Source organism: Euphorbia lathyris, chromosome 6 (assembly GCF_963576675.1).
Source record: "Euphorbia lathyris chromosome 6, ddEupLath1.1, whole genome shotgun sequence".
Lineage (NCBI taxonomy): Eukaryota > Viridiplantae > Streptophyta > Magnoliopsida > Malpighiales > Euphorbiaceae > Euphorbia > Euphorbia lathyris.
The window spans coordinates 42,246,351-42,318,439 of NC_088915.1; the positions used below are offsets into that span (position 1 = coordinate 42,246,351).

Here is a 72,089-nt window from a genome sequence, read left to right on the forward strand (position 1 = left end):
AACTCAAAAAGATAGGTTAAGTGAAATATGTATTTCTTACTCTTAAGCTATCACCTTGCAAGGATTTAGAGTCGAGTCTTCCACAAGCGATCCATGGATGTATCTCCCATTTATCGGGAGTGATAAATGCTCAATCCAATGTATAACTACCCTGACATTACCTCCTGTGACACCCAACCTTTGCTGTTCACACCCCAGAGTCATCTCTGTTAAGGATCGTGGGACAACAGGATCAAAGTCTCACATTCAGTAATTCAGGATGACCAATTAACATTCCTTTGAGTCTGAGGATTAGTTATACCTATTAATACCAATGAGATGAACAGGTGACAAGGATGAATCTACCCATCCTGTTATCTCAAATCGGATCCCCAATCCTAATGAACAACTTTTCATCGGATCTATGTAACTGTTTAGATATCTGTATATATGAAGCTTGTGAGATTAGCTTTCTGTTGGACAGAAGACATTGTTACATACAAGTCTCAACAGTGATATATCAATCCTAAACATATCACTTGACTTGGGGTGGTTTTAAGTTTATTAGTTTATTATAAAGTTTTATCTCACTTCATACTTGTATGAACACTTTATAATCACTTTAAATAAACTTACGGATTTCCTTTTATTAGACTTTATTTAGTGCTTAAAAGGGATTGCCTTTATATAGTTATAAAACATATATCTCATTAAAACAAATGATATAAAGAACAATTCATTTACATTAAGTTTGTATCCTAAAACAATTGTCTATAGGACACTAAACCCCAACATACTCCCACTTGGACTAAAGCTAATTGTTTCTAAAACTTATCCCAGTAGAAGTTAAATGACGATCATGTATTCTCTGGGTTAAAGGCTTTGTCAACGGATCTGCAACGTTGTCCTCTGTAGGTACTCTTTCTATTCTCACATCTCCTCTAGCCACAATCTCTCTAATGATGTGGTATCGCTTAAGGTAATGCTTGGATGCATTATGAGACCGTGGTTCCTTTGCTTGCGCAATGGCTCCATTGTTATCACAGTACAGTGTAATGGGATTGACAATGTCAGGCACCACACCAAGTTCTGTAATGAACTTTCTAATCCAAACCGCTTCCTTTGCTGCTTCTGCAGCGGCGATATACTCTGACTCGGTCGTAGAGAAAGCCACGCTTCCCTGCTTGGAACTCTTCCAACTGACCGCGCCCCCATTCAAGATAAACAGGTATCCTGATTGGGATTTAAAATCATTCTCATCTGTGAGATGACTTGCATCTGAAAATCCTTCTATTTTCAGATCACCTTCTCCGTACACTAGGAACATATCTTTAGTTCTTCTCAAGTACTTAAGAATGTTCTTGACGGCAATCCAATGCTCGTCTCCCGGATTCCCTTGGTAATGACTCGTTACTGATAACGCGAATGCTACGTCAAGTCTAGTGCATAGCATAGCATACATAATCGAACCGATTGCGCTGGCGTACGGGACTACAGCCATACGTCTTTTGTCATCATCAGTTTTAGGACATTGATGATTGTTTAACTTTACTCCATGTAGCATGGGTAAGTTACCTCGTTTCGATTCAAGCATGCTAAAACAATTTAGCACCTTTTCAATGTATGTAGCCTGTGAAAGACCAAGCAGTCTTCTCGATCTATCTCTATTGATCTTTATATCAAGTATATAAGCTGCTTCACCAAGGTCTTTCATTGAGAAGTTACCAGATAACCATACTTTCACTGACTGTAAGAGAGCAACGTCATTTCCCATTAATAATATATCGTCCATATATAGTATGAGAAATGCTATAGAGCTCCCACTTGCTTTCTTGTAAATGCAAGCTTCTTCGCAATTTTGTTCGAAACCAAATTGTTTTATGGTTTCGTCAAAACGCTTATTCCAGCTTCTAGATGCTTGCTTGAGTCCATAAATGGATCTCTGAAGTTTGCAAACTTTATTTGCATCCTTCGATATGAAACCTTCAGGCTGCATCATATATACATCCTCAAGCAGGTTTCCATTCAGGAAAGCTGTTTTCACATCCATTTGCCAAATCTCATAATCGAAATGAGCGGCAATTGCAAGCATGATTCTGATTTATTTGGACATAGCCACATGAGAGAAAGTTTCGTCATAATCAATTCCTTGCTTCTGACGATATCCTTTCGCTACTAACCTAGCTTTGTAGGTGCTAACCTTTCCATCAATGTCTGTCTTCTTTTGAAGATCCACCTGCACCCAATGGGAGTTATCCCTTCGGGCGGATCAACCAAAGTCCACACTTGGTTAGTATACATGGAATCCATTTCAGAATCCATGGCCTTAAGCCATGCTTTAGAATCTGGACTAGTAAGAGCCTCTTCGTAGTTTTCGGGTTCGTCATCTAACATGGGAACCTCATTATCATCTCCCACTAGAAAACCATATCTAACTGGGAGTTCACGAACTCTTCGTGATCTACGAATAGGTGGCACTAGAGTCTCATATAATGGGACTACTTCGGGTACCTCAACCGCTTCTGTTGTTTCAGTCGGTGTTTTTTCTTCTTGAACTTCGTCAAGTTCAATCATGCTTCCCTTTTGTGTTTCTTCGAGAAACTCTTTCTCTAAGAAGGTTGCGTGCTTGGATACTATTACTTTCTGATCATCTGGATGATAGAAGTAATACCCTACGATTTCCCTGGGATATCCAATGAATAAACATTTATCAGATTTAGAATCTAGTTTGTCGGACGCAATACGTTTGACATATGCTGAACAACCCCATACTCTCATAAACGAGAACACAGGTTTCCTACCAACGAACAATTCATATGGTGTGGAACTAGCGGATTTAGTTGGTACTCGGTTCAGGGTGAAGAGGGCAGTTTCTAAGGCATAGCCCCAGAACGTCTTTGGAAGTAAGGCCATGCTCATCATGGATCGTACCATATCCAATAGGGTACGGTTCCTCCTCTCGGATACACCATTGTGTTGTGGTGTATAGGGAGGTGTCCATTGTGAGCATATCCCACATTCAGTTAGATAATTCAGAAAATCATCCGAAAGATATTCGCCACCTCGATCGGATCGAAGCGTCTTTATTTTCTTTCCTAATTGATTTTCCACTTCATTCTTGAAGCATTTGAACTTGTCAAAAGCTTCTGATTTGTGCCTCATCAAGTAGATGCAACCATATCGAGTATGGTCATCTATGAAGCTTATGAAGTATCTGAATCCTCCTCTTGCTTGGACCGACATAGGACCGCATACATCTGAATGAATGAGTCTTAGAGTGTCTGATACACACTCACCTTTATTGCTAAAGGGTGTCTTTGTCATTTTACCTTTTAAACATGATTCGCATGTTTCCAATGATTCGGGATCGATTGGATCTATAAGCCCATCTGAATGTAGCTTTAGCATGCGTCTCTTGTTTATATGGCCTAAACGACAATGCCACAAGTAAGTTGAATTATCTAGCTTATGTCTTTTGGTATCAATTGCAAAAACAAGAATTTTACTATCTAACACATAAATCCCATTTTGTGAAATTCCTGAAAAGTAAAAGATCGAATCTTTATAAAAATTGCAACTCTTGTCTTTTATTGAAATATGAAAACTGTCGTCAACAAGACGGCTAATAGAAATAATGTTGCGAGACATTTGAGGAACGTATAAACAGTTCCTTAATTCTATTACAAGCCCAGAGGGCAAATTTAAAACATAATCTCCAATTGCGAGGGCAGCAACTCTTGCTCCATTTCCCACTCGCAAGTTTATGCTTTCTTTCTTTAGTTCCCTAGTCTGATTTAGCTCCTGCATATTTGTACAAATATGAGATCCACATCCGGTATCAAGTACCCAAGATCCAGACAGTGAAACTGTATTTATTTCAATATAAAACATACCAGATGCTGAAGCACCGTTATTTTCCTTCTCGTGGAAGGTTAGGTACTCCATGCAGTTCCTCTTCCAATGCCCCAAGTCACCACAATAGTAGCACTTTCCTTTGGGCTTCTTTGATTCCTTTCCCTTCGTTTCGGTGAGCACAGCCCCCTTGCTTTTATCAAGATGGTTTGGATTGGGAGAGATCCCTTTCCTTTTTCTCGATCCTTCAATAGCAAGGGCCAGTATCTCCTCGTTTTCTTTTATAATGGGCTCGACTGACTCGAGCATATGTGCAAGCTCTACAAGAGAGGTTTGCAAGCCACTCATTTGGTAGTTCATAATGAACTGTGAGTAACTCTCGGGGAGGGACTGAAGAAGTAAGTTTTCACTTAGTTCATGGTCCATCGCATCTCCAATACTAGAAAACTTGGCGATAAGGCTGATCATCTTTGCACAATGTGCCATTACAGATGTGCCCACTTGCATCTTGCTTTTATATAACTCCTTGGTTATTTCGAAGCGTTCGCACCGAGTTTCATTCACAAATAACTGTTTAAGGTGCTTGACTATGGAATAGGCATCCATATCTGAATGTAGTTGCCTTTTAACTTCCGGTGTCAAAGATGCAAGTATGATGTCTCCCGCTTGATCGTCATCAGCTTTATGCTTCAAGTAAGCATAAAATTCCTGGTAGGGAGCATCATCCGTTGGGTAAGGGGGTATCGGTGTATCAAGTACATACCCTTTCCTCTCGAACTTCAAAACAATTTTGAGGTTGCGATACCAGTCGGTGAAGTTTGAACCATTCAATTTGTTATCGGTAAGGATGTTTTGCAGATTGGTGTTAGTCATGATTTTAAGAGTGTGTTTAATTAAACCTGAGAGTGAGAAAGAGTAAACGTATGTCATTCATTTGCTTTAAAGTATATCAATCTAAAATTATAGGACTTTTAGTTTATTTTAGATTGCTCCCACTATTTTGCCAAATTAATAGCCCTCCATATTAATTCGAAGAATTTCACAAATCCTTTAGTGAGCTAGGATCCTAACTCCTGAGATTTCGCATTGAGTTTGCTCAACAAGCTAGTCTCATTTGTTAGGTAGATTCATGTAATCAATCACATCTCGAATGTGACTCCTAGGTTATTGGGTTACTAACCACATTAGTAACTAATATGCTATTCACATTAATCCCAACCATATTGCCCATTAGTTTATGACAACATGAGTTTGCTCATCCAATTATCATAATCTAATTGAAGTATTACCCCATATTCATGAAAGAACGATTTTCGATAATTCAGGTGTTACCATAAGACCCCGAGCTTGAGTTTGCTCAACAACCCAAAGGCCCCCAGTACTGCCGGCTGAATTATAATATTAGGGAGGGGCAACCGATTTTAATAACTTACTTATTTACTTAACTTTTTAACGAGGGATTTTTATTTTAAGTCTCATAATCTAACTTAGTATTGATTTGCTTTAGCATACATCAGACACATACATTCACATACATTGGCGTTATGGACATATCATCTAAATTATTCCGTCGAGCCAGAGACGGAATAAAAGGGCAAACCTAAGGAAATACTAACTATTACATATTTCTCTTTAGGTCCTCCGTCTTCTCCATGGCGCCTTGAAATTACATATTAATTTCTATACTACTATAAGAAAACTTCAATTGAATTGAAGGGAATCAGATGAGAGGAGAAATTACAATAGATAGTAGAAAGGCAGGACGCGCATGCCCTATTTCAAAAATACCAAAAGACTAAAAGAGGGTCCAAATATGTCCATAACTCCAAACATGCATAGACTCAATTAAATAAATTTAATTGGTTGATTACATAACCGTCTTATGTAATATTTAGGTTAATCACATTAACTCGTCAAATTAACTTTCATCCAATTTTACTTCTAATCGTTTTGTATCTTTATATTAATTCTTAGATTAATATTACCATATAAAACGTCAATTATGCATGTCCCAATTATTTTTTATTTCAATTCATTTAACACTTTGATTTACAACTTGGTAAAAACAAACTTTTAAACGAATTTTCATTCGATAATCAAAACAGAAAACTATTAATTTCCGAAACACACATATATATATACAAATTATATTCAAGCCGATTTTAACAATTAAAATCAAGTGGGATTCGAGCCGAGGGCCCGAAGCCGGGCTGCTGCCGTTGGGCAATAGCCCCGCGGCTGCGCACGCGGCTGCTGCCGTGAGGCAGCAGCCGCGCGACGGTGACTAGTCGCGCCGTGAGGCGCGACCCAAGCCGTTGTCGTATTTTATTTTATTTTTTTTTTAAAATATATAAACATATATATATATATATCAGATTTTAAAACGGTTTTAAAAACGATTTTCAGAAATAGGAAAAACTACAATAGATTTCCGTTTTATCTTTAGAATTAATAAAACTAATTTTATTAACCTAACCATAAAACTAATAGATTTTGTTATAATGATTATCAACCGAAATAATTAGGAACATATGCATAATCTATTTTAATTAACAATTAATTAAAACTTATTTATCTTTAGAATTAATTAATCAAACAATTTGTTAATTAATCCTAACCATAAATATTTATTCAATCCTATTGAAAAACTTCTAAATTTTCATATATGAAATAACGGATTTAACGATGGCTCTGATACCACTATTGGAAATTAGGCTAAGGTATAGCAGCGGAAATATAAAATTTTTAGCCTACTTCCTTTTAACCATAGGATCCGTTAATCGTTATTTCATATAAAGAGGGATAAGAAGAAATACCTTTTGATGAACAATCTACCGTTGTTAATGAAGTGCCCATAACTCTTCTCCGAGTTCCCAAGCACAAAGTAAAACACAGTGAGATTAAGTTAGAATCAACCGTATGAGATGCAACCAAAATAGATTGCCTCTAATTAATCAACACAAGATCAAAGAAAAAGAAGATAGATGAAATTAATCGATCGACGGAAGCCGTATGAATTCTTGTCCACGAACTAGGGGAGTCGAATTCTCTTTCTCTCTCTAAACTAGGGATTTCGAAAATCACTAGGTGGGATTAGGGAGCTTAGTCGAAATTCATATGGTAGGGGGTATATATAATTACTTGTATCTAAACCCTAGTTAGATAGAATTAGGTTACTTAATAGGAATTCAATTCGGAATAGAATTCCTAATTATTATCTCACTATATATCTAATATATCTAGGATAATAATAAATAACCTTATTTGATAATAATAGGAGTATATTAATCTAATTAAAACTCCTAATTTAATTATCTCTTAATTAATTTAATTCATATTCCTAATCAAATTAGGATTAATGGAATTAAAATAATTCCTTACTAATTATATATAAATTTCGGCCCCCCCTTAATTAAATGGGCCTTACTGGGCTCAATTGGGCTTCCATCAATTAATAACATCCATCTCTCTTTTGGTTCCAAGTCTTATGTGTGATCCATTAGGTTCTTACTACTTCTGGCCGTATGCAACCATTAAATTAATTTCTTCAAGAATTATATTTAATCTTTGCATAACGGAATGATGTACTGAGTATGTTATTGGCAAGTCTGTAATCATTCCCCCAGAGTTCGTTAAGAAGACAGGTTGATTCTGTCGTTAACCTTTCCGTATTAGTTACAGTATAATTCGATCCTTTATCAACTACTTCCTTGAACTGAATTTTATGACTATGGATGATGTCAAGTCACATATAGCGAGACGTTCGTTTTACTTGTTCAGGCCGAGTCAACTCAAAAAGATAGGTTAAGTGAAATCTGTATTTCTTACTCTTAAGCTATCACCTTGCAAGGATTTAGAGTCGAGTCTTCCACAAGCGATCCTTGGATGTATCTCCCATTTATCGGGAGTGATAAATGCTCAATCCAATGTATAACTACCATGACATTACCTCCTGTGACACCCAACCTTTGCTGTTCACACCCCAGAGTCATCTCTGTTAAGGATCGTGGGACAACATGATCAAAGTCTCACATTCAGTAATTTAGGATGACCAATTAACATTCATTTGAGTCTGAGGATTAGTTATACCTATTAATACCAATGAGATGAACATGTGACAAGGATGAATCTACCCATCCTGTTATCTCAAATCGGATCCCCAATCCTAATGAACAACTTTTCATCGGATATATGTAACTGTCCAGATATCTGTATATATGAAGCTTGTGAGATCAGCTTTCTATCGGACAGAAGACATTGTTACATACAAGTCTCAACAGTGATATATCAATCCTAAAAATATCACTTGACTTGGGGTGGTTTTAAGTTTATTAGTTTATTATAAAGTTTTGTCTCACTTCATGCTTGTATGAACACTTTATAATCACTTTAAATAAACTTACGGATTTCCTTTTATTAGACTTTATTTAGTGCTTAAAAGGGATTGCCTTTATATAGTTATAAAACATATATCTCATTAAAACAAATTATATAAAGAACAATTCATTTACATTAAGTTTGTATCCTAGAACAATTGTCTATAGGACACTAAACCCCAACATAACTAAGCAAATAATTTAATCAAAATACTTATTCATTTAATATTTTTCATATAATAGTTTAGGTTTGGGAAAGGAAATTTTGTGCTTTGAAATGCCTTGAGACGAAAGACTGAATAACATGCGTGCTTATATCGTCCCGAATACTTCAATTTAAAAATAGAAAATACAAGACGAATGACATATCGCCTTTATACTAGTTAGTTTGATATTTTGCGTATAAATTTGCCATGCAAAGTTAATCTTTTCGGTTTAACTAATTTAAAAAAGAATACAAAGATATATGTTTTATTTTTCATTAAGAGATTAGTTAAAGGATAAATTCAGTGAAATTTTGCTCTGGACTAGCAAAAGATTAAGTGTGGAGATTTGTTAAGCCCAAAATATACCTAAAATATCATTAATATTTACATCAGCTTTGATATGAAATCGTGTTGTTTATATCTATTTAGAGTACTTTTACGTCCAAATATGTTTCTATCATGCAAGGTACCTAAATATTTGGTAAAATCCAAATAGGAGAGAAAACAGGTCAAAAACAAAGGAAAAATCCTAAGTTATGAGCCAAAAGATGAGGAAAATCAGCGCACCGAAACGAGGATGACGGAACGAAGACGGACCCGGGAAATAAATCTCGTATCGTGATCGAGATTCCCTAATCTCGATCGCGACACGCCTTTTCCTGGCGTTTTCCCTTGCGTTCCGAAGACTTAAAAACTGCTCCCTAATCTCGGCAGGGATTCCACAATCTCGGTAGCATCAGAGATTCTTCTAGCATCATTTTCACATGTTTTAATTCAAAGAATCGCGTCTGTTCGGGTGGATAGAAACGTCTTTTCACAGCGGACACGACCCTTAAACACGACTCTTCAACATCTATAAATAAAGAGTTGATTTCAGAGTTAGAAAGGGTAGATTAATTAAGATTAGAGTGCATAATTTATGTAGAAACCCTGACTTAGAAATGAGTCAGAGATTAGATTTCATTTCTGTAAAAGCAATCTGATGTACACAAATTGTTCTTAGATTACTTACAAACACAGTAGCAATTAGATTTAGATTAAGATCTGTTCGAAGACTAGTTTACATTTTGGTAGTAGAAATATATCATCTCTATTCCGAAGATTCAGCGAGAAGATCAAGTAGCGGATTCGACCCCAGAGCCTGACAAACTCTAACGAGGTTTGAGGAAAGGATTGACGACCTGGAACTCGAATGTCGTTTTGAATGCTTCCATGCTTTTTGTTCTCTGTAAACTTGTATCAATTCACAACTCATCTAATAAAAGTTCATGCAATTCAATATATGTTTATGTAGTTACTTTGGTAATTGATCCGAAGTAAGGTTCTGGTGTTTTCATTAAAACGAGTTTAATTCATATCTTTACAAGGAAACTTTGTTGAACACTTGAACAATTTCGTATTTATGGACGATATGATCGTTGGGTCGGCTTATCGGAAATAAGTATAAACTTGGTTAAGGTAGAAATCTACTCAACATTAAGGGGATTCTCTACGGTTCAAAGCCTTTTAATTGAAAGAGTTTTCATTTATTACACATTTATAATTTTTACAAAGTTTAAAGTTGGTATCTTTGCTTAATGCAAACGAGTTAAGCTCTTCTCTTATTTTTAAACGCTAAATGTTTCTGTCTTATAATCCAATCTCAAGATAGAATTGATTTCTAAATTTCTAACATATAATTCTAATCTGATTCTTATTAATTAACTTCATCACAATCCAATTCAATTAAACGATTTTCTATATTATAAACCTAAAACGTGAATCAAACTGAATTAAAATAAGTTTTCGTTAAAAAGTGTTCTCTGTGGGTTCGATATCTTTTTATTACTACAAGCGAAACCGTGCACTTGCGGAAATCGCTCAACAAGTTTTTGCAAGTCATTTAAATACGTCTTTAGGTTTATTAAATATAAAATCGTTAAATGAATTTTGGGTTTTGAGATTGAATTAATAAGAATCAGATTAGAATTATAAGTCAGAATGTTAGAAATCAATTCTGTCTTGAGATTAAATTAAAAGACAGAAACATTTAGCGTTTTACAATTAAGAGAAGAGTTGTACTCTTTTGCATTAAGCAAAGATACCAACTTTAAACTTTGTAAAAATTATAAGTATGTAATAAGAGTAAATTCCTTCAATTAAAAGGCTTTGAACCGTAGAGAACCCCCCTGATGTTGTGTATATTTCTACCTTAACCAAGTTTATTCTTATTTTCGATAAGCGACCCAACGATCATATCGTCCATAAGAATGAACTTGCCCAAGTGTTCAACAAAGTTTCCTTGTAAAGATATGAATTAAACTCGTTTTAATGAAAACACCGAAACATTACTTTGGATCAATTACCAAAGTAACTACATAAAAATATATTGAATTGCATGAACTTTTATTAGATGAATTGTGAATTGATACAAGTTTACAGAGAACAAAAAGCATGGAAGCATTCAAAACAACATTCGAGTTCCGGGTCGTCAATCCTTTCCTCAAACCTCGTTAGAGTTTGTCAGGCTCATGGGTCGAATCCGCTACTTGATCTTCTCGCTGAATCTTCGGAATAGAGATGATATTTCTACAACCAAAATGTAAACTACTCTTCGAACAGATCTTAATCTAAATCTAATTGCTACTGTGTTTGTAAGTAATCTAAGAACAATTTGTGTACATCAGATTGCTTTTACAAAAAAGAAATCTAACTCTGAATCGTTTTGACTCAGAATTTCTGCATAAATTCTACACTAATCTTAATTAATCTAACTCTCTCTAACTTTGAAATCAACTCTTTATTTATAGATGTTGAAGAGTCGTGTTTAAGGGTCGTGTCCGATGCGAAGAGACGTTTCTATCCACCCGAACGGATGTGATTCTTTGAATTAAAACATGTGAAAACTGTGCTGACAAAACTGCTGATCCTACCGAGATCATGGAATCCTTGCCGAGATTAGGAAGCAGATTTTTGGTCTTCAGAACGCGAGTTGGGAGGAGCTGGAATCAGCGTGTTGCGACCGAGATTAGGGAATCTCGGTCGCGACATGGGAGTTTTTTCCCGAGCCCGACTTCGTTCCGTCATCCTCGTTTCGGTGCGCTGATTTTCCTCGTCTTTTGGCTCGTAACTTAGGGTTTTTCCTTCGTTTTTGACCTGTTTTTGCTCCTATTTGGATTTTACCAAATATTTAGGTACCTTGCATGAAAGAAACATATTCGAACGTAAAAGTACTCTAAATAGATATAAACAGCACGATTTCATAGCAAAACTGATGTAAATATTAATGATATTTTAGGTATATTTTGGGCTTAACAAATCTCCACACTTAATCTTTTGCTAGTCCCGAGCAAAATTTCACTGAATTTATCCTTTAAACTAATCTCTTTATGAAAATAAAACATATATCTTTGTATTCCTTTTTAAATTAGTTAAGCCGAAAAGATTAACTTCGTATGACAAATTTATACGCAAAATATCAAACTAATTAGTATAAAAGCGATATATCATTCGTCTTGTATTTTCAATTTTAAAATTAAAGTATTCGGGACGATATAAGCACGCATGTTATTGAGTCTTTCATCTCAGGCATTTCAAAGCACAAAATTTCCTTTCCCAAACCTAAACTATTATATGAAATATATTAAATGAATAAGTACTTAGGTTAATTTATTTGTTTAGTTATGCTCGAGATAAGGGTGGTCTCGATTGTAACTTTATATGCTTTGTATTTGTGTTCGCTTAAGAGATACCGACCATGCCATGGGTGGACGCAATCGTTACTTTAAACTTTAAACATGCTTAATTTTTGCTTTAACTTTAACGTTCCTTCCATACTTCGATTGTGATAAGGTTGGTCGTAATCGTGGCCAAAAGTATCATTTACCTAAGTTTCTTCCCTTTCATACCTCGATTGTGATAAGGTTGGTCTCAATCGTGGCCAAAAGTTAAGAATGCGACTACTTGATTTAATTAACATGAATTATAAAATTAAAATTGTAAATTGGGAAAAAGAAAAATAACACATTCATCTTATATTGACTTAAAATTCAACATGTATTATGGCTAAAGTTTCCTTAAAAACTTCAATTGATGTTAATGTAAGACGAAAATCAAACCGAGCTAAAAAAATTGTTAGTTCAATTTAATGCCTATAAACCTAATTGAAAATTTAAAATAAGATTTATTGTATCATGGGTTTACATGATATAAGGTAGAGATTTAAATAAAGACTTTATTTACTTAAATACATTCACTCGAGACGTTTTTACTTAAAATCGTATCAGAGAGTTGTGAAAATTTTGAAAAAAATATTGCCCGTATAGAAATTTTATTTCTATCGATAAAGATAACCTAAAAATAATCATAAGCTAAATTTATATTTAAACATTATGAAAAATGTTAAGTTTATGAAAAATAATGTTTACATTTAAAAATATGTCATTTTTGAAAAATTGTGTTGCAATATATGTTGCATTTGCATAAAACAAGTGTTGCTTTAAAAACTTATTAACATATATTTATGTTAAAAATAAATCATTTATTCTTATTCGTTGCATTCATTCGTACTAAAAATAAAACGATATATGTAATATCTCCTCCCACACTTAATTTGGACCATGTCCTCATTGGTGCAAAAATTGATAAAACACGAAAAATAATATAAATTAAATCATATGAATTAAGAAAAAATTATGAAATTAAAATCATCCAACATAAAATATAAAAGTGAAATTGTACCAAACATAATAAGAAAATAAATATTGTACCAAACTTAAATAAAAATACAACATAACAAAAGAAAAGAATTATAAAAAGATAAGATAAAACCTATGAATGAGTAGGCGAATCCGGTGGAGATGGGGTGGTTGCAATGTTTTGACGACGGAAAAATGATAACATCCGACGTCTTGTCGACTTGTGCTCCCTCCTCAAGGTGTTGATAGTTGTGTTCACCTTGGTAATTCGTGAACTCATCACATTGTTGCTTTCAACTATGTCATTTAACCGCAAATTCATTTGACGGTTGTGTGAATTCATTTGGTTCCAAATTTGTTGCAAATTAATTTGTTCCTCAACATTATGCTCTTGTGCTTGTGCTTGGGGTTGTGGTGCAACATGCTCCTCCTCTCCTCCTTCTTCTTCATCACCCTCTTCGGTACCTAAACCATGTGAACTAGAAGCTCTGCCACCCGTATGACTACTAAGGTGCTTAATACGTGTCTCGTAAGAGACAAAGACGGGTGAACCTTCTTTAAGTAATAAATTGGCTCAAAGAAGAGCCGGAATATCCAAATGAGGTAAATTACCATGGTAAGAGAGGTTTTGAAAATCCGTCAATTCACCACGTGCGCCCATCACAATCCCGGTAATAAAATTACCTAACGGTACTTGCTTAGTGTGGGATGCGGCGGCACGGGCTAAATTGTCGAATAGCATGCCTATGCTATCAACTTGAAGACCTTTAAATAGACAATCAAGCACAAATAAATCCCTAACTTGGACTTTAGAACTCTCAACCCTTCCAAACAAGGAGAAAGATAGAAACTTGTGAAAATAAAACACACAATTATCCCGAATCAACTTGCTAGAGGTATTTTTAGGATAAAAATAGTCTTGGCCCGAAAGTGTTTGCCAAATGGTGTGTGAATCAATCTCCTTAGGCCTCTCAACAAAACCACTAGTTGGAAAACCAAACACATTGCCCATAGCTTCATAATCAATTTGATAGGTGATACCATTATCCTTGTAAATTTCGGCCAACACAGTTCAGAGGCCGGGGAATTATTCCGAAATCATCCCGTCTAAATTACTCTCTCTTTGATCTCGTGTCGATTCCTTTAGAGGAAATCAATTTAGATTGATATTCATTGGTTGATTACTAATCGATTTTCTTTTCTGTTGTGATCATTATTCGTGACACGCGGATTAAGAGTTATGGGCACTTCGTTTGCAACTGTAGATAGTTCGTCAGAAAATGTATTTCGTTCTATCCCTCTTTGTATGAAATAACGATGAACGAATCTTGGAAAAGGGAAATAGATAAAATTTTATAATTCCGATGCGCCTAGGCTTGTTTATTTTCCCTCAGTATTAAGTAACATGTGCCTTTTATGCTTACTTTGTTTTTGACAAAGTAATAGTAAAATGATTCATCTTATCCCTCTACATATCCTACACATACACATAAAAAATGAGATAATAAACCATCGTATTTTATTTTTATTTTTATCACAATCTTTTATTCTTATTCTTATCTCAACCATTATCCATGTTCCAAACACTCCATTGAATTCTCTTATTCATCATATTCTCATTCTCAATTAAAACAAGGCAAAAAGCATCTTGAGACCCCTAATCTTTCATTGTTTAGTGTATTAAGCCATCGATCTTTTATTTAAACATATTGAGCCTCCAACCTTTCATTGTTTGGTGCATTAAACCCCCTATCTTTCATTTAGACACATTAAACCCTTGATCTTTCATATATGGGTGTATTAGGCCATTCCGTAAATCAATTCATATATAGATGTATGAAAGGCATATTTGATTCAACTGTTAGCTAATAGATGTTGCTGTTGATGTTAGTTGTTTGCGATTGTAGTAAGCTGTTTGTTGTTGTTGTTGGCCGTTTGTTATTAGCTATTTAATTATTAGTGTTTGGTAAAATTATACTGAATTGTTGATGTTAGTATTTAAAATGTCCAATATAGGGCAAATTATTAGAAGCACCCGGTTCTCCATGTCAAATGAAGGACCTCCTATACATATTTTGACATATATAATACGGACCCACATATATTATAAGAAACCCCAGTATTTTACTTATTACATGGGGTCACACTACACGTGTCCAAATGTGAATTGAAGGTGCTATGAGTGACATGAAAGACCGTATGCTTAATATAAGGACTCCTAATATGAACATGTTTTAAATTAATTAACAAATAAATTATAAAATAAAAAATACAGTATACAAATTAATAAAAATAATTTAAATAAAAAATTTATTGAACACAATAAAACATTGTTTTTCGATAATTATGTTCTAAAAATAAAAATAATGTTAAAAAGGAAACACATTTTATGAAAATAAGAAGGATAATTTTGTCAATAACAAGTAACTACAAACAGATGTTCATGAAAAAGCTCTTTTAGAGCTTTTCGTGAAAAACTCTAAAAAAGATCTTTTCGTGAAAAACTCCAAAATGCTGTAGTGTCTAGAGAAAATGCTAAACGCTGCGGTTATATAAACCTAACCAAACAGACCCTTAATACACCTATATATGAATTGATTTACAAAAGGGCCTAATATACCCATATATGAAAGATCAAAGGTTCAATGTATTTAAATGAAAGATCGAGGGCTTAATGCGTCAAAACTGAAAGATCAGGGGTTCAATGTATCTAAATGAAAGATCAAGCTCTTAATACACTAAACAATGAAAGATCATGTACCTCGTAATGCTTTTTGCCTTAGGACTTGATTGGATGAAGGGTAGGGAAGAGTTAATAAAGGAAGGGTAGAGAATGGTAGGAAAAGGTAAGCAAAGGAAAGGAATGGGAAGAAAGAGTAATTTCTAACCCTTCCAAACCCACCAAATTGGAAGTTTGAAAATTGGATGAAATTTCTTAAAAAGAAACCCTTCAAACCCTTATCCTTCTAATTTTGTGTGTGTTTCAAACATGGATTCGTAGAAACCCTTACTAAACCTTCCCCCTCCTCAAACAAAAGTTTTTATCAACCCTTAAGTCCTTCCCTTAATAGCCCTCTATCCAATCAAGCCCTTAAAATAATTAATCATGGGTTTATGCATAAAAAATGTTACAGTTCAGGAACTTCAACATTTTTTTTTTTTTTTTTTTTTTTTTTTTTTTTGCCTAAAACGACTTCCAAGTTCCACCCAATCCCCCACCCGAGAACAAAGGGAAAATTGGCGCCCCATTGTTGTTTTCAGTTACACTTGCTTTCACTTGACGCAAAAGCAAATTTGCATATCCACTGACTTGCAGTCAAGCTAACGAAAATTTTGAGGCACTCAACTCACTCAACACTCATACCTGAGCCTATCGGAGCTAATGTACTCGGCGGAATCATCGACTAGACGCCGGCCGACGGTAAGCCAACACGAGCAATGGATGGTTCAGGATCAAGTGTTCCAGATCTATGATATCTTCGCTAATATTCCTCAAAAGGCTCAAACCCTAATGTAAAGAGAAAGAGTTCTTATAGTCACTATTGATTGATGACTTCAGTTCTGCTTATCTTTTCACTTCCAAGTTAATTTGTTTTTCCATAGGTTAGAGCTTCAACGGGATATGCATATGGAATACTTAACAAGAGGACTCATGCAACTCGGCCCCTCTTTTGTTGTTTTGGATGCTAAGTGCGTATTTCCTTCTTTTTGTTAATATATTAATTTTCTGTCCATTTTTACTTGAAAATTCCACTAACTTGAATTTATTGGTCAGTGACGTGGTTCGCTATTGGACTTCTTATACCTGTGAAGTACTTATGTGTCTGTCGTTCGAACTATCTTGCGTTTTATTACATGGACATATTCCAACACATTTTTGCATTAGATCTCTTTGTGCACGCAACTAAAGTAAAATAGTTAGAATAGTGGTAATTGACAATCTGTTTAATGTCGAAATTGGGTAGCAGCAGGGTGGGAACTTTTGCTGATTGAAAGTTGGAAGATGTTCTAAAATCCATTTTTTTTTTGTTAGATACTACGACCTATCTAATCTTCATTTTATGACGTGTTTATCCTTGCTGATTGCTATTATTTATGTTTTATGCGGTTCATCAGATCTCAAATAGGATAAGTGGATGGAAGGCGAAAATCTTGAAACCTGCCTTGAAAGTTGAAAATGAGGTCTTTCGTGACTTAAAAAATTTATTTTCCTTTTTTTCCCTATAAATATTTACAAAGCAATTATGGCTTTCTTTTTTGCAGATATGTCTTTAATTGCTTGTTAGATCTGAACTAGAAATTTCTCAATCTTGTTTCTAATTCCTTTTAGAGCCTTTACAATTGGTGGTTACAGTGTAATGGTTTTGTAGACGTGGATAGAAGGGAAAAACAATTCTGTTGGTGTATTTACAAGATACAGAAGAGCTTCTAAATTTACTGGCTATGCTTAAATTTGCTAATTGAATTTAGGAAGCTTTAATTGTGGAAAATGGTATGATATTTTGGACTGCTTAGCGAGGTATAACGGGCTTCCTTTTCTTTGTCTTGGGATGCCACCTATGTAAAAATCATTCATATGCCAAAGTTGATTCCTATTTTTATATCTAGGTATTCTTTCCTTTTTATATATATATACATATATATGCAGTCGACCATGGCTTTGCTACTGGATTCTGCACTCAATTGCTTTGTTGGGGGACTCTGTTGATTACGAACTAGAGAATAACTCCATTGACTTTCTCAGTTGTTGTCAGGTATGAAGTTTTCAATAAATTATTTCTGATGCTTAATCTGCATAACTCTTATCATTGAAGTTCTCTGAACTTTTCATGTTGCGAAATTGTAGACAAGAAGTGATTTTTCTTAGTTTGAATATCTTCCCACATAAATGCATATAGGTGCGTACATATGACATATCTCAATAATGCTGCAATAATCAAAGATCTATATTAATATGATATGTATTAATAACTGAATCTTGAATTCGTCTTAATGAATGATAGGCACAAACCTAGTTTATATAGAGAATACAATGAGGTGATGTGGAATGTTCTAGACCACTAGATAATAACAAACAATAACAAACTTTTACCTACTCTCTTTTATTCTGTTTTTGTTCCTTTTTGATTCTGTTTTTATTCATTTTTGACAGTTAATAGTTTTAACTGTCTTTAATAGCCATCCCTAAAGCTTAACCATTTCTTTTACTCTTCAATATCTTCCCCTCAAGATGAAGCACACTAAACAATCTTCATCTTGTTTAAGAATCCCACCATCTGTGGTCCCGTTGGAGCTTTAGTAAGCATATCTGCAACTTATTTGCATGATTGTCACATTTTAATGAAATAGGAAGTTCTGGCTCTATGTTGAATTCCTTCAATAGAAAAGTTAGCCATTTGAGCTCACAAGATGTTGTTGCCATTGCTCGATATTCAGCTTCTGCTGAGCTTTTACTAACAGTCCTTTGCTTCTTCGACTTCTAAGAGACTAAGCAATATCCCATAAAATCATAGTATCTTGTGACAGACTTCCTTGTAATCTTGCATCTCCCCCAATCTGAATCACAAAAATCTTCCATGACACTTAAGTTTGATTGAGAGTCATAATAGATCCCCACCGAATTAGTGCCTTTTACGTATCTTACTATATATAGAGCGGCCTCCATCTGTTGGCTTACTCATATATTGACTCAGTTTTTGAGTCACAAAAGCAATAACAGACCTGGTGAAGCCAAGATAAAGTAATTTGCCAACAAGTTTCGTGTATCTTTCTGGTTTATCATAATTTGTCCCTGCTACATCTAGTTTGAGTCCTGCAGGAAAGGGACTTGTAGTGATTGTAGCTTGATCTAAACCGGCCTCATTCACTAAATCTTTGATGTACTTGGACTGTGTTATCATTAAACCCCTACTTCATCTGGCCAGTTCTATTCCCAAGAAGTATTTAACTTCTCCCAAGTTCTTGATGGTGAAACTTTTGTCAAGTGCCGACTTAACTTCCTCAGTTATAGCCATAGAGGTGCTTGTGATGAGTACATCATCAACATAAACTATTAGCGCCAAAAACTCACCTCCTGCTTTCTTAGTGAAGAGGCAATAATCATGTATAGACTTAGTAAAGCCTAGTTGCAGCAGCTGTTCGGTGAAGACCTTGTTCCACTGTCTTATTGCTTGTTTTAGTCCATATAAGGACTTCTTCAATCTGCAAACCATGCCTTATTGAGCCTTTGAATATCCTGCAGGTGGGTCCATGTAGAGTTCTTCTTCAATGGTGCCATGCAATTATACATCTCTTGATACACAGTTTATGTGTATCTAGTCTGTACACTGTCCATCCTTTTTGACCTGCTGAGCCTCCCAGATAAATGCTTCTTATTGCTCTATCTGCAAATTTGCTCTTTTGTGGATCAATGTTCATCACGTAGCTTTGGCAACCAAAGGTTCTCAGATCTCCGTATGCAAGTTGTTTGTTATACAGTTTTTCGTAAGGTGGTTTCCATTTCAGGACCTTAGTGGGATAGATATTGAGCAACATAGCTGCATGTAGCATGGCTTCTCCCCAAAATTTAGTAGGAAGGTTTCCTTGTTTTAGAAGAGCTCTAGCAACATTAACCAAACTCCTATGTCTTCTCTCCATAACCCCATTCGGCTGAGGGGTATAAACACCGGATCTTTGATGCAATATGCCAAAAGTTTTGAGAACTTGTTGAGTATGACTTAGAAATTCTGTACTATGATCTATTCTTACAGAGTCTAATAAAATCTTGCAGCAGCTGTGTCACTTGATGCTTATGTTTAAACAGTACAATCTAGATAACTCGAGTGAAATCATCTACAATTGTGATCATATATCTATCCCCTGTCATGAAGCACTGTCTATATGGCCTCAGCAGTCCATGTGAACTAATTCAAAGGCTTGCTTTGTTTTAATTTCACTATGTTGAAATGGTTTCCTGTTGTATTTAGCTTGAATACAAACATCACATTCATTGAAAATCTCAGAGTACACATTTGGTAATTGAAACAAATGTTTGAACATTTCTTTAGAAATATGGCCTAGTAAACTCTCCTGTTACTTTTTTATCAAAAGAACCTTGACTGAGATAGTATAGTCCTTCATGCATCCTACCCACTTATAAAGGCTTAAAACATGCCTGGTCCTGCAAAATGCAGTACTTAGACCAAAATTTCACTGACATTTGTTGAATCTTGAAGCAATTTGCTCAGAGACAATAAATGGTACTTGAAATTAGGGATATAAAGCACATTCATCAAATTAAGACCCTCTTTAATGACATAGTGCCTTGATATGCTACCAATTGTGCTTCTCCAATTGGCAATAATACTCTTTTTGGAATCTGCAACTTTGTTACATTCTTCAATAATCTCAAATCATATGCCATGTGTAGTGGCCCCGGAGTCAATTATCCTGCATTGTTAACATTAAGATCATCATGAGCATGGGGTAGACTCATACCTGAACATGCACCAGCAAATGCAGAAAATTCTTGATGAGAAATATCTTGTGGAGCTTTGCCTCGCATGATCCTTTGAACTTCTTATTGTATCATCAGCTTCATTGCATGAGGCTTGTACCCTTCTATTCTTTTTCCTTTGAACCAGTCTGGATACCCCTTAATTCTGAAGCACTCATTTCTTTCATGGCCCCCTTTTTTACAATATGAGCAACATTTCTCCTCCTTTGATTTGCATTTTTAGACCCCTTTGCATTACCTCCTGAACCACCAGAATTGCTTGAATTACTTGTATTTCCTCCTCCTGTATTACCTGCATATCGTTGCCTTTTGGAATTGTTAGCATTATTGCTTCTATTTCCAAAATTTCTATTGTTTCCCCCAAAAGACATGTTCACAAAGTCTGTGACAGTCTCAGTATCATTGTTTCTTGGATCTTCAATTGTTAGGAGCATTGAGAATGCTTTGCCAACAGATGGAAGAGGATCCATGATGAGAATTTGGTTTTTCACATGGTTAAACTCAGTATTGAGCCCTGATAAGAACTGCATCAGTTGCTCTTCTTTCTTTTGTTCAAGAGTCAATTTTCTAGACTCTTCACATTTAGAGGTCTTAGTTGGCTTAATAACATTATATTCATCCCACATTCTTTTAATCTTGTTGAAAAACTCTACCAGACTCATAGTTCCATGTGATATACTTGCAATTTCTCTCCTCAATCTAAGAATAAAAGGACCGTTACTCTTCTCATATCGTAATGCTATTTCATTCCACCATTTTCTTGAAGAAGTAGCATGCAGAAAAACTTCAGCTAAATCCTTAGATAAAACATTTAATATCCATGAAATCACTAAATCATCAATTTGTTTCCATTTTAGATACGCTTCTGAGTCTTTATCGTGAGGCTCATCATTTTTCAGTGTGAAATCAGTTTTCTTCTTAGCATTTAAAGCTAACATCATCAATCATTCAATACAGAACTTACTAACACTAATTCTGGATTATCATTATGATTATTCACATTATTGGACTCCATGCCTGCTTCTGGATGATTCAATCGATTCTCTGAAACTTGATTTTCGAACATGCTCTGAACCTTGCTTGATCCTTGATCTGTACTTTCTGCGGAATTTCGATTGAAACTTTCTACTGGTTCTTCTTCTTCTTCACTTGCGCCTTGATCGCTTACAACTTGTGCATATGATTTCAACCTTTTTCTCATCTCTGGGCTCGAATCAATTCAAAATTTCTTGCATGGATGGATCTCCATGGATGCTCTGATACCATATTAATAACATCAAAGAGAGAAAATGAAACTGAATCTTGAATCCATATTATTGAATGATAGGCACAAACCTAGTTTATAAAGAGAATACAATGAGGTGATGTGGAATGGTCTAGACCACTAGATAATAACAAATAATAACAAACTTTTACCTACTCTCTTTTATTCTGTTTTTATTCCTTTTTGACAGTTAATAGTTTTAACTGTCTTTAATAATATGCATAATTGATGTGGATGAGAATTACAAGTGTGGTATCAAACTCACTCGTTGTACGCTCTTATGCTCTTCAACCTCATGCTTTTACTCCACATACATGATGATTCAAGGATTGTTCAATTCGGATATAAGTGAAGATAAGATTGTGAAAAAAAAGGACACCTTTAATAGAAAACTTTATAGAAAATAACAAGATAGAGTTGAGGTTGTTATAATATTCAATGTTACAGCTGCAGAAAAATAGTTTAGGTTATCACTAGGGATGCTCCTCTTGAAAGAGCTACTGGAATCAACTATTGCAATTTCCTGCTTCTTTTTTTCTTTGGATCTAAGATTTCTCGTACAGTTGAAATAAAAGTTTACAAAAACAATTTTTCTTCTTACTTTTCGATTATATTAGCCGTGCATATGTATGAGGTGTAGTTGTGTCACAAATCTCTATTTGTTTTAATTTTGTGGTTTCTTGCATCAACAGGACCCTGATGGTGGATATGGTGGTGGACCTGGGCAGGCAAGTATTTAGTGTCTTGAATCATCAAGATGACATACATCTTCTTGAGTTTATGTTTGTTCTATTTTTGCCAATTTCTGTCAGAACTTTCTGGCGTCAGATTAGAAAGGAATAGAAGAAGAGAATTAGAGAGAGAAGAGAGAAGAGAGAAGAATGAGGGAAAAGAGAATTTTGCAGAATTTAGGAAGAAGAAAGAAAATGACTTCATTAATCTTTTGCATAACCAAAAAGATATGTCCTCCTCCTCTATATAGAGCATGGGCAAAAACAGTTACAGATAACTACCAACAACTCCACTCCTACCACTACTGCATATAACTGTCCTAGCCTTTAGGGAAAAGAAATAATACAGGAAATAGGAAATAACAACTATTTTAATAGAATAAACTAATTCCAGAACTAATTATCTCAATTAGTCCTTCAACTTCTTAACTCGACACTGGTATGTGACAATTTCCATATTATTGTAATGTTTTGTGAGAGATATTTTCCAAACTTGGGCCTTGAAACCTGCTCTTACCTCTCCACTCATCCGTCGGTCCGAATTGCAACAAATAATATGACATACCTTTTTCTCTTTGTGTGCACTAATGAAAGTAAATGGTTAAATTTACTGTGATTTTATTATAAATTTTCATGTTTTTTTGGGAACATAAAGTGGTCTTCCAAGGTAGATTTGTAATCCGTCTATATATATATATATTTTGTAATATCACTTATTTTATTTTGTATGTATTTCTTTAGAAACCTCCTTGAGTTGACTTCAGCTATGTAGCACGGAAATGGGAAACAAAACGGAAACGGATACCGGGAAACGTTATTTCTAAGAAAAATTAGCTAGGAAATGGTAATGGAAACGGAAAAGAAACAAAAACAAACACGAAACACGGAAACGCTTAATGAAAAAGAGTTTCCGTGCAACATAGGCAGGATAAGACTAGATGTTATTATTATGCGATTTAATGGATTTGCTGCTTTCATATTTCTTTTTGAATGATATATTTTACCAGTAAAGAAATTTTGTTTTCCTGTCAATGTTTAATTCAGATGCCTCATCTTGCAACAACTTATGCTGCGGTTAATTCACTTATTACTTTGGGTGGACATAGAGCCTTGTCATCTATTAATAGGTGGTCAGTTTTTCTGTTTACTGAAGATTTGTCAATTTGTGCAATTATATGATATATGCTTTTTGGAATTAATTTTAATGTACATTTCAGATGTAAACTATACACATACTTGCGTCGAATGAAAGACCCAAGTGGGGCATTCAGGTGAACTTTATCTTCTTCTCAAAACGGTTCCGTTGAGAAATTGCATTGGCTTAGGCTCTGTAGTTGCATAGGCCTGCATGCAATTATGTATATTTTTCAGAGGAATTTTCTAGTTTGAAATACCCATCCTTTATATATTTCTTTCTGTATTTTTTAATGTTCTGATTTTTTTTTCTTTAAACTGAGTGGCAGTTCACAGTAACATTGGCAAAAATTGTCCATATTGCACTTATTCATTACTGTAAAATGTATTTTTTTTTTTTTTTTTTAATGATGAGCTATGAATAGAATCTCAGTCTGACTTTTCAACCATAGGATGCATGATGATGGGGAAATTGATGTGCGGGCTTGCTACACTGCCATTTCAGTAAGTTGGCTATACCTAGTTCTTTAATGAATGAAATGCATCATGCACATATTTGGCAAACCGGTGTTAATAGTACACTCAAAATACCTCGATCCCGTTTTACTTGAAACATTTCCTTTTTCGGGTTAATATCACCTTTTAAATTTGTTCATAGAATTCTAACCACTCAAGAGTATATTAAAGATATCGTTTGGTTCAGCTGGGTACTTGAAAAAGGAGATTTCATCTCATTTTCTATTCTTCTCCAACTTGTAAAAGATTTAACGTAGATTGGGTACTTAAGGGGAAATGCTTACGACAAAAAAAAAAAAAGAGTAATAAGGGATACTGCGATAGGGCTGATGCAATTCCAATATGATTCTTGTTCTAGGCTATTGGAAAATTAATAAGTTTTGATCCTGCTTTGTTATTTTCTTGATGTCATTGTCATGTTATTAATATTATTGCTTGCATATAGCACGGCTAGAGGGTATGGAGTAGCATTGCACAATAGCTAGCATAGATTGATACTACAATATTTGTATATTGAAGCTTTTCGTTGCATATGCTTCTTATCTTTTTCCTTTTATTTCATAATTTGCCCGTGAAACATTGCTTACTTTTCTGTACCTCCCATGTTTGTTTAAACCAGGTTGCAAGCATTCTTGACATTTTGGATGAGGAACTGGTCAAGGATGTTGGTAATTATATCTCAAGGTTGGTTTTGATCAACTTTTGCTTTTATCATGAACCATACTTTTTTTTTTTTTTGGAAAAGAAAAGACCATGCATTAAATAGAATCAGAATACAAGGCTTGAACAATGAAATCTGGAGGGCTAGTATGCCACTCTATCAGTCCTGACATAGAATAGGATGCCCTTTCAAATTCATGGGCAACACTAACAACAACAACAACAACAACAACAACAAAGCCTTAGTCCCGAAATGATTCGGGGTCGGCTAACATGAGTCATCATATAAAACCGTGAAATCAAGTCGTGTCAGCGACATAAATTCTCTCCCCCTCATATTTTCCTCAATCCCGAATAAACTCATATCAAGTCATGGGCAACACTAACGACCAGCAGAAATGATACTAACATCATTAAACGAATGAATCAACATATTACCATCATCAAGAACAAGGCCATAATAAGACCCGAAGGCAGGTTGATTTAAGAATCTAAAACTATCACCTCTGCATCGGTTTCAACAAGACAACCGTCCATACCTTTTCTATTAAACCAACTTAGAGCTTCCCGAATGCCCATAGCTTCCCCTGCACGAGGCAAGAAATCACCCCGCACAAGTTTGGAAAAAGTTCCACAAAACTTGCCGTTGCAGTTCCGTAGCACCGCCCCTAAACCCAACAGACCTGATCCCGAGATAATGTAAGCATCCACATTCATCCCCTTTGATTGAGCATCTTGCCACTCCTTCAACCCAATGCACGCTAGATGAAAACAAACATCCGCAAAATTCCTTGAATTATTCCAAATAGAATTGTTTCTATTCAGCCACATATTCCACACAACCATAGCCCACAAACAACAATTCTCAACACTAAAATTCGCAAGAATGAATTCCAACCAATCTTTAAAGCAAAGAAAATCGCCACCCAACGCTCTACCCAAACCAGACGCGTTCCAAACAGACTAAGCGTGAATACAATCTCTAAACATATGTAAAATAGACTCAAAATCTGAATTACAGATAGCACAAACATGATTGACAGCCACACGTTTCTCCGTAAGCACAACACTTGTAGGCAAAACATTTCTACAAGCACGCCAAAGCATATTACGCACCTTATGGGGAACTTTCAAGCTCCACATCTTCTTCCACATATTATTACAGTCAGAACTAAGGGTTCTAGCGTTAGAATTCGGGGAAGAATTCAGGGAAGAAAAGGATATAGAATAGAAAAGAAGAGAGAAATTAGGAAAAAGAAAAAAGAATAATTCATTAAAATTTTGGATGGGAATCTAGTACAATCACTGCCTTCCAAATAGGGAACAGAGGACAAAAACGGTTAGCAAAGCGGTCTAACAAATTCACTAGAGTCCAAAATAGCTAACAACTAGCAAATCTAACATCTAGAAGCATCTTGGGGAATTAAAGGCAATACATAAAATGCATAGCTGATATAGAAATAGAAGAACTAACAAAATTAACGATATTGAGCCAAATTACACAATTGGTCCCCTAACTTTATGAGCATACGTGACAATTTCCCCTCCTTTGCTGCATTCTTGTCCCCAAGAATGGAAAAATTATGGTAACTGTGCTTCAGTTGTAGCAGAGTCTTCCCATATAGAGTCAATGGAAGGAAGTCCTTCCCATTAAATGAGGAGTTGAGGCACCGAGAGATCACCTTTGATGGCATTTCTGGCAATGTTGGAGTGATAATGAATTCTGCATTAGAAGTAGGAGGCAGGGTAGAAAGGGGAGACACTGCTGGTGCTTGTTTCCTCTTTAGTAATGAAATATGAAAAACATTGTGGATGTGGCAAGAAGTAGGAAGCTGTAGTTTATAGGCCACTTTGCCAATTCTGTCCAGAATCTTGTAGGGTCCATAGTACCTTTTTGAGAGTTTGAGTGAAACTCTAAGGGCCATTATAGATTGTCTATATGACTGAAGCTTACGAAACACCAAATCACGTGTTGCAAACTCTCTATCAGTTCTTTTAGCATCTGCAAACTATTCCATTCTATTCAGTGCTTTAGCAAGGCTCTCCTTGAGCTGAGTTATCACCTTAGCTCTCTCTTGCAGTAGTTCCTCCACAGAAGCTACTTTGGAAGTTTGAGAGAGAAGTATGGGTAGCTGGCGAATGATTTCATACAAGGCTTCACGAGGGGACATGTTAATTGAGCTGTGGTATGAAGAATTATGCCAAGCTTAACCACTTATACCATTTCTTAGGTTGAAGAAAACACATGCTCTTTAGGTAACCCTCCAAACACTGATTTAATCTTTTGAACTGGCCATCCGTTTTGAGGATGATAGGCACTGGTAAACTGTAATTGCGTGTCCAACAGTTTCATCAGTTCTTTTCAAAATACCCCTTTGAAGATTCTATCTCTACCCGTCGCTATATATCTGGGTATTCCATGCAACTTGATGATGTGATCCAAAAATTCGACCTCACCTTCTAAGTTTAGCATATTTAATTTCTTCGTAGTGCATTGCTGACCAGGAAAGAACCTGTCACCATATTTCCAGCAGACTCTAGGTGTCCTTTTAAAGTTAGTGACAATTAAGATAGGTTTTGGGTCAAGGGGTTTAGGATTAAGGCTGCAGAGGAGCTAGGTTGGGTTTGAGGTTTAATGGAAGAAATTGGAGTAGGGTTCCATGGGCTTAGATTTAGGTATAACTGCTTCTATTAGTTCTTTTATATGGGTTTCCTGCAATTTCGCTAGCTTATTTGTCGTATTTATATCTGTAGGTTGGCTAGACCTTAGTGCAGATTGTATCTCAGGTTGTAATCCTGGTTGGGGTGATTGTGGGGAATACCTTCTCCATTTTGAGTTTCATGGTTTCAAACTGCTCCTGGTACTGCAGTATAGTCGATGTTTGCCTTAGATTTGCCATTTCCTCCACCACATCTTGCAATTCAGTGTCCTGGAATAGTTTGGAGACTTTTTCAAAGAAAACTAGTCAGCTAGCTCCATGGTTTTCTTGGATCCAGTTTTTGTACCACTTATCAGCCTTGCCTTGCAGGTACAGTCCTGCAAGCTCCACCTTCTCCTCAGCTGATAATATTTCCGGCACTTGCTCACCCCATTTCAACATCAGATCCCTCAAAATGTGGTAGCTCACATTTTGGTAACATCTTGGTTATGTGATGTGGAATTTCCCAGAATTCCTCATCTAGTGTTGATTGGGGAAGTTGCAGATCTCTAAAACGAGGGTTGCTCAAAAGATGGTTGAACAATCTTAGCAATGGCGGCTGCAGATTTATTGAGTTCCTCCAACATTTGCTGGGTGTTAAGTTGATCCTTACGAAACTGCACATGATCCAAGCAGATGGAATCCATCCTTTGCTAGTATGCTGGTTGAACATCTAACAGTTGGGCTTGCATCGATTGCAATTGATTAGCTGTTAACCATAGTTTCTCGATAAGCTTTGGTAACTGCTCGGTAACTGCTCTGGTTTTCTTATAATGGTTGTTTACTGTACAAGAATTATAGCCAAGGAAGGAAGGTCTCTGATACCAATGGGTTCTGGCATCAAATCTAGGAAGAATTCAGGGAAGAAAAGAATAGAGAACAGAAAAGAAGAAGAAATAATTCATTAAAATCCTGGATGGAATCTAGTACAATCCTTGCCCTCTAAATAGAGAAGATAGCACAAATACGGTTAGCACAGCTGTCTAACAAACTCACTAGAGTCCAAATAGCTTACAACTAACAAATCTAACATCTAGAAGCATCTGAGGGAATTAAAGGCGATACAGAAAATGCATAGCTAATACAGAAATAGAACTAACAGAATTAACGATATTGGACCAAATTACACAATTGGTTCCCTAATTTTAGGGGCATACGTGACAGGTTCACCTTCTAGAATAACTTTTTTGATGCATGCAATGTAGTGCTTATTAATCAATGAAAACATCATATGTTTTTGTAAATTGGCAAAAAGCATAATTAAGCCCCTGAACTTTCCAGGTTTTAAGGATCAAGCCCTTGATCAATTATTTTTCCACATTGAGCCCCTGATCATTGATTTTGTTATGGATTTGGCCCTTATTTAACTTTTTCGTTAAGTTTAAGAGATGAGAAGATCGATTTGGCGATTCTAATGTTGAAAATCACAAAATGGGAGAAGAGAAAATCGAGTATGGAAGTATATACTGGAAATTAATTTCTACAATTTCGTGTTAGTTTTTAATTTTTTTATCTCTCCTAGTCAAGGAATTCTTGTTTTTATTTGTCCATGTCAACAAGCCGAATCACCCTAATGATGTATACAGTCCAAATTCGACGAAAAAGTTTAAATAAGGGCTTAATCCATAATAGAATTAATGATCAAGGGCTCAATGTGGAAAAATAAATGATCAGGGGCTTAATCCTTAAAACAGTCAAAGTTCAGGGGCTTAATTATGCTTTTTGCCTTTTGTAAATTTGCATGTATTTTACAGACTTGATAATGCCTCCATGTATGATTGATTGTTACTATAAAGTTTCTTGTAGTGCCTTTGGCCTTTATGTTAGTTACTTACACCCATGGCCACTGAAATTTAGCCTGGCCAATAAACTTTCAAAACATATCACAAAAGTCATTCAACTTCCACTTTACTAACATTAAAGTCACTCTTACCATTGACCATGTATTAACCTTTGACCCAGCTTCTCACCTGCAATCTCATTCTGTCTCCTGCCCTTTATTTTTTTTTCTATCCCTTTTTCACCCTTAAAATGTCCCCTCCATTCTCTCACTTTTCTTCCCTCTCTCTCATCTCTTTATCTCTTCTCTTTCTATCAAATTGCAAAAGATAATCCCCAATCAAAGCAAGTATCAGTCAAAAATTGGATAACGGAAATCCACATAACTATAATGAAAAAAAGAAATTCATGTTGAACTCTGAATCCAGCGAATGACACCAGAGTTCCATCATCGTTAGGGATGGTGCATTCCAAGCCACAACCAGGATCAAGGACAATCTTCTATTGGAAAATCTCAAGCAGAAAACGACAGTTCAATAACATATGAACCGAACTCGCAAGACTAAGGATAATTTGTAAAGATTTGTTAACTGAAAAAAAGAGAGAAGATGCTTAATAAAAGCACAAAAGCAAAGAGGAACAAAAAACAATCATGAAAAAATAGAAAAAGGGCGAGATGCTTATCGTAGGAAGTAGGGAATGCACAGAGGGAGATGAACGGTGAGCAGTAACGAAGAGTGAGAAAATCACTAGAAGGAAAAGGGGAGGGAGGGAGAGAAGACCTTATTATAAGGGTAAAATAGGCAGAGAAAAAATAGCAGGTAGGAGTGGCTTAACTTTGCTTGCATCTGCATTGTTTTCCTTCAAAGTTTGTCTATGCTGTAACTGTTGGTTGTACTTTTTTGAAAAATTTTCTTGTTTAGATGCTATATTTTTCTTTTTTGATACATATTGCCTGATAAATAGGCGATTGAAGCACTCTCTTGCATCTTGCTGCAGCTGTCAAACTTACGAAGGTGGCATTGCAGGAGAACCTGGTTCTGAAGCTCATGGAGGGTATGCAACACTGTGCATCTGTACTCTTATCTCCCTTACTACCTCCCATTCCTTTGAATGGCTATTAACTTATACCAGTTTGTAATTAAATGAGGCTACATCTTCTTTCATCCCTCTCTTAGTGCCCCTCACAGATTTAGTTATTTGGCCATCAGGTACACCTTTTGTGGATTGGCTACAATGGTTCTCATCAATGAGGTCAATCGTTTGGACATAGCTGGTTTGACTGTAAGATGATGTTGCTTTTATTTCATTAACTTAAATTTTGGTTCACACTCATAGTAGTTAGTTAAGAATTGCAGTATAATGTTGTTGCCATATCATATCATAATGTGGTTGCCATATCATCATATGGTGCAGAGAAGACCTTACCTTTCTTTCCTGTTGGATAGCATCTTAGATATGTAATTACACGTAATGATTCTCAAGATGTAGTACAGTATATATTAATCTTTGGACATTATATTAGGATTGGGTGGTATTTCGACAAGGAGTGGAGGGTGGATTTCAGGGTAGAACAAACAAATTGGTTGATGGTTGCTATTCTTTCTGGCAGGTTATATTTTACCTTACTTTTAGGTAGTTGGTTTGTTTGTTTTCTTTTTTCCTGATTTATGAAATTTTAACAAAGAGTCGATCAGGGAGGCGTGTTTTCACTATTACAAAGATTAAACTCACATGGTGGTGAGCATGTGGGATTTTCTGATGCTGGCCAAGTAGTGTGCGCTACGGATAGCACTTCTGACGGAGAGAGTGCAGATGAAAATTCATCGGAGTCCGATGAAATTTTTCATTCTAATCAAGAAGGTAAAAGTTCATTTCCGAAACCGTTAATTTGTTTTTATTCTCCATTATTTTTTCTAATGATGTCTTCTCATTTTGATATCGTTGCATTATTTCTAAACCTCTATTTATTCTGTAATTTCTTTATTCTCATTGCGTCATTTGTCCATGTCCTTGGCATATGGTTTGAGCAGGCCATGGAGAAGCATCACCTCTTTTTCACAACATAGCCTTGCAGCAGTACATAATTCTGTGCTCACAGGTATGCTAGGTTACTTAGTTCTACCTAATGATAACAAAGGAAGGCATGATATGTTTTTTAGTGGCTTGTTATAACTAGATTATTGCGTAATGGTACAACCTCAGGTACAAGAGGGTGGATTCAGAGACAAACCGGGAAAGGCTAGAGACTATTATCATACATGTTATTGCCTAAGTGGGTTATCAGTGTGTCAGTATAGCTGGTCGAAAGATGAGTATTCGCCACCACTGCCAAGGGCGGTGCTGGGTTCCTACTCGAATCTTTTGGAATCCATTCATCCTCTATACAATGTTGTCATAAAGCAATACGATGAAGCTCGGGAATTCTTTTCCTCCCATGCGATGGCTTAGTCTGAGATTCGGTTCAAGATTCTAACTTATAGATTTGTGATGCAAAATGATGATTGTATTCTGAATTTTATCTAGGCTTAATACATTTTTGTCTCCTTGTATTTGTCCAAAAAATTCAAATACTTCTATATTTTGAAATAATTTTATTTACCTTTAAACTTGTTTAAATTTACCAATTGACTTTTTGAAAATTATCTATTAATCCTAAACTTTCTTAAAGTGATCTATTAGTTCCCAGAACTTGTTTAAATTATCAGGTGGATTTTAGGAATTTAAATGTTCACTTTAAACATGTAAGAGGTCAATAGAATATTTTTAAAGTTTAAGGGTCAATTTGGTGTTTTAGAACAAATTTAGAGAGCGTAGAATGTACTAACCCTTTTATTTATCTTGTAAACTTTAGAACACGGGTTTCTGAAAAATTTAAATTAGCTTCTCGAAAATGTTTTCAGGATTTAATGTGAATAAAAAACAAAAATGAAGTTTTCAAGATGGGCACTCTGTGAACGGATTTATTTATGTATATTTATCATTTTCCATAAGCAGCTAGCTAAGTGGAACTAAGTATTATGACTTGTGAGGATCGAACAATGAAGGTGAATGTTGGAGCGGATTTCTGAAGAGAAACTGTTAAAATATGTGTTAAGAAATAAATTTTAAGGAATAAATTTATGTATTTTTTAGTGTATTTTTCTAGAATATTGCAGAGTTTTCTTTTTTTTTTTCCTTAAAAAAATAGAATTAAGAGCAACTAATTTAGGAATGGGAAAATTACAAAAATGGGGCAAATGGGAGTTCTATTTACATATTTAACTCATTTATTTAACCTATTATATATCTAGACTGTTTTTGTGTGACTTTCCCATAATACCCCTAACCTTTCCACTTCCCCCTTACGCGAACGGTCTCTCCCCCCTTCTCCTTGGTTACGCGAAACGGTTGGATCCTCTATTAATGATTTTCAGGCTTTTGATCTTTCTATCTTCCTTTAAATTGCATGAAATTTGCACCATTTCTCCAAATCACAATGTATTTCTCTTCTTCCTCTCTTGATTCATCATCTTCCTAATACTAGAAAACGAAGCAATGATTCTTCATCTTCCTGTTCCTGCTCGTTACTTGGTTTCTTTCTTCTTGTTACCATCAAAGAAATGGTTATTCTACGTTGTTTCCATCATTTTTCTCAGTTTATCATATTGTTATTGTCGCTTTTAAGGGTGAAAGGCGCGAAAAATGTAAGTATGTATTTGCTTAGCGAATCGATTATTTCGCAAAGTCGATGATTTTACGAAGATCTGTGATGAGAAAGAGCCTGAAACGTGACGATCTGCTTAGCGAATCGATTATTTCGCGAAGTCTGAGAGTAGAAAAGTTCATAATTTCACTCGCAGACTTCGCGAAAGCATCGATTCGTTAAGTAGATCGTCACGTTTCAGATCTCACAGACTTCGCGAAAGCATCGATTCGCTAAGTAAAACCATCATCTTTTCCCTACACATTTATATTCGCATGCTTCGCTAAGCCTCATTTCGCGAAGCCAAATCGTCCTTTTTCCTGCCTAACACGATAATTTTTTTTTGAAGGTGATTGAATACATAACATTCCTTTCTGGAAGGCGGTGTCCTCGGATGTAGAGGAGATGACTTTCCTTCTTGTATAGGGAGAAATTTCTCTCAAGATTGGCACATTCACTTTGAAATGATTGGTTGGGAGAGATTGTGCCAATCTTGGTGTGCACCATGGGACACGTTCATCCCAAAAGGTCTGGACTTCCATTTCTCATCCCAAAAAGTCTGGACTTCCTATAGAGGGAGAAATTTCCGTCCAGATTAGTTAGGTTCACTTTGAAGTGATTTGTTAGGAGTTTATTGTGGCAATCTTGTTGTAAATTTTGATAATGTTATGATTTTAATGTTGTTATTGTGGCAATTTTGTTGTAAATTTTGATAATATTATGATTTTAATGTTAGAATCCGTTGTTGTTTGGCATTTTTTGTTATATACCACTTAGCGAATTTTGTTAAAAACACAACCAGACTTCACATATGCTAATTAAAATCATCAACTAAACCAAACATTAGCTTCGCAGGCTTCGCATATGCTAGAATCTGTGAAGTCAGACGGGAGGGAGATAGCCGCTCCGTAAATGTTGAGGGTATTATGGGAAAGTCACACAAAAACAGTCTAGATATGTAGTAGGTTGAGTAAATGAGTTAAATATGTAAATGAGACTCCCATTTGATCTATTTTTATAATTTTCCCTTTAGGAATTTACGCCAAATTTCTTAGCTAACAAGTAGTTTCAACATCAAGCAAATCCTTTAAGCATTTCATTTATTATAACAAGTAAAGTTGTTAAAATAGATAACAATTCAATCCATTTAATTAATGGATTACGACGACTCATTTATAAATAGGTTAATATGACCTAATCCATCCATTTATTAAACGGTTTAATTAGTTTAATTTGATTAATTAAATATTGCAAAAAATGTAAAAATGTAAATCTGAAAAATTGCTAAAGAAGGGAGAGCGTGAAAATCGGAAAAAACAAAACAAAAGGTGAAAACGAATTACATGAGTTAACTCGTTTAATCCGATTAACTAGTTAGGAAATATGCACAATTTAATTGGGACATATCAATATGGACCTATTATGCATCTTCAATTTGGTGAGGTATCCAACATTATCATTTCATCTCGCGAAGTTGCTAACAAGTGTATAGAGCATGTGATATTATCTTTTCTCAAAGAACTCGTATGCTTTCTCCCAAGAGTATTTCTTATAAAGACATCACTTTTGCCTCCAATGGAGGTTACTGTAGATAACTTTTTTCATGTTTTTTCATTTTCACGTTTATACAAATTTTAATCTTTTTTTTTTGCATTTTTACCTTTTTTCACAATTTCATGTTTTTTTCACATTCCCATTTTTTACATTTTCACGTTTTCTCTCGTTTTTTCGATTTTTTTTCAAGTTTTTCTGTTTTTTGTTCTTTTTTCCTGTTTTTTGTTTTCACATTTTTCCGTTTTTTTTTATTTTTCCATTTTTCATGATTCTACATTTTTTTTCAATAACACCTTGTTTCCTAACTCTAGAAATGATGGAAATAACAATGGAGGAAAAGCCATGGTTCTACGACATTCTGGTCTTCCTAAGAAAGGGCAATACCCTGATAAAGTAGAACAGACAGATATGAACACTTTCAGGAAGCTAACTGCTTAGTTAGATTGGTCGATGGTTAGTTGTTCCGAAGGGTGGCATATGGTCTATTACTTCGGTACTTGAATGGGTTTGAGGATAAGAAAGTCATGGAAGACATCCATTCAGGGCACTGTGGTCCTTACATGAATGTGATTGCTTTATCTAAGAAGATCCTTCGATGGGGTTTCTTCTGGCTTACAATGCAAACAAACTGTGTGGAATGGGTGAAGAGATGCCATGAATGCTAGATTCATACGAGTCCAATTCATTTGCCTCCACTTGAGATTCAGAGTCTCGTATCTTCTTAGCCATTTGCATCATGGGGGATAGATATCATAAGCAAGCTTCATCCTTCAGCTTTGAACGGACATGGCTTCGTTGTTGTAGTAGTGGATTATTTCTCTAAGTGGATTGAGGCTGAATCTTACGCTAATATCACCACTTCAAAGATGGTCAAGTTCATCGAGAGGAATATTTTTGCTTGATATGACATTTCCACACTGCATTATCTCAAACAATGTGAGTTCAATTGGTGCTGCGAAGAGTTTGTTGGAACGTCAAAAAATGGAGCATTATAAGTCTTCACCCTATAGATCGCAAGCTAACAGGGCAGTTAAAGCTGCTAACAAGTCGATCAAGAACATCTTGAGGAAAATGGTTGTTACCTTCAGAGATTGGGTTGAGAAGCTGCCTTTTGCATTGTGGGGATACAGAACAAGCATCAAAATGCCTACAGGGGATACTCCTTATTCATTAGCATATGGAAAGGAGATGGTTTTACCTGTGGAGATGGAAGTGAAATCGCTTCAGATATTGATGGAAGTTGAGTTACATGAGGTAGATTGGGCTCGTTCGAGGTATGAACAACTAACCATGATTGGCGAAAAGAGGTTGAAAGCTCTAGACAGGCTATTAGTGTATCAATAAAGAATGGGTATAAGAGAGTTAGGCATCAGAAGACTCCACTAAAAGCTGGTGATCTGGTTCTGAAGTAGTTGAAGCAAACCCATACTGATGTTAAGGGAAATTCAAGCTGAGTTGGGAAGGTCCCAAAATTGTGAAGAGAGTGCAGTCAAAGGGAGTAGTTAGAATAACAGACATGGATGGGAATGAATTCACAAACCCGATCAATCAAGACTGTTTGAAGTTCTATCACATCTAATCTCTCCCGAGAAAGCCAAATCTTCATAAGCCCCACAAAAAAAATGAAAAGAAAAAATGAAGAAAAGATAAAGAAAAAAATAGAAAATAAGGCATGTTAGGTTGAAAACCCGAAAAGGGCAGCCCAACGAATAATAATGACCATAAGAGTTGAGTCGTCTACTGGGTTGAAAATCTGAAAGGACAACTTAGGCAAGAGTAAAACAATGAGAGAAAATATTCAATTAGAAAACCCGAAAGGGCTTGATAACAGAGGTTGAATTTATTTTGATGTATAAATAAACTTGTTTACTGAGATTATGCTTATCAAATAGAATTAAGTTCATTTGTTAAAATGCATTTGTATAGAAGACTAGTGCATTCATATTACCCTATCATGGAAACGACACGTAAATAAGTCTTTGCATTGAAAAGTAATAAAAAAGAACGAAACAGAGGTACTTTATTATAAAAATACATGTTCATCATTTGTCTCTCCACAGAAATCATCAAAAGAAGGAAAGCTAGTATCGTATGTCCCTTGGAGCATGTCGCGAGTATGTCTACACCTAACAACAATGTTAGACTCACTCAGCACCATCCCTATCCACTCCTGATATCTCTCAGTGGTAAGAGGACACCTTAGCCCCCCAGTCTTCGTCTCAACAGGCCAAATGGCAGCCCACTTGGTAGCCAAAATGAGGGATATCTCTTGAGTATCTCCCTGCAACTGAACTTAGTCACATGAAGTCTAAACTATCTACACAATCGAGTAGGAGAATAAAAGCAAGTCGGGGAAATGCCACAGAGCTGAATGCAGTCAGCGTGCATCGTCATGGCTATCTCGATAATCTTCCACCAAAGACAGGTCCAGCAGATTTGATCATCTGTGATCTGGGTGAACCAATCATAGAAATAATCAAAAGTCATGCTCTTGAAGGTCTTCAGTGTTAACCCACGCTCTCTGAAGTTGTACGGACCATACTTCTTCCAATAACCTCGGGGTGGGTCGATGATGGTCAGTCTCTCCTGAAGCCATATCTAAAAGGAAAGAAAAATGAAAAAAGACAAATGTTTGCTAAATTGAAAATCCATAAAGGGCGATCCGTTGGGGTTTTATGTCCTATAGACAATTGTTTTAGGATTAAATACTTGTAAATGAATTGTTCTTTTAAGTCATTTGTTTTAATAAGATATAGTATGTTTAACTATATATAAAGGCATTCATCTTTTATTAAGAACTAATTAAAGTTAAATAAAAGGAAATCCCAAAACTTATTTAAAGTGATTATAAAGTATTCATACAAGCATGAAGTGAGACTAAACTTTATGATAAACAAATAAACTTAAAACCACTTCAAGTCAAGCAATATGTTTAAGGGGTTAACATAATGCTGTTGAGACGTGCATGTAATAATGTCTTCTGTTGTGAACAGAGAGCCGATCTTACAAGCTTCAGATATAAAGATATATGGACAATTCCATGGATCCGATGAACGAGTTCATTAGGATTGAGGACCCAACTTGTGATAATAGGATGGATGGATTTATCCTATGTCACCTGTTTGTCTCAAATGCTTTTAGTAGGTATAAGTAATTCTCAGACTCAAATAAATATTAATTAGTGATTCTGGATTATGGAGTGTGATGCTTTGACTCTGTGCAAAAGCGATCCATTAACAAGAATGATCTTGGGGGGTGTGTGTTAGGCGTTGGGTATCACATAAAGTAATTACGGGATAGTTGATATTAGATTAAGCATTCGTCACTCTTGATAAATGAGAGATATAGCCAACGACCGCTTGTGGAGAATTAACTTGAAATCCTTGCAAGGTGATAGTGTTCAGAGTTAATTCTACCTGAAGAAGTAAAACAAATGTCTCATTATATATAACTTGACACAATCCATAGTAACAGATTCGTTTAAAGGATATAGCTGATGAAGGATCAAATTATACTAGAACTATTATAGAAAGGTAAACGACAAAATCAACCCGTCTTCTTATTATTTTAGGGGAATGTTTACAGTTATGCTATTCACAGTCCGCGCACTCATTCCGTTATACAATCGGTTGAATATAGTTTGGGGAAATTAATTCAATGGCTGTATACAACTAGTGGTAATAAGAACCTATTGGGTCACACATGAGACTTGGAACCGGAGGACGAAATGGTAATTATAGGTTGGAGTAGTGGGGGCCAAAATTTATATACATAGTAGGGATAATTGATTTATTTAGATAATTGTAATTAGATTATAATTATAGTTAAATCAATTATAGGATAAAGTTTAATTAGAAATTTAATGTGATTAAATTTCTAATTAATATTATCCTAACCTAAGATAAATAATCTAATTTGATTATTATCCTACTTATCTAATTAATAATCCTAATTAGAATGGGAATGTAATTAAGTGTTTTAACTTAATCCTAATAGGGTTTGGAATAGAAATAGTATATATATACCCCCTAGCTATAGAATTTCGGCTAAGGCTATTCAGAGAACAAGAAATTCTTTTGACTCCACCCGACTAATTATCATTCTTGTTTTCTCTCTTTGATCTTGTGTTGATTCCTTTAGAGGCAATCGTCTTTTATTGCTATTCAACGGTTGATTACTAATTAGTTTATTTTATTTGTTTTGTGTTCTTGGAAAGACGGCTGATTTCTGTGTGGGTACATTTCTAGCAATAGTAGATAGTTGTTCATAAAGGTACCTACTTTCGATCTCTCTTTGATATGAAATAACGATTAACGGATCCTTGGTTAAAGGAAATAGGTAAAAAAATTTATATTTCTGTTACACGTCGTTTGCCTATTTTCTAACATTGGTATCAGAGCGAACGTTGATCCGTTACTTCATATATGAAAGAATTAAAAGATAAAATGAGATTTAAATGGTTTTATAGTTAGATTAATTAATAAATTTGATTTAATTGATTAAACTAAAGATAAAATAAGATTATTTGATAATTAATATTTCTAGAATTAAATTTTAATTTCATTAAAAATATTTAAATATGCAAAATCATGAAAAAGGGACGAGATGGTACTACTGTCACGAGACAGCAGTCCCGCGGATGTGGAGGCTGTTGTCGCAAGGCAGCAGCTATTGTTGTTATCTTGTGGCAGCACCTTGGCCGAGCCGCGCAAGACGGCTCGGTCGCGGTTCCCCCTCCCCCGTGGAATTTTTTAAAAATTAAATTTTGCATATTGAGTTTATTTTTTCAGAAATTAAAATATCTGTGTTAATTTGGTTATTTTACAAAAGGATTATTTAAAGGTTTTAATTTAAATTGTATGAGGTACGGTTAGATTAAAAATGTTAAATAAATTTATGGAATAATTAAATATAACTAATTAATTTTGTATAGTTATGTTTTATTTCTAATAGAATTATATTTGATATATATGATTGGAGTAAAATATAAAAGGATATAAAATTAATTAGTTAAAGGTCTAAGTTGAGAATAAAATTAATTTAAGGGTTAATTTGATTAAGTAAAATATTACATAAACCGTTTATGTAATCAACCAATTAAATTTAATTAGTTGAGTCTTGGCATGTTTGGCGTTATGGACATTATTAGACCCCTCTATAATTGTTATTTAGTTTTTTGGTATTTTTGGAAAATAGGGCTTGCGTATTATGCCTTATCTACTACTCCCTATTGTATTTCTCTTCTCATCTAAATCTCTTCAAACTAGTTGAAATATTTTAAAGTAGTATAGAAATTAATATTGTTGTAAATCAAGGCACCAAGAAAAAGACGGAGGACCTGAAGGATAAATATGTAATAGTTAGTATTTACCTTAGGGTTGACGTTTTATTCCGTTTCTAGCTCGACGAAATAATTTAGATAATATGTTCATAACCGTCAATGTTGAATGTATGGTCTGATGTATGCTAAAACAAATCAAGACTAGGTTAGATTATAAGACCTAAAATAAAATCCCTCACTAAACAAAAGTTAAGTCAATAAATGAGTTATAGATCAGTTGCCTCTCTAATATTATAATTCAGCCGACAGTATCTAGGGGTCTTTGGGTTGTTGAGTCACTCAAGCTTGATACGACAACACTAATTCCAACCTAATTTATTACTTAATTGCTAATCTAATCTGAGTTGCTTAGGCCTAAGGCGATTAAACCTACTTATCCTTCTAGGGTTCCTAGTTCGTTATTCCCCTGTCAGACCGAAACTAGCTCTTTGGTTCAACAATTTGGGTCTTACCAACTATAAGGTTGTCAATCTTATAGGCTCTTCGATTAGGGTTAATCAAATTCGACTCGCAATATCAACCTAGACGATCTTTGGATTATTTGAATGATTTAAACCAATTAGGTAAAGCATAAACAGAAAGGAAATAACAATCAATGGAGAAATTAATACTGAAAATTATATTAAAGATGGAAAGAAAGTTGTTGTCACAAGTTTACAATCAACCTAAAATTCATAGGAAAGATCTAAAACAAATAGGAAATAAAAGAGAATAAAATCCCTTTAACGGAACCTATTGACCAAGCAGTCGTCTTCCTAGGACTGAAGGATGAACAATCTTGACGAATCCTTGGAGCTCAAAGGAGTTCTTCAATGGCAGACGGAGGAAGGAGGTATGATTCTTCAAGGTGGAGGTAGGTTATTTTACACAAGCAAAAGATAATAAATTACATAATAGAAGGTCTTATTTATAGATACATATGACCTAAAGCTAATTCTGAATGTTTGTCTAACGCATGTAGGAAAGTCGGGGGCCAAAGGATGTGTCATGGGGTCGGGAATTAGCTTAAAAGCTGATTCCCACATGCCAGCTCGCCGAGCTAGCCCCTGAGGGCCAGCTCACGACTTGGCATGGCCAGCTCACCGATTGACTCTCGGGGGTCTCCGAGATGTGATTTTCTACTGTATTTGTCCTTGTTTAACTTGCATACACACAAAAGTCCAAAAATCATTAGCATAGAGGCTAAATTGACCCACCAGTCTTTAGATTTGAGTAAAAACTCCTTTTGTTGTGACTCTTGGTGGATCAATTAGCCAAAATAAATAAAGTGAGTTCAAGTGTGTGCTATTTTGGTGATATTTTGCCTAAAAACACTCAGAAATGTCTAATAACTATAAAACGTAATAAACGAGTGCGAAAACTAAACAACAGATACAAATGCATAAAAGTGCGAGAAACACTCACTTATTTGTCAAAAACTAACTAAAACTACCCTAAAAACCGTACATTTGCCTCTTTTGCATTCTAGGAATCAACCTCTAAGGTTTGGTTTGTGACCTCCCTTATTCCTCTGAAAGGGAAATATGGCAGGGGAGCGAACCGAAGATCAGCTTGCCATTTGTGGTGGTGTTTCTCTGATGGTAAGTGATTACCTAGAGGACATTTATGTGGCTTAGGCCCTGTAAGGGGCCCAGTTCTTATGGCAGTGGTCAGAAAATGGTCAGTCATTGTTTTGCCATGATTCACCGAACATGTTAAGTTAGTATGATTCTTTGTTGACTTCATTTATCTTCTATATTTATAGTGCCGAACAATGGCTTTTCTCTATCTCTTTCGACCTTTAAGGGCTCTACGATTTCCTTGGTGTTTCCAAAGATGTGGAAGTGCACCTTATGGCCTCCCAGACTGCTTGAGTATGGATCCCCCGTGGTTTTGATTTTAACCTGATCTAGATGGTGCCCTTTATCTTTAATGTGGGCCAATCCTTTGCTTCAGGACGTGAAGCCTTAGCCTTTGATCGGGCCTTTGGAGAAGTTGAGAACCTCTCCCATCTATGAATCCCTGTGAAGGATGGATTTCGATCAGCCTTCCAGTAATTAAGAGCTCTAAGGGCTTGGTCTGTCTCCACCATTCCTGTTGGTTGGTTACGCCGGAACCCCTCCCCCCTTGATGGGGTCTGACGGGTTCCTTAGGTCCGCCATTGGCAGCCCCAAATGATTACCAAGCCCCCGATCATTGGTATTTGCCATGCCAGATCCCTGATGGACAACATTCTTGTCGATTTAGACAAGAGCAGTCTTCCTACTATCACGTCATATGGGACTATAACATTTGCCACAAAAAATTCAGCTTTACTCTCCCACCTAGGTCTGGAATCACCAATTTCCACCATTGAACAGATGCGACCTATCAAGGGGATTGTACCACCATCGACTCCCGTTATAAGGGGCATACCATGGTTATATTTCTTTCCTTGACTTTCAGATCTTCGAACGCCCTCTAGGTTATAATATTGACAAAGCTACCAGTGTCGATGAAGGCTCTTTTAATTGTGCACCCGTTAATCATCATCTTGACCACTAGTGCCTCATCACACTCTTTGTATAGTTTTGACTGATGCTCCCTAGCATCGATTGCCTTGTATTTTAGGGATCGAGGATCTCCTTCCACCATGTTGATCACCCCACAAGGGGCTCGACCTTCTTTCTTTCTCCTTTTCGCCTTTTTATTTTATTTTTCCAAATGGTCTAACTTGCCGCTTGCCGCCATTTTTTTCCAATTCCATTTCCATCTGTCTGCACTCCTCCATCTCATGCCATTCACTCTTGTGGAAATGGCATTATTTCCCATTACTTCGGCCCTTTTTCAATTTAGGTGCATATTCGATTCTCATTTTATTGTCTTCCACCTAAAAGAGCATTTCTTTCTTAGGAGTGTTAAAATAATGTCGAGGCTTATCCCTCTGCTCTCGGGACCTTTCAGTGCTTCACCTATTGCCTTCCTCCTTCTAGGGATGCTTGTCGCTGTCGGGTTGCTCTTTCCGCAGTAACGGGTTAGGTTTATGCTCATCCCAACGGGTGTAATCTCTGGCTTTCTTCATCAATTACTAGAGATATTTTGGTCGAGTGGTAGTAAGGCTTTGCTGAAGGGCCCGACTTCGGAAATGGTTAGTTAGGATCAATAGCTCCGCCCATGTTAAATTCCTTTACTTGAATGGCCATGGCTTGGAATTTCTCGATGAACTAGGGTAAAGATTCCCTTTCATTCTATATTGCTCGATTAAGGTCCAACATGGTCTTTCCCTCCGATATTGAGGTGATGAAATGGTCTACAGAGGACTCCGCCATCTGATTGAAATTATGAACGGACTCAGGTGGGAGCTGCTCATACCAAAAGGCTGCTAATTCCATCAGAATAGTGAGAAAAATAGGCATAAGACATCGTCAGTAGCGGTAGTCGCCTCCATGATTCGTCGAAAGCTTTTAACGTGGGTAACGGGGTCACCTACTCCTCCATATTGTATGAAGGTGGGGGCCCGGAATCCCGAGGCATGGGCTGTTTTTAAATTTCTTTCGACAGAGGTGCGTTGCTTTCTGCTGAGTTCAAATATCTATTTTGGGAACCAGATTTTTAGGAAGAGTTCTTCTCGAGAAGGTCTAAGATGTCTTCTTTGCTATGGGGTGCACCTTCTTTAACCCTCGTTTGCTTAGTCTCGGACCTTCGGTGGTGATTGCTCCAAGGCTTTTATGGGGAGCGTTGTTTGACTCGCCCACGGGGTTTTTCGTCACCCCTTAAGTTTCTTCGCCCATCATGGTTCATGTGAGGGCTCCTCGATCTGGAATACCTTCGCCTAGGTGACAGGCTTTGGTAAAAGACCCTTGGGGTTCTAGAGGATCCCGCACCAGATTCTACTTTCTAGGCGGACTTTTTCTTCTCACCCTCGCTGACCTTCTGCAATTGTCGCCGCAGATCGACCATCTCTAACTCATGAGTGGCTTTCACGTCATCCATCTCTTTCTGCATGGCCGCCAAATTATGGGTGAATTTACGGGACACTTCCTCCACCAAGAGCTGGCATTGCGGGTCTAATTGGGGCTGGTGCTCTACACGCTGGTCAACCTCTTCATCGTTCCTCCGGTGGATTTCTGAATGAACTTGACCGGATTGAGCCATTGCTGAATATTTTGACAGTTGGATAATCTCGATCCACGTTCTCCATATAAATGATAACTCGTTACCTGAATTTGTTCACGTGCTTCGGCCGTGACGATGATTTGACAAACCCGTATTTGAGCCTATAAAATAATAAGCAAGTCAAACAGGGTCGGAGTCCAACAAATCCGCTCTGATGCCTAAGTCCGAACCTGGTGCTTATACTTGTGTTTTTATAGTGTATGGTTAAGTTTAAGATTTAACACCTCTTTAAGAGTCCTTACAAGCTTAGGATTCCATATCCCCCAAGGATTTCGGATCCTGGGAGGAATCATTTGTCTTGTAGGATTATAGAAGATCCTTTCATGTGTTTGGGGCTTGGAGCCTTGGTGATTGGTGATGGGTCGCCGCTTGATTTAGGCTTGGGCTGCATCAATGGTTTCTACCCTATCACGGATGTTTAAGCCTTTGTTACGTGTGGGCTTGGGTTGCAACGAGGGTAGTGATGATGTCACGCATGTGATATCGTTTAGCCTGATATCACAAAGTAACATACTCGATAATCCAGAATCACTAATTAATGTTTATTTGAGTCTAAGGATTACTTATACCTACTAATACCTTTGAGGTGAAACATGTGACATTAGATAAATCCATCCTTTCCGTTATATCAAGTTGAGTCCCCAATCCTAATGAACTCCTTCATCGGATCCATGTAACTCCCTAGATATCTGAATATCTAAAGCTTGTGAGATCAGCTTTCTGTTCACAATAGAAGACATTATTACATACAAGTCTTAACAACATTATTTTAATCCCTAAACATATTACTTGACTTGGGGCAGCTTGAAGTTTATTAACTTATTATAAAATATAGTCTCACTTCATACTTATATGACCATTTTATGATTGCTTATATAAGCTTGGGGTTTCCTTTTATTAACTTATTTAGTTGTGATAAAAGATTAATGCCTTTAAATAGTTAAGCATACTATATATCATAAAACAAATGATAAAGAAAAATTCATCTACAATTAGTTTATATTCTAAAACAATTGTCTGGGAAATAAAATCCCAACATTCTCCTCCACGAACCGACACTGTCGTTATCCACCACCAGTTGCCACCGCTTGAGTTGCATCGCTGGTTACGGCTCCGTCTCCGTCCCACTATTTCCCCCGTCCACGATGGTGCCACCACTTCCTCCAATTTTACTAAACTGAATACTAATGAATATTTGACAAGTTATTGATATTTATTTATTTATTTATTAAAGTATGCATATTTTTTGGAAAAGATGGCTTTTACTTGAGAAAACCAATCCTCAACTTTCCAGGAATATGAATGTTGATGAATTCAATGTATAACTTACCTTTGGGATGGACAAACTATTGAATTAATGTTAAATTTGTAATCTTCAAGTTATGTGTGAGTCTTGAAAAACCAAATTTGAGCTTAAAGACTATGTTTTTTGAATTTATGTGGTTATTTGATTTTCTTGTGATATCATAGCCTTTTGTTAACATATTGGCTTAAGAATTGTTTTCATCTCCAAATCGTTATATCTAGAATTCGAAAAACGAACTTATGTAGAGCTGAGCATGAACTAATCTCACTCTAAATAAGCGCTAAACATGTACTAAAGACAAGCTATTTCATTTCATATATATGGCAAACAAGTTCTATACCAATTGCTTTCCCAAATTATAAGTTTCAGGATATGTGATTTTTGAAATTTTGCTTTAAAACCAAAATGACTTATTTGGTATTATTTTTATAACTTTCTTTCACTCTCATTATTGTTCGAGCATTGAGAATAATCGGTTCAGGAGATTCTTAGTCGCAAATAAGAATTTCAGCAGATTGAAATGTATCTTACGAGAGAGACGTGGTTGATAATTACTCGGTGCAGACGAGCCGTTTTCTCTCAAAGGACAGCGTAATTCAGCGTGCTTCAATCTATATAAACCTATCTTAATTTAATTGTTATTTTGTCGATATTATTGATATTATTATTGTAATCAAACTCTTTGATAAGATCGATTACTATGTTTTGATTTAATTAAATATAAGTATTTTTCTTGATTTGATTGATCATGAAATATTTCCAACAATCTTTGAGAGAATTTTTTTTGTGTTTTTATATTTGGTTCAATCAAATCCTTTTACAGTAATTAAGTCTGATTTTTTTTTTTTATCAAAATAAATGAAATGTTTGGTTATTCCATCAAATCCTTTTCTGTGATTCTAAATGATGCAGTGATAACCTTTTACTAGAAGCTAAATTTTAAGCTTTTGTAAATGTTTGTTTTTTTTAATGAAAAAATAGATTTGTAATTGTTTGTTTATATTTGATTCAATCAAATAATTTTCCAGCAAGTTTAAAAAAAATTAGGTCAAAATAATTAAAATTTGACTCAATGATTTTTTATTTTTTTATTTTAAATGATGCTCAAATCTTTTGTTGCAAGAGATTCCGAGATATTTATTTCTTCGATGTTGATTGTATTTCATTAAAAGTATATTGCTTGAAAGCTTCTAAGCGGTAGTTATTGGGTTGATCTGTGTTTGCGAATTTCTATTCCTTCCTCATGTCATTGGATTTTTGTCGTTTGTTTTGATGATTGTTTGTTTGCTTGAGTTCATGGAATTCAGTTTGGATTTTATTTTTAGGATGTGCAGGAAAACGTCTTTGACGGGTTTTACTGCTGCAATTTTTTTTTTGGTTTTCTGCACTGTATTTTTCCTATCAATTTTGTTTAAAAGAGATCTACTCATCGAACTTAAAGTTGTGATAAATATTGCTTAGGAATGGCTTTTTAAAAGGTTTATGTTGAGCGGCATAATCTTAGTTTTCTACATAGAATGTGTAGAGAATTATTTGTTTATTTATATTTCTTTTATGGTGTTTTCATTACTTGACATCTAGGGTTAGTTAATCGTTTCAGCAGATGAAACTGACTGTGAATTTATAATACTCGAGAGCAAAGGTTGTTATTTCATGTTCGACCTCTGATTGTGTCACTTAGGACTAACATGTTTATCACACATGAAGAATGGTCTTCAGTTTGTTAATCTTGCAATGTGTTATTGTGCATTGTCTTTCTGGGTTTTTTGATTAAATTTTGTAAATTATATTCTTATCTTTATCGGGTTATTTGATAGTAGACCTCAAGATCCCATTAGAGCTTCATTACTGGGTTAAGAGATATTGAGTATGACATGATTATTAGATTCAATATTGAGTTATCACTATTTGAATATTCAATTTTTTATAAAGTTTATTCATATGCCCAGATTTGTTATATTTGACATTGATATTGGAAGACACTTGAGAGTTAGACATGAAATAATATATTAATTATTACCTTATGCTATATTTTTAAAATTTTCTCTAAATTATAGTCATATCTTTAGTTAGAGTCATGTTGAATAATACATTATGTTTTGAGTTTGAGAAGCATATTCAACACAGTGATCCTCCTAGTAGGAAGAAGGGCTAAGTCCTAGGAAGGAAAAGAAAAACCGAAAACTTATGGGACTATATGGAGAGTTTTACACGAACATGTCAATGTCTGCTATAATATGTAGCTAAGTGGCTACTTGAGTTGTTGATTTTTCTTGTTGTGTATTCTATTATTGTAGTTATCTTAGTCACTAGAATTAAACTATTAATCATAATTTTTGTTTTTGCCTTTTGCTGACAAAACATGTACATAAGCTAAAGAAAGGAGTACATGATCAGAGAAGAATTACTATTTGTTTCTTCAATCAATGTTGTGGAATGCATAATCAGAGAAGAAATATATTTTGTTTATCCAATCAATTTTGGGCAAATTTCCATTATTACCTTTTCTTGCTATAATATATATGTAGTAGAATATGTTCTCTCGCAAGCAATTGACAAGGCTAAGAGAAATGTTAGAAGACTATTGATCGTTGGATATAAATTTATTATTTAATGGTGTTATTTGTTTGGATTTTGTCAGGTTTGAAAATAATGTAGCGGATCCGCTCAACAAAGATTGATGCATCAGTGAAAGTTTATTTTTTGAATTGAGGGGGATGGAACTGTGACCTATTTAGTCGATTCCAGACTCTGCTCATGTGTTTTAGTTGTGGTTCTGTATGTATGCGTTCATGAGTCTACCACTACGCAAAAAGCTGGATAAAATCCCAAAAGTAACAATTTGAATGGTTTAAAAGCCTTCTTGAATGTGCTAGATTGATTTTAATTTTGTGTTGCTGCTGCTGTTGCCGGAAGTTGAAGCAGAATTTCGGATAGCTAATGAAGGTGGCCGATCGGCCACACCCTCTAGTCGATCAACCACTAAAAATAGCTGATTGGCTACAGTTTTGGCAACTCTGAAATTCTGCCTTTAGTCTATTTTATCTCGGTTTTAGTCTGTAGTTTCTATCTTCGGCAAATTTAAATTCTAGTAGGCATATTTAGGCATATAAATGTTCAACACGTAAAATTCGGTTAGCTACGTGTTAAGGGGTATTTCTGAAACAATTGAATTATTCTGTTAGAATAGATAGACGTAGTTCATGGATCGAATTGCTATGCTGATGTGTTCGATTATTACGATCTAATTAAGTCTTATATGATCGAGTCTGATGTTGTAGATTAAATCGAAAGACGGGTCCCGATGTCCCGCAGCTAACATTTATTTATTTTGCAGGTTTAATAAATTGGTTTAGGGTTAGATCAAATGTATAAGATTTTGATATTAAATTGAGATGTAATTTATAATTCCGAATTTATTTATCACTTTCCGCAATCTGTGTGGTGAATAATTATAAACTGAAAATGGATTAGAAATATTTGGTATTCTAACAGAAGTCAAGTCTATAATTTTATTAATCAAAACCCCCATAATGTTTAATTCATGAACTTGTCTTTGAAGATACGGAATAATGTGAGCCCATATGTCATCTAATTTTTATGTTCCGGGACATTAATCTTGGGTGGCGACTCTGATATATCAAATTAGCACAAAAACATGATAAAAATCCTAATAATGCATCGAAAGGGACCTGCCAAGCGACATCCTAAGATAATGTTAAGTGACGGTGTCCATTGCACTAAATGGACCTTTCTAAGTAAGGACCAGGCGCTCACAGTGGCGACTCTACTAGGGATAAGTAAATGAATTAAACATAGTGAAGGTTTGACAATTAATAAAACTAAAATTGAATTCTTGTTAAAAATATATGTGTATGCTCCATTCGTTCATAGAGCTTTGGAAATACATTATGTGTAAAACACTCATTAGGTGTACCCCTAAAAATCGCAAGAACTCCTAAACGATGAGAGGCGTAGGCAAATATTTTGAGCTTTGAAAACCTTTTTGTACCCCAAGCCAAGTTGGTCAGAAAATCATATAAGTAGCCATAGTAATTATCCCTTAGGATACGAAACTATGCATTAGTTACTTTGAGAGACGTGTTTATTTGTCCCACGTTGACAAATAAACTAAACCAACTTCTAGGAATAGAGGAATTCTTGAACCAAAATCGCTAATGGAGGAATAAGGTTGGAAGGGAGTGGTCTAAATTGCATGTTATGTGTGATTTTTCTAACCTAGTTTGTTCGTGTTGTTTTTCCATTTATTTCACATCAATTGAGTCTAAAATTTGTTATGGAAGTCGTACCATAGAGAGTGTCACACGCTAACTTAGTTGTGTGCAGCCATTCTAGGTGTTATAGACTTAAGAATACTTTTTATTTTCGTCCAAATGTGAGAAAAAGAGTCAACCCCATTTGGAGTCAATCACACCATCAAAAAGCATACGTATGTCTTGATGTATATTATACTATATGTATTTACCTTGTCAAATATACTTGTGAGTCATACCTCATTTGTCATGATGTACCTCGTATATCATTTACCTTTTCGAAGTACACCCCATGTACCTTCAACAAGTTTAAGTCAGTAGACGTACCAAGTACGTTGTCATCCACATAATGCCTGTGTATTTTTAGTACATCATCATGTTGCACGTGTTTGAGTATAAGTTAACCTTGACACATACCATGTATGCCATCACTGCATCCTATTTGTACCTTAAAACATACCACGTATGTCATCGCGTTGTACACAATGTACATGTATTTCAAAAACACATTATTGTGTTGTTCGTATTCTGAGTATGAATTAACCTTTTGACACATACCCCATATGTTGTCATTGCATTTTAGTTGCCTCTCGAGTCGGTAAGATATACCAAGTATGTCATATGTCCCTCATAATGCATTGATATTCAAGAAAATATGTCATTATGTTGCCCGTGTATTGAGTCTAAGTTAACCATGGCACATACCACGTATGTCATCCATCCAAGCCTACTTTTACCTTAAAAATACATACCCTGTATATCGTCACGCTGCTCATAATGTGTTGTATTTTCACAATACGCCATTATACCGTCCGTGTTTCAAATATAAAGTCAACCTTTGACACATACCCTATATGTCTTCAACGCGTTATAATTATATCTCGAACCACACTGCACATTCCACAAATCCAATTGTCATCCGAATAGTAAGGTGTATCTAATTATGTCATTATGCTGTCCAATTCTCATAAAGTGTCAATCATATTTGTTGGTCGCCTTTTCCTTTTGGGTTGGCTCATTCTCACATGAGTTCATCGTAAGAATAAGTGGGTTGTGAATAAGGATGATGAGTCTGAGGATGAGGAGGTCGGTCCTACGTAAGCCGATAAGAAGTACAAGCGGAAAATGGCTGCAATAACCAAGCTGGCAAAGAGGCTTGAGAAGAATGAGGAAGTACCAGCTAAGCCCACATAAGTGGATGTGGATGCCTTCTATGAGAAGGGGATTGCGACATTTCCAATGGGATACCAAATTCCAAGATTGCCAATTTACAAAGGCAATATGGAGCCGAATTCTCACTTGAATCAGTATTCTAGGGTCATGAATACCCAGTTGATTAATATTCTCTCCACCATGCTTAAAGATGGGGCACTAATATGGTATAACAACCTCATTATTAAGGAGGTGCATAGTGATTGGAACTTGCTGTTAGATGCTTTTATGGAGCATTATGGGTATTGTACCCAAATGAAGGTGGAGATGAGTGACCTTGAATTGGTCAAACAAAAGCATAATGAGCCATTTGAGGAGTACTTTGACCAGTGGATGGACAAGATGTTGCTTGTCAAGAATAGGCTAGATAAGGAGGACCTCATAATTAATACGATGGATGGTGCTTTGACAGTCCACTGTGACGCGATGAAGTATTTCGAGTTTGAAACCAATGATGAAGCTTAGAGGATGGCCTTTGGGGTAGAAAATTATGAGAATTCTTAGGGATCGAGAGGTTACCGAGGGCGGACATTCAATCAAGTCAACATGCCCACCAATTTCAATCTACCAATTACAGCTACTAGTTCCCATAACAAGGTTGCTACACTTGAGAAAATGGTGGACGTGACAGTTGTAGTCGAAAAAGGAAGGGCGTAGGTGAACAATCAGGGGATCAGCCCCTGGGAGGGGTTCCATTAACTGCTTTGTACCGTAAATTGAAGAAAGTGGGTCTTCTAGAAGTTTCCACTATTTTTTTTTTATAGAAGTTTCCACTGAGTTTTTAATTATTACAAAAATCACATTTAAGGATTTAAGTCTCCATATATATTTAGTTTGAAGAATTAAATTTAGTTTATTTTATACTAATGGGTTTGCTAAGTGTTGAAATATAAACTCAAGTATAAATGTCAAAGGCCCAATAGCCTTAGAAGGCCCTAAAAATATCAAAGGCAAATGTTGATCTAGAATCAAAAGTCAGTAGACAAGATTCAAGAGAATCAAAGTCAATAAGGCGTTTTCGGAATTGGCAAAGAAGACAGAAACCATAAGCTCTATTAGCCAATGTCTCTCTCTCAAATCACCATTTTGGCAAAGAACAGACAACGGCTGCAACGCTAAGAAATCAAAAGCTGTCTTTGACATGCTGGTCAACACTAGACAGAAGTTTGATTTCATCAACAACTCTTTCCTCATTTGCGCATTATGGCCTTTGGAAGTCATAAGCGAAGACAGAAGACATAAGCCATTTAAGCTTTCCCTCTGATAGACAAGTTCAAATTCAAATGTCTCTACCTTAAGCTTCCACTATAAAAGGCAAGCACAAAGCTCATTTTCACGGCTGATCTATTAACGCAAAAAGAGATTAAAAGCATTCAAGTGAAAAAGAGCAAAAGCAAGAAATGCTTATTCATAGTTCATACTTGTGTAATTCAATTGAGAGATATGAAGGAAAATACACAAGCCTAGGCGCAGCGGAAATATAATCATTATCTTTATTTATATCTTAATATAAATAGATAATAATCCTTATCCTAATTAGAGGTGTCCGCTATGGTTACTTTGTTTTTTACAAAGTACCGTTACTTGATGTTCATATTCACCATTGGATGAATTTTATGCTCCATCATCCAATGGTGAAAACACACCAAGTAACGGTACTTTGTAAAAAACAAAGTAACCATAGCGGGCACCCCTAATTAGATATTTATTTATGTTAGAGATTTAATTAATTAGAGATATAATCACATTAAACCTTCTAATTAATATTATCCCATAAGCAGATAATTTAATTATAACCATAATCTAATTATAATTATCAATTAAATTATTTCATCCCTAATGTATAAAATTCGGCCCATATACTTCCCCTTTCTTAAGTACCCTTTCGTCCTCCGGTTCCAAGTCCCATGTGCGACCCATTAGGTTCTTATCGCTGCTAGTCGTATATATTTATTGGAATTAATTCAACCTGGTTAATTTCAACTTATATATATATATATATCAGAATGACTTCGAGAGCTGTTACTAGCAGAACCTTAGACATTCCCCCAATGCGATAAGAAGCTAGGTTGAATATTGACGTTTACCTTTCCGTATTAGGTCCAATATAATTCGATCATTCATCAATTATATCCTTCAGCCAATTCTTATAACCATGGAACGTGTCATATTACATATAACGAATAGTCTGTTATACTTGTCCAGGTGGAATTAATTCTGAAAGATAAGTTAAGTGAAATCTTCATTTCTACTCTTAACTCTATCACCTTGCAAGGATTTCAGTCAATTCACCATAAACGGCCCTTTGAATATATCTCCTACTTATCAGGAGCGACGAATGCTCAATCTAACATTAACTATCCTACAATTACTTTATGTAATACCCAACCCAGCTCTCACACACCCCAGGGCCTCCCTTATAGTGGATCGTGCTCAATCTAATTACTTTATGTTATATTTACCAATAGTGAGAGGAGAGAGACAACTCAATAAAAAATTATTAATAAAAAATGAATTAAGGAGACACTAAGGTGTCGTTTGGTTCGCAGAATGGAATAGAATAGAATAGAATGAGTATTCCATAGGAATAGAATAGCAAAGAATGGAATAAAATTTCCGTAGGAATAACTATTCCTATGTTTGGTTGGTGGAATCAGATAGAGTGGAATAGATAATTGTTTTTATTCAAAGGCAATATTACTCTCAAATGTAATTTCTTATTTCTTTTAAAATTTTAATTATTACTATAAATTGTTCAAATATTGAATATATATTATCTTAAAAATATATAAAAAACGAAAAAATGGGAAACATGAAATGCGAAAAAAACACGAAAAATAGAAAAAAAAATTAAAAATAATAAAAATATAAAAATTGGAAAAATTGGAAAAACACGAAAAAAGAGAGGTGGAAACAGTAAAAACACAAAATGTAAAAGCGCAAAAAAACATTACAAACACAAAAACTAAAGAAAAGTGGAAAATGGTGAAAACGCGAAAAACATATAAACGAGTTAACACAAAAAAAAACACGCAAAACATGAAAAAACACAAAATGTACAAACCGTAAAACATTAAAAAAAAAAGTGGAGACGTGGAAAGCTATGAAAACAAAAATAGAAAAAAAAATATTGAAAAAACTCATGAAAACAAGAAAATGCAAAAAACATTAAAAAAACGTGAAAAGATGTGGAAAACAAGAAAATATAAAAAACGTTAAAAACATGAAAAACTAAAAAAATATGGAAAACATCAAAAACGTGAAAACACAAAAAGTGAAAAAATTCGAAAATCGTGAAAAGTAAAAATTAAAAACAGAAAAACGTGAAAAAAGTGAAAAAAACACAAAAATATGAAAAAAGCGAAAAACACGAAAACATAAAAAAAATATTAAAAACACAAAAATGGGAAAAATGTGTTTATAACGTTTTTTCATATTTTCATGTTTTTTGCATTTTTTTTACGTTTTTATGTTTTTACGTCTTTACGTTGTTTCGTGTTTTGCAAGTTTTCTTGTTTTTTGCATTTATTCATATTTTCGTATTTTTCACGTTTTCATGTTATTCACATCATTGTATTTTTTGCATTTTTTCATTTTTTTCGCATTTTAGTTTTTCGGTTTTTCCTTTTTTCGTGTTTTTTGTAGTTTTCATATTTTGTTACTTTTTCGTGTTATTCATGTTTTTCATATTTTTTCACGTTTTCGTGTTTTGTTTGTGTTTTTCGTATTTTCATGTTATTGTGTTTTCACGTATTGTCACGTTTTTGTGTTTTAGAATTTTTTGCGTTTTTGCGTTTTTCGTATTTTTCACGCTTTTGTATATTTCGTGTTTTGTCACTTTTTCGCATTATTCTTATTTTGTGTTTTTCGTGGGTTTGCTTCTTTTTTTGCGTTTTCTTGTTTTTCATGTTTTTCGTATTTTTTTTCATATTCTCGTGTTTGTAACGTTTTCACATTATTCACGTTTTTCGTGTTTTATATTTTTCGTATTTTTATATTTTTTAACGTTTTCGTCATTTTTCCATTTTTTCCATTTTTTTATGATATAAATTATGGATTGACCAAAATTTATAGGATTTGAGAAAGTGACTAGAGAAAATATTGAGGATTTAATGGAGGATAATTGTATAAATTACAAACATACAACATTAGGAATATGCTATTCCTAACCTAAATTAAAGAATAGCTATTCCATGAAATCAATGAATAGGGATTCCATGGCATAGCTATTCCATATAAAAAAAAAAAAAAAATTCAACCAAAGGTGGGAATAGATATTCTTTAGGAATAGCTATTATATTCCCGCTCTATTCCGCGAACCAAACGAGCCCTAAGAGGTGTAGAGATGCTCTCTATTAATAAAGAGGATGAAGAGACTCTAGTGATTTGAGAAGCTAGAACTGATTTTTAACTCTCCCACCTCAAATTTTAAGTAATTATTAAACCTCACTTAACTTATTACTCTTGCATAACTCAATATCAGACGTTTTGATAGCGTTGTAGCAGTTCCAAGTTCCAACGCATACAAAAGAACCTAACCCATGATGATTTCTTGTGTTTTTCCACTTCAGAATCAGCATCTTCATGAAATGACAAATAATGCTAAAACAAAGATTACTTATGAAGTTTGGAACTAACTCAAAAGGATTTGGATCCAAATAAAAGACAAAAAAAAAAAAAAAAAGCTCAATCCAAGTTACATCAACTAGATAGCCTTTTTCTGTTTGGCATACACTTCTAAATTACTTAAAACTCATATGATTTTTGTCCTGCTTCATGATAAGCTGTAGTAGATGTTGACAGCACATTTACTAGTAACCGTAATCTAAAGCAAGACAACCATATGACTTCAAAGTTCAACTGGAAGGAAATTAAGACATCAGCTTCAGAGTTGAGTAGCTTAGCTTATCAATGTAGAAATAGTGAACAATTACAAGCAATTCCAGTGGTCAATTGGATGTACCAGAACAAGAAAATGATATTCCAACATTACATTGCATTCTTTATTCAAAATTAAACCATACAAATAATAAAAAGAAAAAAGAAAACAAATGGAATTTCATCAATCCCATAAACAATGATTTCTTTTTGCCCCCCAGACCACTCTCCCAAAACAAGGGGCATTATGACAAACACATGAAACTATTTTTCTCAATGTTCCTTTAAAATTTTCCTAACATTCCAACAGGAATCTGACAAACAAAGAGCAGCCACCTATTCCTGTTGCAGATGTATTTTTTGTTTGTATATGTACATCTATCCGTAGATTATGAAGCCTCAGTGGCATCCTCTTGTAAGAATTGAGGTTCTGTATCAAGAAGGGTAACTAGTGCTCTTGACTTCCTATTCCGGACCTTGCCTGCATCTTTCAACAACTCAGCCAATCTTCTCTTCTCATCATCCACATCAGGATTTGCAGTTCCTAGCTTCTCCTCCCTCATCCCAACAACATAATCCAGAATTTCAATAGCATCATCCAACCTGTGAATGAAATTATAACAATATTACAAACTAATAAAACTATAACAAGAAAGAAATCAAGAATGCTGCATGTTAGAGGATGAAAAATGTACCTTCCCATTGCATCATATGTGCCTGCTAGATTGCTGTATACTCCTAATGTGTCCGGATGACACGGCCCGTATTCTTTTTCTAAAATGTTTCTTGCCTCTTCAAAAAAATCTGCAGCCTCATTTATGGCGTATCGCTGCACACAGGCTAGACCCATTTGGTTCAAAGCAATACCAAATAATGCAGTTTTCTTCTCTCCACTAGTTCGGAACTTTGAAATCGCGTTCTTGAAGGCATTGTAAGAATCAGCATATTTCCCCATCATATAGTACATGACTCCCATTTGAGCTTCGATTCCCGCAATTGTGCTTTGTTGGCCTGGAGAATTTCCATATAGTTTCAATGCCTTCTTAAGTAATTTCACTGCTTGATTGAATTCATTCATTGATTGATAGATAGCAGAAATATCAAGAAATCCACTGGCTATCTCTTCTGCAGGAATCCCATGATTGGACTTTTCGTAAATACGAAGTGCATTTTCACAGTAAGATTTGGAATCCCTGAATTTTCCTATTCTATTATATAGATCAGCCAAACGTACGAAAACAGAAGCAACTGCTGGATGATTCTCCCCTTTCCTTGATTTGAAGACAGTAAGTGCTTTCTGATAAGCAAAAATAGCTTCATCATATCGTGCTAATGACAGGTATGCATCTCCGATGCTGCAATCAGTTGAAGCAACATCAAAGTCCTGCCCATTTGCTGCCATTGCCATACTTGCTAGAACATAATGCTCGAGAGCTGCTTCATAATCTCCTTTTGCTTCGCATACAAGTCCCATAAGCCGTCTATCTGCTGCTTCTTCAAGGGATGCAGGACCATCTTTCTCCTTGTGGATGTCAAGTGCCATCTGACAATGCTTCTCAGCCTCATTAAATTGGAATGCTTGTACATGAGCCTCAGCAACATACCGGCATGTTTCACCCACTCGCTGATCGGTTGCCCCTAAAACTTGCTTTTGGATCTCAAGACCTGCTGTATAACACAGAATGGAATTTTCAATTTGGCCAAGCATTGCATAAGTATCTCCCAACTGCATACACCCTGCAAATTTAGCTAGTGCATGATCTTGGCCATCCTCTATGACTGGAATCTCAATGGACCGCTCAAGAACAGGAATTGCCTCATTGTACTTGCCTAAACTGCAATATATTGCAGCCAAAACATGCAAGGACATCACCAATTCCAGATTGGGTTTTCCATTTGCACAAACCTCAAACGATTGTGTTGCTCGAACAGCAAATTCAAGAGCCTTGTGTGGATTTTCGCCTGAAGTAACCATATCTCTTGTTTGTTTGAGCAAGAAAGGTCCAAGGTTAGGATTATCTAATCCTGCCTCAAGAAGACTTTCTGTTCCATTCTGAAATTTGACAAATTTCCTATGCCTCTTCTCCCCATTAGGCTTTCTCGTGTTCTTACTCTGATGGAGAGATCTGCTCTTCGGAGTTGCCCCTGAATCAGATTGCAGGCGGAAAAGCTGCTTCTTAAGACTTACAGCTCCGCGTCTATCCTTTTGTTCAACAGAAATATCGTCTTTCTTGAGGGTGAAATCACCAGCAGTTCCATCACCATCTCCTTCTGTCACCACTATCTCTTTGGTTATCTCCACTTGCTTAATATATCCAACAAGATGGCATAATTCGGAATCAATCCTTGATTCTGCACCATAGGACAAAAAACTAGCCCTTGAAGGTGAAGGCTCGGAGCTCTGCATTTCACAGACATTGTGATACAATTGTTCAATAGAAGTGTCAACTACACCATCTATAGTTAGATCAATGGAGTCACTGCGGCCGCTGTGTGAACTCAACGTGCTTCTAGGAGATCTTTGCTGGCTATAGCTTTCTTTATAAGACGAGTAGTCTCCATTCCCATCATTCTCCGCTCTTTCTCCATCTGATTCTTCCATATCTATTCTCCGGGCGTTTTCTCTAAACAATTTCAAAATTCATCCTTTTAAATTGCTACCAAGTTTTCAAATTCAATACTAAACGCCGATTAACATTCAACTTTTATTTTCAAAATACAGAACTAAAATAATTGAGATATGGATACAAGAGTCGTACCTTAATGTTGTATTGAAGAAAAGAAGGCCAAGCTTCCTCCTGCTATGCTACACAGAGAGAAAGATGAAGCTGTACATATATATACGTGAAATTGAAGGTAGGATTTTTGGGGGCAAGGATAGGGGCAAAAGGGGATATAAAAGTAAAAATGAATTATTTGGAAAATACAGCTATACATATAGATAGATATATAAGATTTTGAGTAGGTGTGGGGTTGCACAGAGGTGGAATGTTGAAGCAATGAGGAAGGCGACTTGTCTCCCACCCTCTTTCTTTTTTTTCTCTGTCATTAATTTTATTTTTAATTGTTCATTAATTTGATTAATTCCATGTTTATTTACTTGGTTTTACAAGTTGAGAATTTGGCGCGATTAACGGCTTTTCAACGGCGAAAAGATTAAAAAGCCACCCTTGTCTGGAACTCATCGTGAACATTGTACTCTGTGATGACACGTGGAAAATATAAAAATTTGGGCTCAACACTTTTCCCCACTCATTGAGTCTGCTTTTTGTGTGGTCCACGTGGACCAGTTACGATCTGCTATCTATTTCCTTTTTCCAGCAGTTTTCCTAAAAATTTATAGTTTAACTTCACCACCCAAAAGTATCTAATTATTGAGAAATAATTTAGCAATTGACTGTCCCAGAATCTTATAGATTCTTTCTTAATTCAACTTATACACAATTTGGAGGTGTTCATATTAACACAGAAATATTTAACCGTTTCAGATTTCATTATGAAATATGGACAACATACTGATGGTGATAAAATAACCAGAATAAATAATAATACTGTCTTGATTTCATTTGGTGATGGGCACTAATTAGTCCAATTATAAACATGATAAATTTTGTGATGGGTAGATTATAAGTAATAAGACAATTCCTGTTTGATAAATAGTTGTTATCTAATGTTAGTTGATTTTTTTTTTTATTGTTAAGTTGATTATTTTTTTGCAAGCTGATATTGTAATTTGTTTGGTCAAATTTAAGTGATTGCTAATATAAAATTATAAATAATGACATGTTAAAACCTTTATTTAGTGTTAAAGGTAGTAATTATGGGTAAAATTGTCCTTCAAAAGAGATGAAGTAATAAGCTAATTGAAAAAACTTTTAAAATAAGTTTTTTCAAAATTAGATTTTCAGACCCCAATAAGCTCTTTCAAGCATCTCTTCACTAAACATCAATATTAGAGGTTTGATTAGTCAAAACCTTTAAAGTCGCTCAAAACTCTAATTTTACTCTGAAAAGCTCATTGAACCATATGATAGGATGCAAATATCATTTTTCACTCCTCATCATAAGACGCTAAATATTAATTTGTTGAAAATTATAAAAATTTGAAGTAATTTATAGTAGGTATGTAAATTTAGCATTTTGTATATAATTATTTATTAAAATATTTTTTTAATATATATATATATATATATATATATATATTCAATAGTACATGGATTACAAACACCACATAAAATAAATATTATATGAAATATAAATTTTTTATACTCAAATTAAAATATTATATTATTATAAATAATTGAAAGCTTTAATGGAGAAGTCTAATGGATTTCTCTAATCTCTGAGGGACGGGTAATGAATCTGGATCTATTAATAAGTAAATCAACAGATTTACTTTTGTAGCGCAGATTCGTTGAATAGCAGCGGAAGTAATTGACTTTGACTCTGTATCACCGATCTAGGAGGTTACCACACCAAAGGAGTAATCTCTGTTATTTCACGAACTAAGAACATAACTAGAAGACAAAGAGAGAGAGGAGGCGCGTAGGAGAGAGTCTCTTTTCTTTTCTTATATCTTAGCCTTAGGGTTTTAGCTTCCTTAGCTATCTATTTATAGCAAGGATAAAACCCTAACCCTAATCCTACTCCAACTAGGTTACGGAGGAGCCATAAATGGATCAGTAAATGGGCCAAGGCCCGTTTACTCCATTTTTCCCTACATCTCCCACTCGTACATAACGGAAACATATTCCATCATTTTGGCTCGTTCATACTCGCAAATAGTTTGTGCAACCGGCATACAATCGAGAACTCAAATGTTGTATACTCGTTGGAGATATACAACCTCTCGAATTACATGTGTAATTAATAAATGGTATGCTTTATCCTAGACTTCATATCACATCCACTGTAATTGTCATTATCTCAACAATTCATCTACATTCACAAGCATGCACATATGCACAACTATCCAGATTTGTGAAATATATGACTACAAGATGTGACCTTGATAAAGTCTTTCCCTTTTACTACGTTCTTTCCATAATAATTCATTTTAGTTGCGCAATTTGCCCCTATCCAATCTGAATTAGTACCTAGCTCTTGAGGGCATCCTTCTAAAGTAGCCAAAATGAATTACACTTCTTGAACTAGTTAAGGGACTTAATGTTTCGAGAAAAAAGATTCTTTTCACATAGAGTCTCATGCTAGGAAAAAGTGAGATTGCCCTTTTTCCATCTCTTGGTCACAAAGCACACATGATATGAAAAACATGTGTTATGGTGTTCTAATCCTTCCATCTAAAGAAAGCGCATGTCTATGCTCAAAACAACACCATACGAAGGTTTCAGTTTTGATGTGTCACATCATCTAACCTTAGTCTCTCTCATTATAAGACTACCTTTGGCTATCGAAGACAGAAGATTTCATTTGAGCAACTTTGATTGAAATCTCAGATTATAAATAATCTTTTGTATACATATTTATCCACTCGTATGTATATTTCTATCCTGCAAGCTAATGAACCTAGATCCATTGTTACTGCAAGATGATGTCAATTATTGAGCAAGTTCTCGTTTACTAAAAAAATTCTCCGCATCCTTATCTTTGTCAACACGATTAACAAAATAAGGGTAAGCGTCGTGTAAGTGAGATGCTTCTGTCTGACATGCTCAATTGCAAACACTAACATACAACATTTACATATATGTGTATTATAGGTGATTCAAAAAGTTACTTTATTGATTTTGAAACATATGTTACACAAGTTACATGTAATATATATATGTTTAGATCCTAAGTAATCCCTAAGATCTAATGTTTTCATAAAAACGTCTCTCTTGACAAGTTTTGTTAGAGGGTCAGCAACCATGTCATGAGTCAAAACATATTTCATACAAACTTCTTTGCGTGCAACTAAATCTCTAATAAAATGATACTTAATTTCAATGTGTTTTGCTTTACTATGAAATCTTTGATCCTTAGAAAAAGTAATATCAGATTGACTATCACTGCTGATTATTACTAGAGAGCTTGTTGTAACAACGTTTAGGTGATCCATGAATCTATTCAACCAAACGGCCTCATGGGCTACAGATAACTAAGACACATATTCAGTTTCCCTGATGGATAAGGCTATACATGTATGTTTCTTGCTACTCTAGGAAATTTCCCCATTTCCGAGTAAAAACATGTAGCCGGAAGTGGATTTTCTTTCATCCATATCTCTTACCCAGTTTGCATATGAGTGTCCTTTTTACAGCAGACCAATGAGCTTGACATGGGTTGGATTGATATCTGCTTACCATCCCAACAACATGGCAGATATCAAGCCTACTGCATACATAACATTGCATATGTAAGTCTACCAACAACATTCGCATAAGGAACATTTTCTAGAATTCTTGTTGTGCTTTGGGGCACATCTTTAAGCTCAGAACATGTTCTTTGCTCATTGGTCTATCTATGGGTTTACAATCTTACATATTGAATTGTTCAAGAACTTTGTTGATGTAAGTCTCTTGAGACAAGGACAACAGTTTCTTTGAGTGATCGATTGTGATCTTGACTCCAAAGATATATGCTGTTTATCCCATATCTTTCATCTCAAAATTTGAACTTAACCAGGCTTTGGTTTGATTTACAAAAGTCATATCATTACATGCGATTAGGATATCATCAACATATAATGATATAATGATAAACTTATTTCCGGAGCGCTTGGTATAGACACAATGGTCTTCTTCAATTTGATTGAAGCCATTTGATGTCATCTCATCATGAAAATGAAGGTACCATTGCCTTGAAGACTGTTTGAGGCTATAGATCGATTTGATCAATTTGCAAACCTTTTGTTCACAGCCTTCTTAAACGAAATCTACAGACTGTTGCATGTAAATTTCTTCTTCCACTTTTCCATTGAGAAAGATAGTCTTAACATCCATTTGATGCAGCTCTAAGTCCAAACCTGCCACAATTGCGAGTATGAGCCTTATGGAAGTAAATTTCACAACAGGAGAAACTGTCTCCTTAGAGTCTAATCCTTCTTGTTGTGTATAGCCCTTAAAGACTAGGCGAGCCTTGCATCTTTCAATACTGTCATCAGCCTTTCGCTTAATCTTGAGAATCCATTTGTTCCCAATTTCCTTTCTACCCTTGGGTAAGTCAACCAATTCCCAAACATGGTTGACTTGTATGGAAGTCATTTCTTCTTCCATTGCCTTAATCCATTTGTCCTTTTCAAGACATGACAGAGCTTGTTAAATATTCTTCGGTTCCGCATCATCACAATGAGTTACTAAAAGAGTTGAGCCTTCGACACCGAATTATCGGTGATCAACTTTTTGTCTTTTAGTGCGATGCGGTTCCGAATCCTGGTAGACGAATTTCATGTATTCATCATAATTCGGTATGCTCCTATTAGGACCAAGTTCCATATTTTTATAATAATAGGGAATAACACTCCCACTTGCAACTGGATCTAGATTATTCGTAACATTTTGGGGTACATTGACATGATCTTGTTCCTCGAATTCCTGAGTGATTTGAACACTATCAGGTTCCTCAGAAATTCTCCCACTCGTATCAAGAGGTCCGTTAGGTACTAATTCCTCATAGAGAGTGCTATCTTGGTCGAGATCGCTTGGTTTCGAAAACTCGTTTTCCAGAAAGACGACATCTCGTGATTCAAATTCCATAACTCTTCCATCTTTGTTTTCTCCCACTAGAACATATCCTTTTGACATTTTTGCGTATCTTATAAAGATAGATTTCTTACCCCCCAAACCTAGTTTCCCAAACTTACTCGAGGTCTCGTGGGTGAAAATGGTGCAACCCTAATGTTTTAAATAGTTTAAAACGGGCTTGTGATTGGTCCATAGTTCATATGGAGTGCAAGTTACAGCATTTGAGGGCACTCAGTTTAGGACGTAGGTTACCAGGGTCACCGATCGAGGACATGGTCACCGATCGAGGACCACCGCGAGTAGCAGCCTATAAATAAGTCATTTTGATGCCTTTATGTGTTACACTTCCATAACAGTAACCCTTGGCACTCTAATACAGTAAATGAAATTCTGAAATGGCAGAACACAGACAGAGGCGCCACCGTGCTTCAGAGAGTTTGAGTAATGGCTCGAACGAAGCCGCTTCTCACATGTTGTTGGAGAAACGTGTCAGGGACCCAGAGTTAGTCCATTCGCTTGCTCACCATGATTTGGTGCCTAGTGGGAGGCACCTCGGGAGTGTTAGTGTGACTGCATTGTACGGGAAGATCCTGGTGAAGGAAGAACCCGTATCGGTTGTGCTATCTCGGGAGACTCACTCGTCGAAGTTCCCGATAAGTTAGCTAATCTTCACATACTAGGACGTTATACAAGTAGTTATTAGTCTGGAATTAATCTTAGGATTTGCATGTTGATACCTTACATATGAACAAATCAATGCATGCTCGGGAATAGCATGTTTGATACAAAAATGAATGTGTTTAAACTGTCTTTTTATTTCAGCCCGATGGTACCCGATCGGGGACAGATTTATGATATTCGTCTTCGATTTGGGATGGGGTCACCGATCGAGTATCGATTGGTACTCGATCGGTGAAGCCTTCGATAAGGATAGAAAATCCCAACAGGTGTAGCCGATAAAAAAATTTCGGTAGCCGACGGGGCACGATCGGTCTTTGATCAGGGACCTAGTTCCTGATCAAGGACCGTATCAAAGACAGACCCCTAATTTTGATTAAAATGAAGTATATGTAATACTCGGGTTCCTGGAATACAAAAACCCTAAGTTGATTTAGAATATACACGTCATTCGTAGAGAGACGGTAAGTTCGTACACAATCCAAAACCAAACGCAATGGAGTTTTGAAGTGCGACTACACTAGGACTATACACGACGTTCATAAAGAGACGACACATTCATACACAATCCAAAACCAAACGCGGTGGCATTTTATTGGGATTATACACGACGTTCGTAGAGAGACGACACGTTCATACACAATCCAAAACCAAATGTAATAGAGTCTTGAGGTGGGACTACATTGGGATTATACACGACATTCGTAGAGAGACGGTAAGTTCGTACAGAATCCAAAACCAACGGCAATGGAGTTTTGAGGTTAGAAGTCATTGGGACTATACATGACATTTGTAAAGAAATGACACGTTCATACACAATCCAAAACCAAACGCGGTGGAGTCTTGAGGTGGGATTTTATTGGGATTATGCATGACGTTCGTAGAGAGACGACATGTTCATAAACAATCCAAAACCAAACGTAATGGAGTTTTGAGGTGGGACTACATTGGGATTAAACACGACGTTTGTAGTGAGATGGCACGTTCATACAGAATCCAAAACCTAACGCAATGGAGTTTTGAGGAGGGACTACTTTGGGATTATACATTACGTTCGTACAGAGAAGAGAAGTTCATACAGAACCCAAAGCCAAACGCAATGGAGTTTTGAGGTGGGACTACATTTGGATTGTACGCAACGTTCTAAAAGAAATGACACGTTCATACACAATCCAAAACCAAACACAATGAAGCATTCAAATGGGACTACATAGGTATTATACACGACATTCGTAGAGAGACCGAAAGTTCATTTACAATCCAAAACCAAAGACAATGGAGCCTTGAGGAGGGACTACATAGGGGTTTATACATGATATTCATAGAGGGCGACAAGTTCGTACACAATCCAAAACAAAACATAGTCCAATCTTGACTTGGGACAATATTGGGATTATGCACGATGTTCATAGAGAGAGGGCACGTTCATACACATTCCAAAACTAAATATAATGGAGTTTTGAGGTGGGACTACGTTGGGATTATACATGACGTTCATAAAGAGACGACATGTTCGTACACAATCAAAATACAACAACAATGGAGTCTTAAAGAGGGACTAGATTGGGATTATACACGACATTCGTAGAGAGGAAGCAAGTTCATACAGAATCCAAAACCAAACGAAATGGAGTTTTGAGATGGGACTACATTGGGATTATACACGACCTTGGTAGAGAGGCGACACATTCTTAAAATATCCAAAACCAAATGCAATGAAGTCTTGAGGTGGGACTATATTGGGATTATACACGACATTTATAGTGAGATGGCATGTTCATACAGAATTCAAAACCTAACGCAATGAAGTTTTGAGGAGGGACTACTTTGGTATTATACATGACGTTCGTACAGAGACGCAAGGTCATACAGAATCCAAAACCAAACGCAATGGAGTTTTGAGGTGGGACTACATTGGGAATATACACTGCATTCATGTAGAGACGGTTTGCTCGTACACAATCCAAAACTAAACGCAATGGAGTTTTAGGGTGGAGTACATTAGGATTATACACAGCATTCGTAGAGATATGGCAAGTTCGTACACAATCAGAAACCAAAGGCAATGGAGATTTGAGGGGGGACTACATTGGTACTATACACGACGTTCGTAATGAGACGATACGGTCATACACAATCCAAAACCAAACGTGGTGGAGTCTTAAGGTGGGATTTTATTAGGATTCTACACGGTGTCCATAGAGAGACGACACGTTCATACACAATCCAAAACCAAACGCAATGGAGTATTGAGGTGGGACTACATTGGGATTATACACGGCACTCTTAGGGAGGCGGTAAGTTTGTACACAAACCAAAACCAAATGCAATGGAGTTTTGAGGTGGGACTATATTAGGACTATACACGACGTTCGTAAAGAGACGACACATTCATACCCAATCCAAAACCAAACACAGTGGGATTTTATTAGGATTATACACGACGTTTGTAGAGAGATGATACGTTCGTACACAATCGAAAACCAATCGCAATAAAATCTTGATGTAGGACTATATTGGGATTATACACGACGTTTATAAAGATATGATACAAACATACACAATCGGAGCCTTGAGATGGAAGTACACAAGGATTATACACGATATTGGTAGATAGACGACAAGTTCGTACACAATCTAAAACCAAATGCAATGGAGTCTTGAGGTGGGACTATATTGGGATTATACACGACGTTTATAAAAATACGATACAAACATACACAATCGGAGCCTTGAGATGGAACTACACAAGGATTATACACAACATTCGTAGATAGACGACAAGTTCGTACACAATCTAAAACCAAATGCAATGGAGTCTTGAGTTGGGACTATATTGGGATTATACACGACGTTTGTAGTGAGATGACATGTTCATACAGAATCCAAAACCTAACGCAATGAAGTTTTGAGGAGGGACAACTTTGGGATTATACATGACGTTCGTATAAAGACGACAAGTTCATACAGAATTCAAAACAAAACGCAATGGAGTTTTGAGGTCGGACTACATTGCGATTATGCACTACATTCGTGAAGAGACGGTTAGCTCGTACAGAATCCAAAAACAAACGCAATGGAGTCTTGAGATGGGACTATATTGGGATTATACACGACATTCGTAGAGAGTCTGTAAGTTCGTACACAATCCAAAACCAAACGCAATGGAGTTTTGAGGTGCGACTACATTAGGACTATACACGACGTTGGTAAAGAGACAACACGTTCGTACACAATCCAAAACCAAATGCGGTGGCATTTTATTGGGATTATACACGATGTTCTTAGAGATGGGATTATACACGACATTCGTAGAGAGTCTGTAAGTTCGTACACAATCCAAAACCAAACGCAATGGAGTTTTGAGGTGCGACTACATTAGGACTATACACGATGTTGGTAAAGAGACAACACGTTCGTACACAATCCAAAACCAAATGCAGTGGCATTTTATTGGGATTATACATGATGTTCCTAGAGATGGGATTATACACGACGCTTGTAGTGAGATGGCACGTTCATACAAAATCCAAAACCTAACGCAATGAAGTCTTGAGGAGGGACTACTTTGGGATTATACATTACATTCGTAGAGAGGCGGTAAGTTCGTACCCAAAGCCAATCGCAATGAAGTTTTGAGGTGGGACTACATTGGGATTGTATGCAACGTTCGTAAAGAAATGACACGTTCATACACAATCCAAAACCAAACACAATGGAGCATTCAGATGGGACTACATAGGGATTATACATGGCATTCGTAGAGAGACGGAAAGTTCATACACAATCCAAAACCAAAGACAATGGAGCCTTGAGGAGGGACTACATTGGGGATTATACAAGGCATTCATAGAGTAGATTATACATGGCGTTCGTAAAGAGACGAAAAGTTCGTACACAATCAAAATACAACAACAATGGAGTCTTAAAGAGGGACTAGATTGGGATTATACGCGACATTCGTAGAGAGGAAGCAAGTTCATACACAATCCAAAACCAAACACAATAGAGTTTTGAGATGGGACTACATTGGGATTATACACGACCTTCGTAGAGAGGCGACACATTCTTAAAATATCCAAAACCAAATGCAATGGAGTCTTGAGGTGGGACTATATTGGGATTATACAAGACGCTTGTAGTGAGATGGTATGTTCATACAAAATTCAAAACCTAACGAAATGAAGTTTTGAGGAGGGACTACTTTGGGATTATACATGATGTTTGTACAGAGACAACAAGTTCATATAGAATCCAAAACCAAACGCAATGGAGTTTTAAGGTGGGACTACATTGGGATTAGACACTGCATTTGTGTAGAGACGGTTTGCTCGTACACAATCCAAAACTAAACGCAATGGAGTTTTAGGGTGGACTACATTGGGATTATACACGGCATTCGTAGAGAGATGGCAAGTTCGTAAACAATCAAAAACCAAAGGCAATGGAGATTTGAGGTGGGACTACATTGGTACTATACACGGAGTTCATAGTGAGACGATACGGTCATACACAATCCAAAACCGAACGTGGTGGAGTCTTAAAGTGGATTTATTTGGATTCTACACGGCGTTCGTAGGGAGATGACATGTTCATACAAAATCTAAAACCAAACGCAATGGAGTCTTGAGGTGGGACTATATTGGGATTATACACTGCATTCGTAGAGAGGCGGTAAGTTCGTACACAATCTGAAACCAAATGCAATGGAGTTTTGAGGTGCGACTACATTAGGACTATACACGACTTTGGTAAAGACACGACACGTTCATACACAATCCAAACCAAACGTGCTGGCATTTTATTGGGATTATACACAACGTTCGTAGAGAGACGACACGTTCATACACAATGTAAAACCAAACGTAATGGAGTCTTGAGGTGGGACTACATTGGGATTATACACGACATTCATAAGGAGACGGTAAGTATGTACACAATCCAAAACCAAAGGCAATGGAGTTTTGAGGTCGGATGTCATTGGGACTATACATGACGTTTGTAAAGAGACGACACGTTCATACACAATCCAAAACCAAATGCGGTGGGAGTCTTGAGGTGGGATTTTATTGGGATTATACACGACCTTCGAAAAGAGACGACATGTTCATAAACAATCCAAAACCAAACGTAATGGAGTCTAGAGGTGGGACTATATTGGGATTATACACGACGTTTGTAGTGAGTTGGCCCGTTCATACAGAATCCAAAACCTAACGCAATGGAGTTTTGAGGAGGGACTACTTTGGGATTATACATTACGTTCGTACAGAGATGAGAAGTTCATACAAAACCCAAAGCCAAATGCAATGGAGTTTTGGGGTGGGACTACATTTGGATTGTACGCAACGTTCTAAAAGAAATGACACGTTCATACACAATCCAAAACCAAACACAATGAAGCATTCAAATGGGACTACATAGGTATTATACACGACATTCGTAGAGAGACCGAAAGTTCATTTACAATCCAAAACCAAAGACAATGGAGCCTTGAGGAGGGACTACATAGGGGTTTATACATGATATTCATAGAGGGCGACAAGTTCGTACACAATCCAAAACAAAACATAGTCCAATCTTGACTTGGGACAATATTGGGATTATGCACGATGTTCATAGAGAGAGGGCACGTTCATACACATTCCAAAACTAAACATAATGGAGTTTTGAGGAGGGACTACATTGAGATTATACATGACGTTTGTGCAGAGACGACAAGTTCATACAGAATCCAAAACCAAACGCAATGGAGTTTTGAGGTGGGACTACATTACACTGCATTCGTGTATAGACGGTTTGCTAGTACACAATCCAAAACTAAACGCAATGGAGGTTTAGGGTGGACTGCATTGGGATTATACACGGAATTCGTAGAGAGATGGCAAGTTCATACACAATAAAAAACGAAAGGCAATCGAGATTTAAGGTGGGACTACATTGGTGCTATACACGATGTTCATAATGAGACGATACGGTTCTACACAACCCAAACCAAACGTGGTGGGATTTTATTTGGATTCTACACGACGTTCGTAGAGAGACGACACGTTCATATACAATCCAAAACCAAACGCAATGGAGTCTTGAGGTGGGACTACATTGAGATTATACACGACATTCGTAAAGAGGCGGTAAGTTCGTACACAATCCAAAACCAAAGGCAATGGTGTTTTGAGGTGTGACTACATTAGAACTATACACGACGTTGGTAAAGAGACAACATGTTCATACACAATCCAAAACCAAACGTGGTGGCATTTTATTGGGATTATACACGATGTTCGTAGAGAGACGACATGTTCATACACAATGCAAAACCAAACATAATGGAGTCTTGAGGTGGGAATACATTGGGATTATACACGACGTTTATAATGAGATGGCACGTTCATACAGAATCCAAAACCTAACGCAATGGAGTCTTAAGGGGGGACTACATTGGGATTATACATTACATTTATACAGAGATGACAAGTTCATACAGAACCCAAAGCCAAACGCAATGGAGTTTTGAGGTGGGACTACGTTGGGATTATACACAACGTTCGTAATGAAATGACACGTTCATAGACAATCCAAAACCAAACACAATAGAGCATTCAGATGGAACTACATAGGGATTACACACGACATTCGTAGAGAGACGGAAAGTTCATACACAATCCAAAACCAAAGACAATGGAGCCTTGAGGAGGGACTACATTGGGGATTATACACGGCATTCATAGAGAGGCGATAAGTTCGTACACAATCCAAAACAACACATAGTGCAATCTTGACGTGGGACTATATTGGGATTATACACGATGTTCATAGAGAGACGACACGTTCATACACAATCCAAAACTAAACATAATGGAGTCTTAAAGAGGGACTAGATTGGGATTATACATGGCGTTCGTAAGGAGATGACATGTTCGTACACAATCAAAAACCAAAAACAATGGAGTCTTAAAGAGGGACTAGATTGGGATTATACATACCATTCGTGTAAAGATGGTTTGCTAGTACACAATCCACAACTAAACGCAAAGGAGTTTTAGGGTGGACTACATTGGGATTATACACGACATCCGTAGAGAGATGGCAAGTTCGTACACAATCAAAAACCAAAGGCAATGGAGATTTGAGGTGGGACTACATTGGTACTATTCACAGCATTCGTAATGAGACGATACGGTTATACACAATCCAAAACCAGATGTGGTGGAGTCTTAAGGTGGGATTTTATTTGGATTTTACACGACGTTCGTAGAGAGACGACACGTTCATACACAATCCAAAACCAAACGCAATGGAGTCTTGAGATGGGACTACATTGGGATTATACACGACATTCGTAGAGAGGTAGTGAGTTCGTACACAATCCAAAACCAAACGCAATGGAGTTTTGAGGTGTGATTATATTAGGACTATACACAACATTCGTAAAGAGATGACACGTTCATAAACAATCCAAAACCAAATGCGGTGGGATTTTATTGAGATTATACACGACGTTCGTAGAGAGACGACATGTTCATAAACAATCCAAAAACCCGTGCCATTAATGAACCCGAATCCTGAATAATCCTCCATCCTTGCTTTGCCAACAGAGCCAAGTTAAAGTGAGAGATATTACGAAAACCCATACCTCCTTCGGATTTTGGAAAGCACAACTTCTCCCATTGTTTCCAGTGAATACCAGTCGGTGAGGTTCCGGATGATCTCCACCAAAAGCGGTTCAATAGTTTATTCACCTCTTCGCAAAACTCTTTAGGCATAAGAAATATACTCATTAAATATGTAGGGATTGATTGTAATACCGATTTAATGAGGACTTCTTTTCCAGCTCTAGACAGAAACTTTTCTTTCCAGATGTTAATCTGATTCTAGATTCTATCTTTTAAGGCTCTAAAAACTTGCATCTTGCTTCTCCCGATGTCAATTGGCGCCCCCAAATAGTTATCCAATGAGTGTACTTCGTTAACCT

At 35.9% G+C, this 72,089-nt stretch overlaps 2 protein-coding genes across 5 annotated transcripts; one reads left to right on the forward strand and one right to left on the reverse strand.

Moving 5' to 3' along the window:
- The first annotated feature begins 16,287 nt into the window (after positions 1-16,287).
- On the forward strand, positions 16,288-31,998 carry LOC136232822 (protein farnesyltransferase subunit beta). Of its 4 annotated transcripts, XM_066022253.1 has the most exons (15): positions 16,561-16,602; positions 16,693-16,779; positions 17,206-17,271; positions 17,738-17,843; positions 22,541-22,576; positions 23,624-23,706; positions 23,797-23,850; positions 24,166-24,217; positions 24,849-24,913; positions 30,334-30,423; positions 30,579-30,651; positions 30,893-30,979; positions 31,065-31,230; positions 31,401-31,468; positions 31,573-31,998. In XM_066022253.1, exons 3-15 carry the CDS (start codon positions 17,267-17,269, stop codon positions 31,816-31,818), a joined length of 1,131 nt encoding a protein of 376 aa, XP_065878325.1. In that variant the 5' UTR covers positions 16,561-16,602; positions 16,693-16,779; positions 17,206-17,266; the 3' UTR covers positions 31,819-31,998. The 4 variants fall into 4 exon arrangements, with proteins under 4 accessions (XP_065878323.1, XP_065878324.1, XP_065878325.1 ...); XM_066022251.1 differs by lacking the exon at positions 17,206-17,271 and having other exon boundaries at positions 16,288-16,602; XM_066022252.1 differs by lacking the exon at positions 17,206-17,271 and having other exon boundaries at positions 16,289-16,602; positions 30,367-30,423.
- A 23,851-nt stretch (positions 31,999-55,849) lies between these two features.
- Positions 55,850-58,670, reverse strand: LOC136233069 (protein KINESIN LIGHT CHAIN-RELATED 2). Its single transcript, XM_066022613.1, has 3 exons — positions 58,511-58,670; positions 56,447-58,375; positions 55,850-56,354 (listed from the first exon to the last, which is right to left on the reverse strand). Exons 2-3 carry the CDS (start codon positions 58,351-58,353, stop codon positions 56,141-56,143), a joined length of 2,121 nt encoding a protein of 706 aa, XP_065878685.1. The 5' UTR covers positions 58,354-58,375; positions 58,511-58,670; the 3' UTR covers positions 55,850-56,140.
- Positions 58,671-72,089: the final 13,419 nt, after the last annotated feature.

Excerpts from the sequence above, each read along its gene's own strand:
- LOC136232822 (XM_066022251.1), top strand. The coding sequence starts at position 16,472 with ATGTACTCGGCGGAATCATCGACTAGACGCCGGCCGACGGTAAGCCAA. Across the intron at positions 23,851-24,165 it reads GACCCAAGTGGGGCATTCAG|GATGCATGATGATGGGGAAA; the intron begins GTGAACTTTATC and ends TTTCAACCATAG. Across the intron at positions 30,424-30,578 it reads GGTTCTGAAGCTCATGGAGG|GTACACCTTTTGTGGATTGG; the intron begins GTATGCAACACT and ends TTTGGCCATCAG.
- LOC136233069 (XM_066022613.1), bottom strand. The coding sequence starts at position 58,353 with ATGGAAGAATCAGATGGAGAAAGAGCGGAGAATGATGGGAATGGAGAC. Across the intron at positions 56,355-56,446 it reads ACATATGATGCAATGGGAAG|GTTGGATGATGCTATTGAAA; the intron begins GTACATTTTTCA and ends TTTCATTCACAG.